Below are 72089 nucleotides of genomic sequence, written 5' to 3'. Positions count from 1 at the left end.
CTTACATCATTTCTGTATTTTATCCTCACAGCAACCCTGTGAGGTAGCTTAGTCTGTGTGTGTGACTGACCCAAAGTCACCAAGCAAGCTTTCACGGCAGAGTGGGATGCAAACCTGGGTCTCCAAAAACTTAGTCTGGTACTCTAACCGCTACACCACACTGACTGGTCAGTCCATACCAGTCTGTTTCACTAGTGTTGGTACATTCCTTCAGTGTAAAGAGCCTTCTGCCAACATAAAAGGCCAAAAGCATCTACAGAAATAATTTGAGGGGGGAGGCAAGGTTACTCAAAGATTACTCTTGATCTCCTGCTGACAAAGAGAACTGTGATTCTCGAAAGCTTATGCTACAATAAAGTTGGTTAGTCTTAAAGGTGCTACTGGACTCTTTTTGATTTTGGTACTACAGACTAACATGGCTAACTCCTCTGCATCTGCTGACTAGTAGGCAGTGTATCTCAAGGTGCATTTAAAAATTCAGTACTTTATGGTTCTGGGGAAGCACCCCCTTACCCCCCCCCCCTCATCACACATACAAGCGGTTCTTCTGCTCATCTTGCATCAACAAAACTCCCTTTTTACGGGAGAAATGTGCTGGTGCCAGCAGAACAAACTGGTAAGTCCCAACTTTGTGGTTAGTCTTGAGTGAGATATAACTTAAGTATGGAATATTGCTGCATCTGAGATCTCCTATAGGCTATGTACTGATGGGTCCCTTCAAGAATGCACCATGTTATTCAGCCATGAAAAAGCAGGAAGCAATTTTCACATCAGACTACAATATTGGAGATTCAGTTTCATAGCTGTACTCGTGTCATGGAAGCTTGTTGAGAGAACTTGGGCCAGTCGTTTCCCCTCAGCCTAACTTAATTTACAGATATTTTTTGTGAGGATAAAATAGAGGAGATGAGAAGCCACTTTGGGTCCCCTTTGGGGATAAAGGCAGAATATAAATGAAGTAAATAAATAATGTTGAGAAGTTTGATGCCAACACAAACAGCACTCAAACTTAATTCCTCATTTATATGCCAGTTGAGCTCCTGATTGGATCTCCTCAACGATCCCCTCACTGGCAGTTCACTGCTCTGTTTGCCTGTGCAATCTTATGCATCGTTTAAACGACATGGAGTAGATGCATGGCCTGCAAGAACTCGTGTGAATGGATTTATCCCATTCTGGACAGTCCAGGTGCTTTTTGCTTTTTTCCCCCGATACAAACATTGTGTATTAGCAATACTGCAGCCCTACCAAAAATCCCAAAAGACATCTTTTTAATTAGTCTGATAATGAATCTGATAATTCCCATGAGGCAGTGTGAGAAGGTGCATGTGTGAATTTATCTGTATTCAGAGAGCTCGGCAGTTGTTAATGAGCGCTGAGATATGCTGCCATAAAGGCCACAGAGACACCATCTGACTAGTAAGTAAGGTGGTTTCCACACAAGAACAGGCTGGAGTGGTTTCCCCATTGTTGTTCCAGCTGCTGATACAGTGCGGCAGCAACAGGACTTCCACACATCAGGTTACCCTGAAGTTTCCCTGCCCCAGTCTTCCAGCTGTGGCCATTTCCCCTCCCCTCCCATGGGCCATCAGATCCTTTTTTAGATCAGCAATTTCATACTGTTATGTCAATAGACTATTATAACAATAAGGGTAACAGGTTCTGTTAATTCCCAGATTTCATTTTTTAGTCTCTAATCCCTACTCTATGCCTTTCCCCTTATATCTCAGCAACAGAGAGGGCTGGAGAGACTCGCATTAAAAAAATGAAAGCTGGGAATTCACAAAACCTGTTACACTTATTGTTATAATGGTATATATCAATATAACAATAGGAAATTACCAATTTTAAAAAGCCCCTCCAGGAGGGAGAGGGGAGGAAATGGTTGCCACGGTGACAGGGTCAGGGGAAATGGCTGCCATGTAGGCAGAAAAATCTGATCTTTCCCCTCCCATATATCAGTGATCCCGGCTTTACTACAATCTTTCCCAAGACTTTGGAGTAAAGCAGGTTTGAGAGTGGTCAGAGAAAAGCAAGGAAAACATCAGGAGATGCATGAATACATCACAATGCTGTGGGAAAGCTGAGGGGGGGGGCACTCTCTGGCAGCATTGAACCACACAAGCAGATAACTTGTGTGGTAATGGCCTAAGTCTCTTCTCAAACTGTTGCGGGGTTTTCCCCCTTTGTTTTGCTTTTAACAATGTTCCTTTTAACTCTTAGAGGTGGTAGTGGCTGGCAGATGGGAGGACACATCTGCAGCAGGCACAATCTTTTTCTTTCTCATAATCAAAAACATCAGAACTGTTCAGACATAGATGAACAATGCACTGAACATTCCAGTCCAGTGATCATGACTTGTGAGCAGGCTGCAAGATAAACTGACAAGCCATCAGGCATCCCTGGCCATAGGTTCAGTCTCCAACATTTCCATTTAAAAGGAGAGCAGAATTAGGAAAGATGAAGAGCCATTCCCATTCCCATTCCCATTCCCAAGGAGGCCATAGGTGGAACAGTGGCCTGACTTAGGGTTGCCATTAGCTGGTAGCCAGCATGAGAGGAAAGGGGCGGGGATAAGAAGGCAATGTTGCACCATTTCTGTGACATCATTTCCAGCACAAACCGTAGAGTTTAGTGCTGATCCTACAGCATCGCACCAGCACAGTAACATCGTTTCTGGGTTTGCACTAAAAGTGATGTTGTGCCATCAGCACACTGACTCTTTTCCCACCCCTTCATTGCCACCCTGCCGAGTGGTTGTGAGGATGGTCCGCAGATGGCGGAAGGTCTCCTGCGCTAACAGGAGAATGCTAAGCCTAGCCTGACTATGTATAAGGCAGCTCCAGATTCCTTTATGATTGTGTCCTTCACAATCAACTTCACTGCTTAGCAAGGGCCTTATACTGCTGTGGATCATGTTCGCCCTCTAAACCACAACAAAGAAGCCTGAAAAACGTCTAGTACTGACGTGTCAGTAATCTCCAGCCTTCCAAGGCCAAGGACAGCCGGAACCAAAAGACTGCTTCTTGGCTGTGTGAACTTGACCTTGAGTGAACATTTCCAGCAGCTTGATTCATTGCAGGGTTGATTTGTGGGTCTGGCCCTCTCTCAGACACATTCTTAGGCGTTTGAGTGGGCTCAGCTGTGATTCATGAAGCCAGCTTGCTGTACGTGACAGAAACTCTTTTTTCTCTCCCAACAATGTCTGAAATGATGCTTCTTCTCACAGTTTTCACACAGAGTTTCCAGAGATTCCTAGAAAGGTGTGACATCACTTCTGGGGTTTCTGGGGAAGTGATGTCACACCATCACTGATGGCAGCCTCCATGTCCCTCCCCCCCCCTCCCGGACTCCCACCAGTTGCCAGGCCATTTAAAAAAAGCTTCACCTGATTAATTTTGGCAACCTAACTGTGGTGTCCTATACAATCTCAGGTGTGATGTTGCACAAATATAAAACACATGCTCTTCATTCATCTGGAATGGGTGTACCTCAATTAGTGTCTATTGCTTCTCCTCTCCTTGCCTCTGCTACTCCCTGGACAGCAAATGATTGCTTTGGGAGCTCTTTCTGTTTGCTCACCTTGAAGCTGTGACTGTCCTATACTCCCACATCATCTCCACCTTTTTTAGTATTTAGTGGTAGATTATGCTGTCAAGTCGTAGATGACTCATGGCGACCCCCACTGAGATTTTCAAGGCAAGAGACTAACAGGTGATTCGCCATTGCCTGCCTCTGCATAGCAGCTCTGGTCTTCTTTGGAGGTCTCCCAGCCAATTACTAACCAAGGTTGACCCTGCTTAGTTAGGAGACAGCTATTTCCTTTTGCGGTGAGGTAGCCAGGACTGTGAAAATCCTCTGTTCATTTAAACGGTGGCATTTTATTTTTAATTATGAGAAGACAACCAGTCTGGGCTGCTTCCAACTGGGCTTGAAATGCTGGGCAGTTCTGAGAATAGTCCTCTGGAGACTGAAAACAAAGGTCAGAGTTTCTCGAGAACTTGCAGAAGCGAGCCATCTGTACCATGCTCATGTGATTCTATGCGCATTGAATAATGAGGGATTTCCATGGGGAAAAATGCATAGGATTTGGGCAGTATGCATTACAAATGCTGCACATGATAAAATGGCCAATGAAATTGAACAGCAGTAGGTTTAGGATGGAAAAAACAGAAGAGCTTCTCTGTACAATATTTAATTGACCTATGGAATTAATCATCACAGGACATCATGATTGCCACTAGCGACAGTGGCTATTTAAATTCATCGAAGGGATTAGCTATGATAGCTTAAAGAAAGATCTCCCAGTTGAGATGAAGAGGATCTTTGATATGTACAGAAGAAACAACAGAGTAGCTCTCACGGGCTTGCCTGTCTACTTGAGAGCTCCCTTGGGCATCTGGTTACTACACAGGAAGACTGGCTAGACTGGGCCTTTGAATCCTAATCCAAAACCTTGTAACCTGGAAGCATGTCCCGTTAACGTGAATGAGACTATTATTTTCAAGTGATATAGAAGGGCTCACAGTTTTGGTCTGATCCATTAGGACCATCTTTATAGAATTGCAGTATGGTTCTAGGTTATTGTTAGTTCTGCCCTGCTCCATTAACTGGAACCAAACTGAGTTATGTGGAAATACCCATACGAACCAAATGGGCCATATGTGTGGGAAGGGGAAAGGGAGTTTAACTCTTCTACCTCCACTTGATTTCACTAATGGAAATCAGGCTCCCCATTCCATTATTAGCAATTTAAAGGGAGAAAGATGTATTTTTAAAGGACACATTGTTTATTACCTGTAACATTCCAAATGCAATGTGGGGGTGGGATGGATTTGATAAACAAAAGTGAGCAGAGGTTGAAGAGTTAAATTGGCCAGAATGTCCCAGAAAATTAGGCAAGTTGGCAGCTTTAGATGGCAGATTTTGACTTTTTCAACAGGAAACTCAGCATGGGAGCACTATTTTTCTCTTTACGTTAGATGTGGACTGTATTTGTGTGAGGCCTCTCTTTGTCTGATCTGGAAGTTTCTGACTCCTTTTTCTGTGCTCTTTGTTCTCTCTCTCCTGCTGGTCTTGCAAGAAGCAATATGATTCTGTAGAGCTCTCCTGTGCGAGCCCGGAAGAGGCACACCCATACTCCCACTCAGCAGCCAGTTTAGCTGGCCACTTGTAATAGGGAATTGTATTATTTAGATCACTTTTCTATTCTACTACTACAAAAGTGCAAGTGAATATGAAATCAGCTTCAATAAAAGTAAGGTTTATATGTTACATATACCAATTTGAAGAATGTTTCACCACATATGACTCCAAGTCCACACTTTCCAGACGGGGCAACTTTGCTACAAAAACTAACAAAAATGCCAAATGCTGCAAAAGGCAACATAATGCAAAACAGACAGATCTGTCGTTTCACAGAAGGTGTAAAACAGAAATGTGCAGTAAGGCATTTTAATAAACGGATTAAGACTGTAGTGAAATGGAATGGCTCAGGAGTTTGCTTCTATAAGGGATAGGATTGTAGTCTAATGCAAGGTTTATTATGTGTATTACCTTGCTTTTACAGCATTGTCCTTTGTAGTCCACTTTCTGCATTATGACATGTCATGCCTTAGACCATTTTTACTGCCTCAGGTAGTTTTCCAGTTCTGTGATCCTAGTCCTACTGCATTGCTTATTGGAGGTCTTTGCTGTTTGTTTGAACTGATTTTTATATTTTGTAATGTGCCTTGATTTTCAACAAGAAAGGCAGACTATAAATGAAGCAAACAGGAAATTAAATAAATAAATAAAGCAAATTAACATTTTTTAAAAACGAGGCGCAATCCATTGGAGCATTTTCTGTAAATACCCCTGCAATGAATGAGGGGTACAAAAAGGTGTGTGTTCTTCTGCAAATCTATTCAATTCAAAGGAGCCGGATGGTGTTGCACATTAATGAACTGGAGGAAGGCTGTCTTTGGATTTTTCTGCTGTTACTGCCAAATGGCTTGGACTGGCCCTGCCCTGAAAAGTCAAGACCTTTAAAAAAAGATTTCTTCTTTAAAAAAAGCAAAAAAACCCAACCCCCTCTCACTTCCACTGAAGTGGCGGAAAGTGATTGCCAACTGCAGAATCCCCCCCTCCCCTTTTTAAGCAAGTGGATGGAAACTGTCTCTTTAATGAAGTGCTGTTGCCAACAGGCTAATTGGGTAATGACATAACACAGAGCCTCCAAGCTCTTTGTAAAAGGGGCCTCAGCTCTGCACTGCTTCACATCACTGTTCCTTCGCCATGCTCCATTGTGCCTCTAGCACATTGTCAACAAGTGAGACTTAAATGCTCAACACCGTGGCCTTTATGGAAGCAACAGACAAAGTGTCGCCAGCGTAACCCTGCGTGGAAAATCCGGAGGTGGAAGAGAACCCGTATTAATTAGCTTGTGAGACGCCAATCTTCTCGCATGTGAAACATGAGCCTTTTTATTGAGCAAAGTAAAACAGGCCTTACATTGCTCCAAGCTGAGCCCAGTAAAACAGAAGGTGATCCATAAATATGTATGTTATGCTGGGTTTAAAATACTTGCTGATGATTTTCTAGGCAGATCTCCAACAAGTTGCAGTACAGCGCAACTATTGTCAAGCTGTATATTCTTGATCGGGGTGAAAAGTTTTGCCTGTTACTGCATGGGTGGGAATAATCGTTGCCTTAAAGGAAGAAACTAGACATGTGAATGGTTTTCTTTTCAATGGATTGCTGTTAGCTTCATCCACACACAGCAGCAGCACAATTAGGCTGCTATGATTTACCAGAGAGCGCAACCGTCTGATTATTTACTCTGCAACATTATCTTTAGGGATGCTAATTCCATGCTAAACTGCCCTCAAGCCGAGCTGGCACTGGAGTTGTGGTTGCATGATCCCATGCTCTACTGTGGACTTCCACTTTTGCACCCAGCACAAACTTTTCGTCCACTGACCTTTAAAGTTCCTTGCTGTGTTGCCTCCCCCTAGGAGCCTTCCATGTTTCATCCAATTTCAGTATCATGACAAACTGGTTTCTCAGGGACCTCCAGCATCAGAGCCACATAGGAAGGGACAAGAGATGGAAAGAGCACATGAGCCAGAGGACTTCAGAGAGTCACTGTCACAGAAAACAAACCATGGATGGTTCATAGAGACCAACCCCAGCCTTCTCTTCTCTGCCCATTGCCACTTGGCAGGGTGGCAGTGGAAAAAATACCCAGAAAAGTAGTGTTTGGCCAACACCACAATGTTCCAGTAAATACTAGGACATCACAGCATGTTGCCAAGTGACACACTAGGATTTGACAAAAACTCTATGATTATCCATAGAATTTTGGTGAATCCTAAAGATGTCATACTGGCATGGTGACATCATTTAAGAGGCAATGTCATTCCCCTCCTTCCTGTCCCCTCTTTCTCCTGCTGGTTGTCAGCCAATAGTTGACAATCCTATGTATGAATATATCCAATGACTTTATATTACAACAAATAAATCATCCTGCAAAAGAACACAAACCTACTTGCAGCCATCACTTCTTCACTCTAGCACCCCTAGGACCTTGTGATCACTTAAACAGCCCTGTCCATTCCTCCTGCTTCCCTTATGCCTGGAATGCCCTCTCAGAACCTCTCTTTACTAGGGTTGCCAACTCAGGCTTAGGAAATTCTTGGAGATTTGGAGGTGGCGCTAGGGAGGGCAGACCTTGGGGAGTTGAAGTAACTCAGAGGGAATGTGATGTCTCTGTATATAGTAAAGAGTCCAGTAGCACCTTTAAGACAAACCAACTTTATTGTAGCATAAGCTTTCGAGAACCACAGCTTTCTTTGTCAGATGCATCTAACGAAGAGAACTGTGGTTCTCGAAAGCTTCTGCTACAATAAAGTTGATTAGTCTTAAAGGTGCTACTGGACTCTTTACTATTTTGCGACTACAGACTAACATGGCTAACTCCTCTGGATCTGTCTCTCTCTAGGAATTCATCTGCCATTTCTTCCAGGGGAGTCGATCTCTATAATCTAGAAATCGGTTGTAAGAGAAATCCAGGTTCCATCTGGAGAATGGTAATCCGACGTCTCTTCATTCAGGTCCTTTCTCAAAACCCATTTATTCTATGAAACTTTGGGAAAGATGTCTTAGTTCTCCTCAGCTGGAACATTCACCTGTAATTCCTTGTTAATATGTAATAACCTTGTTCCCAGATTCTCCTCCCTGCTGTATAATTGCCTGTAACATTTAGTTCCACATTAACAATTGTGAGTGCTCCAGAAAATACTAGTAGAGATCCCCTACTGTCACCGTAATCCCTGCATCCTGAATAATCTGAAAGTTCTCTGCTTCCACGAGCCCAGTTTTAAACTAATTTGACTGATGTTCTCCGGTTGTTTTGTGCACTCTTAAATGGTGAGCTATAGCATTTCCATTAAATTTTACATAGATTTACTGTCTACTGTGCATCTCCTGAAAGTACACAGGCTTGCTAATGTATTACATACAATTGGTAGCCAAGCAGGAAGGCAAAGCAGCCAACAGTAAGATGCAGAGTTGGGACCAGCGGAGAATGAAGCAAAAGAATTGATTGAGAGATCAGTCAGCTAGTTGCATTATAATCACGCACTTCTTCCTTTCCTACAGTCTTCTGATATCTGCAAGGCAAGCCAGCTTTAGTAACTGTTCTAAAAGTTTCTTCCATACTGACCTTTAGATTCCCTCCCCACATAGTTATGGGGGGGGGGGTTCATTCCACACAGCATCATCCGCTTTCCAGGTTTCCTCCTGCCTTGATGCAATTTTTCCCAAACTTGCTTGGATATGACCTATCCAGAAAGACTATACTCAAAACAGGTTTGATTACCATGGACAGGAATTTTTTGGACCACCTCACCCATATCCCCTGCCATTTTTTTCTCTATATACCATCACACCTACTATGTTACCACTACAGATGGGCACGAACCGAAATACGAACCAAAATTAAGCACGAACCAGGTCGGTTCATGGTTCATGAACCGCGGTTCATCAGAGCCCATTTCTGATGAACCGCCACAAACTTTAAGCTGGTTCGTTTGGTTCGGTTTATGGTTCGTGACTGCAGACAGCCTAGTGCCAATCAATCAGTTTCCTAGGCAACAGGGGATGAACTTCCTGCAGACCTTCTGCTGACCCAGAAGTGACCTTCTGCTGGCCCAGAAGTGATGATTTTCTGACCTGGATGTGCCATTTTCACGAACCAAACGAATTGGTTTGTGAACCAGGGGCAGATTCATGAAAGTTTGTAGTTCGTGAAATTTGACGAACCATGAACCGCATGGTTTGGTTTTTTTCTGGTTTGTGCCCATCTCTAGTTACCACCTCTCACCCTGGGTTTTCAGTTTGCTCAGTGGGGAATTCAGGTATATTTCCTTAAAGTAGTACTTGTATTGTAAGTAAATGGCAACATTTTGTACTGGGGAAAATATTATTTCCCCCTAATTACTAAGCCCTTTATTATATTATTCCCCCTAATTACTAAGCCCTGTATTATTGTACAGTGTCAGGGGACAGCTATTGGACAGCGTCTGTGACATTACTAGACATGATGGCCAAAACCATGCCTGCCCCATTCACACAGTTTTTTCTTGCTTCTTTACCGACTGAGTGTTCCTCCCGTTGTACTACAACACTCATTCATTCATTCATTCATTCATTCATTCATTCATTCATTCATTCAAATATATTTATTTATTTATTAAAAGGTGGTTACTAGCAAGGCTGTCCACTTCTTGCAAAGCCATGGTTTGTTATTTTACAAACCTCCCCCTTTTCATCTTTTTCATAAAATATATTTCTTATAAGGCTGAGCATCTCCTCTTTCCAGAGGCAAGTCATATCTCCCTGGGTCTTCTGCTATCTTCCCACAACACAGTTACATACTTTTAATTATATGGGAAGAGGAGATCAAATTACCTGCAGTGAGACAGAGAATCCTGTCTTAGGTTGGGGAACTGACAACTACAATATTTAGGCCCCGTCAGGAAGATTTCTGATGTTGTACAGAAACACAGTCAGAGCATCCACCAACATTAACCATCCATCTTTGTTTGCACTTCCAGAGTAACCTCCAAAAAGAAAAATGTTCCAGTTGATGAGCTCAGTGGAGAAACGCATAAGTTACCCTTTCAGGTGATGCACAGTAAGTATGAGGTTATTCATCAACTGCTCTCTGTGATGTTAGCTAAGAGTACCGTTATCATCACACAACAACAGAGTCATCTCTGCTGCTTGGAACAGTGAGTAAGCCTTAACACCAAGGCTTTTATAGGGGCCAGGCAGTGAGCTGCCCAGCATGACTTGTTCTGGCCTGAAAGGCTTCTCTGGAACACTGGCTTGCTACACTGCAGTGCCTTTATGTGGACAGAATCGGGGCCTTAGTGGAGGCCAGGTAAGCTTGCCAACCTCCAGGTGGGGCCTGGGGATCTTCTGGAATTATAACCTATCTCAGGCTACAGGGCTCATTTGTGCTGCAGAAAATGGCTGCTCTGGGGTGGGGGTCTCTATGGCATTATATCCCACTGAGGTCCCTTCCCAAACCCCGGCCTCCCGAGGCTCCCCTCCCAAAATCTCTAAGAATTTTTGGTTGCCAGGTCCAGCTTGGGAAATTCCTGGAGATTTGGGGTGTTGAAACTGGAGGGGCAGGGTTTGGGGAGGGGAGGGTCCTCAGTGGGGTATAATGGCATAGAGTCCACCCTCCAAAGCAGCCATTTTCTCCAGGGGAACTGATCGCTCTCATCTGGAGATCTGGGCCGTTTCCAGATGGCTTACCTGAAGCCGCTCCATGCCGCAATGTTGTGGATCGTGCCGGGGAAAACACGAAATATCACATTTTCTCGCGTGAGTTTTGTGCAACGTCGCGCAAAACTCGCGCGAGAAAATGCGATATTTCGTGTTTTCCCCGGCACGATCCACAACATTGAGCCATGGAGCGGCTTCAGGTAAGCCATCTGGAAACAGCCCTGTTGTAATTCCAGAAGAACTGCAGCCACCACCTGGAGGCTGGCAACCCTAAGAGCAGGGGAATGGGTGCACATTTCCAGAATCGAGGCGGGGTGGGTGTGGCTGCCTGGTTATTACCATGCAATGTTCCGCTCAGGTCATGTGGGGGAGTAATTTTTCCCCATGACTTCTGCAATCAGATGTATGTGATGGGATTGTGTGTCAGTTTCTGGGAGTCCATGATGATGAGAAGCTTGTCCTAGGCCCAGAGAAATGATGCTCAAACCCTGGTTAGAATCTGGAGTTGATGAACAGCTGAACTTTCCCTGACTCCTCCTTTATTTAGAATTCACTGCTGGCTTGAAACTAGACAGTGGTCCAAATTCTGTTGCTCTTTTTTCATAATGCCCAAAGTTACCTATAATGAAAAGAAGAGTTTTGTGTCATTTTGAGACTAACAGATTTGTTGTGGCATAAGCTATCATGGACTGTAACCTACTTCATCAGGCACATGAAGTACATCCTAGGGTGCAGACACATATAGAAGAAAGAGTAATATAAATGGTGAGGCCGTTTTTATTTTTTTTTAAGTATTTATGCCCCACCTTTCCTTTTGGCTCAAGGTGGCTCAAAGAAGGCATGAAATGCAACTTCTTGCATACCAGCATAATAAATATCTGTCTAAGAACACCCTTCATGTATCATGCATCTAGACCATGGAAGTTTATGTCACAAGAAATCTGCTATTAAGGTTGCCATCTACAGCCTGGAAAATTCTGGGAGATTTGGGGGCCGAGCCTGAAGAGGGTGGAGTTTAGATAGGGGAGAGAGCTCAGCAAGGATGTAATGCAATAGTATCCACTGTCCAAAGCTGCCATTTTCTCCAGAGGAACTGATCTTTGCAGTCTGAAGATCAGTTGTAATCTCAGGAGAACTCAAGGCCACACCTGGAGATTGGCAACCCTACTGCTTGCCTTTAAGTCACCCCCAAGATTCCATTTTGCTTTTGCTGCAATGGAATGAGGCCTGCTTCAAAAATGATGCTGGCAAGGCAACAGCAGTCACCCGTGGGACTATCTTGGGCTACTACACCATGCCAACCAGATGCACATGCTTCATTAGCATGTCAGAGGTCCACAGCCCAGGCAAGGGTTCTGGTGTGTTCCACAAGTTTTGCCTTGCTGGGGTCAGGGCTAATATTGCTCCCCCATCTGTTCCCGTCTCTGTCAGCTAGGAAATGCATATATTTCTCCCCAAGCTGACTTCAGGAGTCTTCTGTGAGGTGATGGTCTCTTGGATTATGAACTGAGAGAGAAAGAGAGAGAATGAGAGAGGCCAGTTTCTGCACTCTCACAGAAGGTCACACACTGATATGCAAGTGGCAACCTGGAGGTCAGGAGTCTGCTTGGCCACACGAGCTAACTCTGTGAGAAATGGCCACGCTCCAGACTCCCGTCTGATGCCATCTCAGTGAGTTCATAACTCTGGAGCACATGAGCTCATTTGGGATGCCAGGTTCCTGCTGGGGGTGGGAGATCTCCCACCCACCCCGTTCTTGTTGCCTGCGGCCACTTCTGCAAGTAGGAGGAGGGGGAAAAAATAAACATTGCCATCCACAGGGCAGCATCATGTCACTTCAGGGGAAAACTTGGAAGTGATCTCACCCTGCTCTAGGTACTGCTGGAATCTCTACGGTTTTAGCAGATTTTCCCTGGAAGTGAGGTAATGCCTTTTGCAGACAGTGTCCCCTCATGCGTCTGCCCCTCAGGTTCACACCAGTTGCTAGCCACTGGCAATCGTACTACTCATGTTTAGCATTACTTAATATATACCACATATATCCTACTTTTAAAAAATCAGAGAGAGAATGAAAGTCTGCGATATCTCTTTTGGTTCAGTGGTTTTACTGTATTTTGTGCTTTTTAAAATTTGAAGTTGTAGCCATCTTGAGCTATGGTCAGGGTATAAATAGTTTAATTAATTGATTACTTGTTAAAATTATTTTTTATTAAAGTTTCAATTATTTGTGAGCTAGTGGCTGGGGCTGCCACAAGCACTCCTAGTAGGGGTGGGGGGAGGAGGAAGCACTGGGCACCACTACCGCATGGCAACGCAGGCATGTGGGGGACTGCCTGCTGGCTTCCTCGACTGCCCTCCTTAATATGGTCCTCGACTTCAATGGCACCAGCAGAGCGGTAGGAGGGATTCTCTCCCTCTTCTCACTGATGGAGAATCACATCAAGCGGCCGTTCTTTCTGACTACACTTCCCATGGAAAGTTGCAGGAAACTGACACATGAAGAACACGTGTTGGGCATCTCGTGGTTTCCTCTCAGGGCCAAACTACAAGTGATGCCTGACACCAGTTGGACACTTGTCAGCTTCCCTCAAGTTTTGATGGGAAATGTAGACAGCTTGGTGGAATGTTGGACAAGTTACTGTAGAAAAGTCCATTGGACAGCAGTCGGAGAGCCAAGCTGCAAGACCAGTACGCCTATATGGAGTGTGAACTTGCTGAGATATAGGGCCAAACTACAAGTGATGCCTGACACTAGTTGGACACTTGTCAGCTTCCCTCAAGTTTTGATGGGAAATATAGGCGTACTGGTCTTGCAGCTTGGCTCTCCGACTGCTGTCCAATGGACTTTTCTACAGTAACTTGTCCAACATTCCACCAAGCTGTCTACATTTCCCATCAAAACTTGAGGGAAGCTGACAAGTGTCCAACTAGTGTCAGGCATCACTTGTAGTTTGGCCCTATATCTCAGCAAGTTCACACTCCATTTGTATACATTTGAAGCTGGGATATTTTTGTTCCAATGTGCATCACCTTCCATTTGCCTACAATGTACTTCATTTCAATGGTCCATCAATGGCTACCAGCCATGGTGATTAAAGGCAACCTCCATATTCAGAGGCAGTAAGGCTCTCATTTAGCAGCCTAAATAGCTCAGATTAGCTTGCACTCATCAGAGCTCAGAAGCTAAGCAGCGTTGGCCATGGTTAGTGCTCAGATGGGAGACCACCAAGAAAGATCAGAGTTGCCTTGGAAACACCATGAGGGGCTGCCATAAGTTGGTTGTGACTTGACTGCACTTAATTATTAGTTATTATTAAGGCTGCCATTACACATCATGTCAGTTCAGGTCTCTTTTATGGCCCTGTATGAAAGGTGAGAACATATTGAACGTTTATTTCAATATTAGTGTTTAAGGTGCCCCTGGACTTTTGCTTTACCTTGCTATAAGAGACTGACATGGCTATCCCTTTGCAATTAACATTCTGTTGCAGACAAACGTGAGTTTCTTATGTTAGATCGCTCATCATTCAGTCCTTTAAAACAAGAAACCAGATGCAGGCCCAGGAGCAGTGACACAGTACGAAAGGATAAGGTATAAACCAGGGCTGTGTAACATGTAATGAGACCATAAGCCATTGAATACCAGTGCTAGTGTAACTTCTCTTTACATGGGTTCTATGGGGCTTAGAAAGCAACTTTCACAAAATTTTAAGAAACAACTTTTTTTTTCTTTTAAACTTTTTAACAATTAATAAAATACAACTTTAACAAAAAATTAGCTTTTAAGTACAACCATACAAAAAAACCTCCAAATCAACAATGTCCTTGAAAAGGCATCCAAGAAGTGATGATGTGTCCCCTCTCATCCACCTGAAGCAGCTGTACCCCAGGCTTCAGGCCTCTGGTTGGGAACTATAGCCCTGCAAAAATAATACAACCCCAGTAACACCAGCTACACACAATACACAAACACCACTTAAATCATATTTTACATACAATATTTGATTACCTTATTCAAGGAGATAAGAGCTTATAATGTATTAAACTCCCCTGCAAACAGCCTCCTTCTCAGCAGCCTGCCTCTAGCTTCTGACTCCACCCCACTGGGCTAAACCAATTAACCTCACAGGGGTTACACTAGAAGGTGGCATGAGGAGTCGGAGAAGGTCTTGCCTCTCTACCCTGCATGTTGGCCCTCCACGGCAACTGGTGGGCCAATGCACGAAACAGGATGTTGCACTAGGTGGACCAATGGCCTGCTTCAGTAGGGCTCTTCTTTTGTTCCTATCGAAGCATGATATCCACTTTACAGTGAATAGCAAATGTCCATGCATCATAAATCCATCCCAACGGGTTTCCATCTCTCAACCCTTTGCCTCTTTCATTCTCTCCCCTTCTTTCCATCTATTTTCAGTTCTTTGTTTCAGTGGAAAACATCGTCCCTAGAGATCTGACCATAAGACGTTATTACCAAATTAATTTAGGGTTATCATTCTCTTTCCCAGCTCGAAACCAACCAAACAACAGCTACACCTGCAGTTTGTTTGTGAACTTGACATCTAATGGGCAACTGTTAATGGATGGAGGCTTTCTACCACCCTGCCCTGTTCCCCTCCCTTCCCTGCCCATAAACACATGGTGATGTGTAAGTTACATTGAAAGGGTAGTTTGTTTCTTGCACCTGTCCCTCATCTGAAAGAGCTGGGGATAAACAGGAAAAAAATCTTTCAAATCCCCAGCCACCAACTCTATAAGAAGAGGAACGTTTTCTCTGTGACTCACAGTTTCACTTCCTGCAGCTTAATTTGGGAAACGAAAAAACAATTTTGTATTGTTCCAAATCCAAAAATGTTTCCCCAGAATGTGTTCTATTAAGGACCTTTTGCCTGGATCTTGGTGTTTGTTTTTAAAAAATTCAAAAGAGGAGAAAAAGCCAATGGGAAGATCAGAAAATGCAACTTGTACTGGGGGTTAAATCAATATGAGGTAGGATACGAATGCCCTTCTCTGACTGTTTGGAATGTAAATGCCAGGGGCAGATGACCAGAAAGAAGAGTTCCTGTACTTTGAATAGATTTGCAGAGCAAGAGACTTTGGCCAGTGTGCCACAGAGGTGAGCAGGGGTAGTCTTAGCCAATGGGTAACAGGCAGCTGCCCCAGACCCTATACTGGGGTGGGGAATGACCACCCACAGTTCTTGACAGGAAGAGGGCAGAAGAAGAGCAGGGTCCCTCCACCACTTGCACCACTTGCAGCTGGCTTCCAGCGGTGGGCAAGGGCCATCCCTTGCTTGCACCTGCCAGGGGGCATAGAAAGGATGGAGAGATTCTGGGTCCTCAGTCTGGACTTTTGCCCAGGGTCCCAGAATTACTAAGACCTCACTTGGGGGTGAGAAAAGCTGCTCCAGTAGTAATTCTATCACTCAAGGTATAAAATTCCCTGCTCTCCTTGGCATTTGATCATTTTTGCCAGATCACTTTGCTTTGGAAAGAAAGCACCCCCAAGTTGGAGTCCCCGTGATCAGAGAACTCCTTGGGGGCATTTCTCTCCCAAAGGTTCTATGAGTTGCCTTGAGCTAGCCACTCTCTTACTGCCATCCTATAACTTCCCATCTGTAAAATGGGAATAAGATTTCTATATTGATGGCAAACTGGGGCGATCAGATTACAAAGGAGGAGAGAGTAGGTTCTGTATCAAAACCTGGCCTTTGGCTATCTAAAATGCAAGACCCTTGTCCTCATCAGCAGGTGGTTATTCTCATGCCATGTTGAATTATCCAACTTATGGACCTGTAGGACTGACAATCACAACCTAAACAGATGTACACCCTTCTAAGCCCATTGGCTTAAACTTTGAAGGCATAACTCTGTTTAGGTCACTATTATTTAGTGGAGGATGGAGTTATGTGTGCAAACAAGGAACCCTTATAGAGTGCAGGACATGCGTTGCAATTCTTGGATCAGAGTAATTCCACTAGCAGTCTGTAGAAACCCTTTCTGTTGAAAAATGGGTGTACACTAAAGGGATTGGAAGGGGGCAGAATCAGAGCAGCCCTTCCCCCATCCTATATATGCTCAGTCCACTATGGACATAAAACCCTATGCACATACAAATCTGATGTGCCTAGGCCCATATGTACCTGTAAAACACAGGGTTTCCATTTTCAATTGTAAGCACGTAAGATCTGTGCAAAACCCAGAGTAGTTTCTGCACAGAATGGATATATTAGATAATGGGACAGGGCTTGCTGCCAGAATTTGGTCTCTGCTCCCCGCCCCCCCTCCAAATACATTCATTACATGCACATAAGCATAGATAACAAGAAGGCAGGGTGGGCTCCTGTGCCTCTCATATAAGCCCTACAGCAAGCAGGAATCCAGCCGATGAAGCTTGACTGAATCTCAAAAAGCTCCACCAGTTGAATTTCTATCTGTTGTACAGTTGCTGCAAGTACAGTTCAGCCAGGATTTTTTTTTCCCCTGAAAGGCATAATTTTACTTGATTTTATCAGGCTTGTTCCAAAATAGTTTAACGGTGCTGGTAAAAAATATATTCATAACCTCAACTCCCCCTGCCTTTGACCCTCATATTTCCTTTTGCCAATGAGATTCTAGGAGACAGTTTCCTTTCAAGGGCTTCCTTGAATTTTCTCTGGCTCCTGACCCAGCATCTGAAGGTTTAACACCAAACCTCCCCGGCTCACAAACCCTCCCATTAATATCTGTGTACTTGGAGCAAAAAAATGTGCTGGGTTTCAAAACTGCGGCCGAAATGACATTCATAAAGTGTCCTAATGGGCTGTAAATTCTAATGACCCACAATCCAACTGGAGCGCTGGCTCCAGCTAAGCACCACGAACTCCACAAGGAACCCTGAAGCTCAACAACGCATGACAAGCCTTCCTTGCCATGTTTCCTGTCTCGTTAGGGTTCAAATAAATTCCAGCCACATAAAAAAAAAAATCTTCCCCCTTTCCATAAAGAAAAAGAAATTTTGATGTGGTGCAATTCACACACTGTGTCACCCTCAGCATCGTTGTATAAGATGCTGCAAAAGGCCTGTGCCTGTCTGGTCAGCAGTCCATCTGCTCCTTGAATCTCCTTTCTACTGTAAGCTGAGGAACAAAAATCTAAAACAGCAGTTTGCAGGGATGCTCCTTTCAGGGAACCCCTTTCCCCATTGCCTTCTAAGAAACTGCAGAGCCTATCTATTTGAGCATGGACAGCTGATGCTGCCTTCTCCAGGTTTCACTGCCCCCCGTCCCCCAAATCTCCAGGAATTTCCCAGCTTGGAGCTGGCAACCCTATACCTTATACCAAGCCATAACATTGGTCCATCTAGTTCAGTATGGTCTACTTTGATTGGTTGCTCTTCAGGACCTCAGATGAAGACAGACCATTTCCAAAACCTAATATGAGATCATTTAGATGGGGATTCCAGGGACGGAACCTGGGACATGCAAAGCAGATGTTCCGGGCCAAATGAGATACATGTTTTCTCCCCATCAGTTTGAGATGACTTTCCAGGCATGTGACAGCCTGAATTAGATCAGGGCTGTAGCATGCAAGGATAATGGTCTTAGACCTTCTCTGCCCTCCCCCAGCATTTCCCCAACCTGAAGTGGTCCTAGGGTTTGCCTAGGGTTGCTGTTTGCCTAGGGTTGCCACCTCCAGGTTCAGAAATTCCTGGAGATTTGGGGGGGGGTGGAGCCTGGGGAGTCAGATTTGGGGATGGGCCTCAGTGGCATATAATACCATAGAATCCACTCCACCACAGCCCTTTTTTCCAGGGGAACTGATCTGTGTTGTCTGGAGATCAATTGTACGTCCAAGAAATATCCAGGCACCATCTGGATGTTTGCGACCATATTGTTTGCCCAATGGGACAAATAATGCCTCCCCAGAACCAGGAAACCAGGTCAGGAAAACAGTGCAGAGGTGGGAAGATCTATGTCCCCTCAGCCCACACACAATGCTCCTGAACTGAATAGGACCTCAATGTATCTGAGAAGTTCAGGACTCCACCGCACAACTCTCCACTCAGCCTGGGGATATATCCATGAGGAAAACAAAATGTATAGTTAGTAGCCTCTAAGCCACAGCCCCTTCCTGCTATGCAACACCTGTAGGGAATAGAGAGGAATGCCTGGATGATATCATCATGGAGAAGTTTCTAGAATCTTCTTCAGTGTCCAGACAATGCTAAGAAATTTCCACCCGGTGAAATACTTTTCATGAGATGCATCAAAAGGTAAAGTCCCCTCACCCACCCCCGCTTGTTGAATCTCTTTCATAGCACTGTTAAAGTGGGGAATGAAAAAAAAGATATATCTTACACTCCACGCACATACATGAAGTTTGAAGAAATCCGCCAAACGACAGCAAATCTCTTCAAATTTGAAAGGTTGTAAATAATCCTAAAATTGCTAAAAGTTCTAAGGCCTTTTTTTGCACAGGCAATTTTGGCCACTTTTGGCCTCATACCTCTGGGTTTTCTTCTGAATTCCAGATGCTTAACTCCCTTTTCAGATTTCAGAGCAGCGTTTCATTTTCTGCCCAGGCAGAAAATTCGGAACCACATTGAAATCTGAAGGGGGAGTTAAGCATCCGGAATTTGGAAGAAAACCCAGAGGTATGGGGCTAGAAGAGGGAAAAATCACCTATGCAAAAAAAGGTCTAAATCTTCCTCTGGAGTGACACATACCTTGCCCCTCAATGTCTCTAAGACAGTTTTTCAACGCAACAAGCAAGTCTTTCTTTGCTTGTTATGTGTCACAGGGCAGCCCCGTGCTTTATGCAGCTTTTATAAGCAAACACAAGAAGCACAAACCCACATTCCCACATCTTTAAACGCCCCTGCATTCATACATGCACCTGTGCACCTCCCAAAAGGGAGCTTCCACATTGCTAAACATTAGTTATACTTTGTTTCAGAAAGATTTCATCTCTGTGCTTGGCTTTATGCTTATTTTCAAATTTCCTGCTACCATCGTCTATTGTATCTGTTTCACTGAATGTCCTGTTGTTTGTTATTCTACTTTGCTCAGTGAACATCCTACCTGTTGATTATATTGTATTTCACTTGCACTGAGAAACCCACCAGGGATGCCAGTGAGAAAGGCGGATTATAAATAAATAAATAAATAGATAATGTTACAACACAGGTGTGTTGCCTACATGTTACATGTTTGTAGGAAATGTCAGTGTAACAATTAATTCACGGCAATCCATGTCCGCTTTCTGGACCGAACAGGGCATAGAACACCAGCTAGACTTGATTCCAAATGTGCCTTGGGTTCCATTACCGAATTGGCCCATGGAGAAAACAAAGACCTTATCAAGAAAAGTGCGCACTTCGGTGGCTGTTTTACTTGTAGCTCTGAAAATTGAGAGGTTGTTTGAAATGTCCTATCGTGACCAGAAATAAAAGCTTGGGGCATAGGAGGAGGAGGAGATTAGGGGGAAAAATGGTCAAGCCCTCTGTCAGCATAACATGAAGCACACCAGTTCCCAGCAAAAGAGAATGTCAACAGAGCCCCAAGAAACTCCACTCTCTCTCCCCCGCCTTCCAGGGTTCATGATCTACAACAATCACAACCCCCCTGTGGCCTTCGAGGAGGGAAGTGAGGGGGAATCCTGATACCTGGAGTTAAGTTGATTGAATCCCAGCTTTATTAGCACGAAGGGTATAATCTTTTACAGATGGTCACACAAGGTGGTCACACCAAATGGCTCTTCCTGCTCACTACAGATACCCCGCCTCACCACAACTCCTGTCACAGTCTAACGTACCAGATAGAACAACCTTACCCACTCACCCCAGAGACTCATTTCACCTGCAAGAAAACACAAAGTTTCTCCAGGGACAAGCTTTATTGTGTGTCGATTTCCTGAAGTTGTGTTTCCCCCACAAGCCCACGTTTCTCCTCCCGCATGGACCTCTCTGCCTTAGCAGTCAAATATGTGTTTTACAAGCTCAGTCTGTGGCAAGGCTGGTCTTGTTGCCAAGGTTGCAAAGCACACTTGCTGAGTAAGCTTCAGCCAATGGAGAGGTGTGATGGCCTCACAGAAATTTTTTTAAGGAGAAAAGAGGCCCCTTCTAGGGTTGCCAGCTCCAGGTTTGGGAAATTCCTGGAGATTTGGGAGGCGGAGCCTGGAGAGGGTGAGCTTTGGGGAGGGAAGGGACCTCAGCAGGATATAATGCCATAGGCTCCATCCTCTAAAGCAGCCATTTTCTCCAGGGGAACTGAACTCTGTCACCTGGAGTTCTGTTGAAATTTCTGGAGATCTCCAGCCACCACCTAAAGGCTGGCAACCCTAGCCCTTTCACACATCTTGTTCTGGAGGTGTGCACCTGAAGTGTTTGAAATGGATCCCTACCTCAATGAGGTGAGAGTGTAGCAAAACATATTGGTGTTTTCTGCATGAAGGCAAGCTTGTGTGGTTTCCTCACTGATGCTGTGGCTGCCCATACAGCGCAGCTGCCACCGAGCTTCCACAAGGCAAGCTTCCACCTGTTTTCCAGGCCCAAGGCCCCCGCAGTGGCCATTTCACCTCACTATTCACCTCACTATCATTTTTTAAAAAAATGAAAATTGACATATTGTTATAGCATTCTAAAGTTATAACCATCTGTCTATTGGGTTTTCTGAATTCCCAGCTTTCATGTTAAGATTAGTAAGTATTTTCTTTCAGTACTTTTCCTTTACTCTGACCTGGATAGCCCAGGCAAGCCCGATCTTGTCAGATCTCAGAAGCTGAGTGGGGGTTGCCCTTGTTTAGTAACTGGATGGGGGATGTCCACAGAAGACTAGGGATGCTAGAGGAAGACAATGGCAAACCACCTCTGTTAGTCTCTTGCTTTGAAAACTCTGGCAGGGGTAGCCATAAGTCAGCGATGACTTGACGGCTCTTTTCATCACTACCTAAGGTTGCCGGGTCCCTCAACCCCCTCACGAGTGGAAGGTCAAAGGCCTGGCACCTACCATATGGTTTCCTCTGTCTCCCAGCCTGCGTGATGATGTCACTTCCGGGAAGTGACTGACATCATTGTATGCTTCAAACGCTGCCTTGGGAGTGTTCCCGCCCTTCCCAGGGGGCCAAATAGGGCCCAATTCCAGTTGAATCTCACACAAATTGGGTCACTGCAGCACGTGAGAGTGCACTGCGCTACCAGGGAGGTCACTGTGCTGCCCAGGAGCAGGCCCTCATGAGACATGTTCTTCCCCCACTGGCCAGGTAAGCAGGAGTGAGGTGGAGGGTGGGAGCAGGGGATCCTCCGCCCCCAGCATTCCTACCACTACCACTTCTTTTCTTGACCGTTCTGTTCTGCCTGTGATCCCTCTGCTCTGTCACTGGGTACGTGTACTCCATCCTTTGACTACACTTGCCCTACCCCTGGATGGGTGGGCCTTGGTATGGACCATGCTTCACCCCAGGTCAGTCAGTGAGTCTTGCCCTTTGCCATCTTTGTGCCAATCAACAGTCAGCTATTTTACTTGGGCCTAACCTCCCCAGCTAGCCTTCTCAAGCTAGTATCCTTTTCCTGTCCAAGATCTACAGCAGGGGAGGCTAGGGCAATGAGAGAAGATTTGAGACAAGACTATATCTCCTGTACTGTCCTGGACGAGCTTGTTCACTTCCTGTCTGGGCCAGGCAGAGATCACTACTGGGTTAGCTTGCCCTTGCTAGAGCAGCAATGGCTTCTGCTTACAGCTGGAGTTGAGGATGGGAATGAGTCTTCTTTAATCACCAGCAGGCCTAGGATTGCCAACAGGCCTAGAGAAATATGTCCTGCCCCTTTAACTACAGTTTCATGTGTGGAAATGGGCAGTGGAAGTTTTTCATGGCATGGAAGTCAATAATATTACCTAATAAATAACATCCCATTAAGCTTCTTTAAAGAGGCAAAATGTTTTGTTTATCCAGCTGATTGGCAACCTAGGTTGCAAGAGATATGCTGGCACCTTCAAGAGAAGTATAAAACCTATGAGGAAGGGCTGAAAACCATGCAAGGTTTCCAACCAATTTTATTTATTTGATTTGTATACCGCTTCTCGTCAATTACGAGCTTGAAGCAGTTCACGTCAATAACCAATTTACGTCAATTAAAAGCAATACAAACAATAATATCTATCCAACAAAATCACAATAAAACATACAACATAACACAGATACATAAAACTTCTCTAATACCAATCCAAACTGTAAAACCCTGCTGATGGACATAAATCACAGGTAAATTCAATGCCCAGTAACACTCAGCAATGTGTGTATGATAGCAATATAGAAAGGGGGGGACAGATATAGTTGCAGGAAGGGTCCCAGCAGCTATTGCAGGGGGACCACTTCTTTCCAGAGCATTATTTTGGAATTGTCAAGTGAGAGAAGGGGGAAGGTGATTGCAGAAATTCAACGTTGATTTGAAGCCACCTTCTGCCATTTTGCCAGTATTGACGGATGGGCTTATCTTTGCAACTTCAAAGGCGGCTTCAACACACAATCCTCTCTGCTGATCCAGCTGTTATCTAGCTAGAGTTTTGCACTGTTGTAGTGCAACACACAGGAGCCAGGAGACTCCAGGCCATGACACACACACACACCGTTCTCCAGTACCTTTGGCCTCTGCCTCTGTACAAACTGCATTTTAAAAAACATGTTTAATTAAACAATGCTGTAAAAAGGAGAGAACTCTCACAGTGCAGTTTTTACCATAGAGATTGGGGTGATTCCTAGAGCATTGTTGATGCCATGACATCACTTCCAGGTATGCAATAGGAAGTGACATCATGGCATCGTACTCTGCCCTTTTCCACAATCTCTGCCTCTTCAATGCTGTCAGAGGGCTGGAAACCCTAGGTTGGAAGGGACTGCAGAAACAGAGAGGAGTGCAGGAAAACTCTGCATCCCATACACAAAGCAGTAGGATCAACATCCATATATGTATCTGCACACAGCAATTCACCTGGCAACCTGATCTTCTGGATTTCTGCTGTCAGGTGAAGAAGACTTTTCTCCTGGCCTTTTGTTAAGATCTTTCTTTTCCAGACACGTCTCTGGACTTTGCCCAATTTTCATTAGCCTCGTTTTGCATGCTGTCGGAAATGTTATCGGCTGATTTTATGACTTTTAAATAAGATCTATTTATTATCTTGTAGAACTACCAGGTGTTTGTGTAGTAGTGCTTGATGTGGTTTTACACTGCTGATTAGCTCGCTGGCTTTGTTGATTATATCTTCTTATGTTAGATGTTGTCTCTAGTTGTACTGAGAATTGGTTGTGATTTATTTTGTTGTTGCTGTAACCACTTCATGGATGTTTAAAGTGGAGAAGCATATAAACAAATTTTAAAAAACTACTTTTGGGACATAAGCCAATGCATGCTGACAATCAGATGGGATCTCTCTGAGATTTCAGACATTCACTGCTTTGGTCTGGAATTGTCTTATGTTCACTGGTTTTCTGACGTTCGCTTATTTTTCCCTCCATGTAGTGATGGCAGATTTCCCTAATCCAAAATCTGGCCAATTCTGGATTTGTTGACATTGTTACAGTTGGAATAAATTTGGATAATGCACTTCCAATCCTCTTTAGAGACCATTTGGAACTGAATTTTTCGTGTGTGAAATGAAAAATCCACTTCTAAACGATTGCTAAAGTGCATTGAAAGTGCATTATCCAACATGTGCAGAATCAGCCGGAAATTCCAAATCTAGGACAAAAATGCATAATTAGCAGAATTATGCCCATTTTTCCTTCTTAGTATAAAAAAGCAATATTTCAGAGGGTGAGAAAACCCCTTTTTTGTCTTTCTCAGTAATAAAAGAAATAATGAGAGGGATAAGCTTGTTTTTCCTAGGAAAGAGTTTAATTAGAGAATTGCTGAGCAACAGATCTCTTCCCTTTTACAACCGCATAACTTCCTGTTTTAAAAAATGTCTTCTGGAACTGAAAGGAAACTCAAGATTAAGTAGAAAAATCAGACTGGCTGATGGTATTTATTCAATCTATCTCCCACTTAAGAAGATGGAGCTCAAACTCCAACTGCTGGGAGTGAAACATTATCCTTTTTGGCTTCTTAAATTTATAGCAATCCTCCAGAGGGAAACAAATATGAAGAAAGAAACAACAACACATTTTGCCTGTAGGAAATTCAGAGTGGGAAAAAAGCCCCTGTGGAGAAAAAACAGAATTTATATTCTTTAGGCACTGAAAAGTTATCCCCAAATTTGATGGGAATTTTGGCCCACTCAGATCACAGGAAAAAACTAACCAGACAGCTCTGTTATAATATGCACTGGAATGGCCACAATATCTATGTGGCGTAGGGGTTTAATTCGGATTGGGAAGACCTGGATTCAAATTTACACATGCCATGAAACTTCTAGGATGACTTGCTTCAGCTTAACCCACTTTGCAGGATTGTTGTGAGGCTCAAATGGAGGAGTGGAGAACCACATCACCTTGGAATAAGGATGGGATAAAACTATAAATGATTATCACTTCTAGTGCAACTAGTACTGTCATCCCTGGAGCAGAAAGCCCAAATTAGAAGAATTTTTATTTTATTTATGTCATTTATAGTCCACCTTTCTCACTGAGACTCAAGGCGGATTACGTAGTGTGAGATCAGTACAATCAGTAGCGAGGACAAGGGCAGGCATTTCCATACAGTGTCAAGGACATTTCCATAAACAACGTCATAGAGTAAATGAATACAAGTTTACAGAGACATGGCATTAGCAAGGATCCAATATGGAACTGAAGAATTGCTGAAACAGAACATAATCAATTCTAGGACTGACATTAGACAACATGAAGCACATGTTGTATATAGGAGTACATATTTAAAGCAACAGATAATATGTAAGGCAACATAATGGTGAAATCTATGGTTCCTAACTCATTAGCGAAACATCTGGGACCCCTCTCCTACAATACTGCCCTCCTATCTGAGTAAAAAGCCTTTTTGGATAATTCAGTTTTGCATTGTTTGCGGAAAGCCAAGAACGTGGGAGCTGTTCCACAGGGTAGGGGCCAACACAGAGAAAGCCCATGTACGGGCTGCAGTTGATTTTGCCCATGTGCAGGCTGGCACCTGCAAGAGACACTGTTTGAATGAGTGAAGCTGCCGTGGAGGGACATAGGGAGGGAGGTGGTCCCATAGGTATTCTGGGCCAAGGCTGTGAAGAGCTTTGTATGTAATAACCAATAACTTGAACTGAGCACAGTAACTGATAGGTAGCTACAGTCCCCCTCAATCTCCCAGCGGGAGATTGGGGCCTGGCTCTTACCTGGGGGGGGTGCGTGCGCACTCCTCCAAGCGTGATGACGTCACTTTGAAGTGACATCATCACGCAGCCCCCTGGCTTGCGCCGTTGGGGGCTGCTGCGGAGCGCAGGAACGCTCCTGCACTTCACAGCAGCCCAAAACGGGCCCAATCTGCACCAAAATGGGCACGGATTGGGCCCATTTTGGTGCGGATTGGGCCCATTGTGGGCCCCTGCGGAGCGCAGGAACGCTCCCGCGCTCCACAGGGGCCCACAACGGGCCCGATCCGCATCAAAACGGGCCCAATCTGGGGCAGTTTTGGCTTGAATTGGGCCCGTTTTGGCGCAGATCAGCCCCGTTGTGGGCCCCTGTGGAGCGCGGGAACGCTCCTGCGCTCTGCAGGGGCCCTGATCCAGGCCAAAACAGGCATCCTGGCAGCAGCTGTGCGCAGGGGCGCGCAGCCCCGCAGGGGGGCGCGCATGGAAGATGCACCCCTCCCCCGCTGGCCAGGTAAGTAGGGGCGGGGGTGGAAGGGTGGGGGCGGGGGATCCCCCGCCCCCGCTGGGGGTCTGGCAGCCCTATAGGTAGCCAGTGGAGTGACTGTAGAATGGGAGTGATGTTCATGCTCCTGCTCACTCCTGCTAACAGTCGAGCTGCAGCATTTATTCCCACTTAGCAGAAATGTGTAGTGGTTAGTGCTGCACTGGGACCTGGGAGACCAGATTTAACCTTACTCTGCTATGGGAGTTTGCTGGGTGACCTTGTGCTAGTCACACTCTCTCAGCCTGACCTACCTCACAGAGTAGTTGTGAGGATAAAATGGAGGAGAGGAGAATGATGTGAGCCACTTTGGATCCCCATTAGGGAGAAATAAGATGTAAATGAAGTAAATAAATGAATAAATATTCTAGCCTATAACAGATTTTCCTATTGTGGTCGATCCTTTAATATGATACTGCTGTTGTTACATGCTTCTCTAATTTTGTAACCCAGGTTTGATTTTGTAGTTTGTATGTATTATGGCATTTTATGGCCTTGTTTTTAAACTGCATAATCTGCCTCAAGCCTCATTCAAAAAGGTGAACTTTAAATGAAGTAAGTAAGTCGATAAATAAAACATCCACTTATTATTTAGGCTGCTCCAACTTCTGTGCTCCTTCGCGCTTCAGACTGAAGGAATTTACATCCATCAACGGCTGTTGCCCATAACAGCTAATGGAACCTCCACATTCAGAAGCAGTATTCTTATGATCGCCAGATAGTATAACCTAGTGGCTGGAGATGGCTACCCTGCTTACTTGCTTCCTGCAGGTATTGGACTGGCCGCTGTTGGAAAGAAATGCAGAGGTCAAGATGGATAGGATCCAGCAAACAGATCCTATATTTTCAAATAATTTTAAATCAGAGCACAGTGTTGGATTTTACTTGTAAAACCCATGAAGGATATGCCCCTAAGATACCAAATTCTTTCGAGAGCCTCTTGATAGTTTCCACAAAACTTTTTCTTCATTCAGCACTTTAACATCACTGAGGCAGAGCTCTGTGGAAAGGCCCTCCAAAAACATAGGTACAATGCAGGGAAGGAAAATTTCAAACCAAGATTGTACCTTGCATGGCGTAAACCCAGAGTCTGTGTGTGACCTTTAGCAATTAAAGAACCACATTAAAATTCAAAACAAGAGATCAATGACAAGCCAGTAGAAGAAAGTCCGTTTTCATAACTGAAACTATACAAACTGCAATTGCAGTTTAAACACTGATTGTTGTGCATTCTTTATTAGGAAGTGCCACAAACAAGGTCTCACAATAAGTCATACACACTGGAGTACCCTGCACACTTTTTTATGCATGGTTTGCACTTGGATTACTGGCAACTGGTCACCTCTGTCATTTCCCTTTTGTAGGAAGCCTTTTAGTCCCATAAAAACTGCTGCCTGTCACATACTGTCTACTGTCCCACATACCTAAAGATTTCGTTTTTCTAAAAAGAGCCATACTTGGTTCCATACTGAATAGCTTATGGCTCTAGAGTCGTAGGCTCCAGAAACGGGGTCAGTGGTTCACAACCTAAACGTACATTGTATTATCCTGGGAGAAAGGATGCTATTGTAACTGAATTGCTGACTCTAATCCGCGAGGATTGCGGCTACACAGAAATGCCGTGCCCAGGAAGACACAAACTGTCAGCCAGCAACCCACTGACCAATAATATCCCTTCTAGTAGTACAATACAAAGGGGTATATGTTTCAGCTGGGCAGAAAGGAAATCCTTCAACTTGTGCAGTCTCCTAATGCCATGAATAATTTTTCCAAGGGAAATGGCAACAGTCCCATTGGCTGAGTGTCTAGACAAAGCACTAATATCCGGTATGAAGCACAATCTTGCTCTCGTCAAGGGAATGAGATTGCATAACTTAAGAAATGTTTAGAGGGGAGAAGAAAAGAGGTGGGGGGGGAGGGAGATATACTGGCTGGATCCTGGCAGCCTTGCCCTTAGCCCAAGGGCAAGCAATCTGAAGGAAAGAGAAAGAGGAAAGATGATATGCGGATACTTTAAGGGCTCCAGAACCAAAGGCAGAGACTCTGTATAGGTCAGGTGAGGGGCCGGTCTGTACACTGCAGATGAAAGTATTCCTTACAAGCCTTCCCTCTGCACCAACCTCAGGTCCTAAGTAAGTGGCAGTTGCTATAAACAGTTCAGGTGGCCCTGGGTCCTAGCAACACATGCCGAAAGCACCGACACACTTCACTTGAAGGAAAAAAAGAGCAGTCATCCAGTCGACTCATCTTGCCGATTGCTATATTATGAGACATTTTTTTTAAAAAAACACCGCAGCACACACTAAGCTGCCTGCTCGCCGTGTCACCTGGAATCCATCCAAGCGTTAACCTCGGAGTCTTGCTGCAAATCTTTCCTCCTCCCAAGTTCAAGATGCTGTCACAAAGAAGAGGAATACAGAGACGGCAGGTGGTGGCAATCCGTACAGGGAGTGGCACAGGGCAGGCCCCCATTCGCAGTGCACTGCTGGAGAAGGGTGGATTGACAGATACCCTGGACCAGTCCTTTGGGGGGGATCCGGAAGAGTACTGGTACTGATGCAGAGGAAGACGATTCAGAGAAAGCATCTTTACATAAGCAGACTTTTAATATTACCATTAGAGAACTGGTGGATCCTATTCTTTCCATGCAGATCTAGCAGAGTATTTTCATCTCATCTTTCCTTCAAGGAGATGAAGTATGTTTGGGACTGTCACAAGGTCATCCAGTGAGCTTTGTGGCACAGGTGGGGATTTGGACCTTGGTCTCTCAGACCACACTGGATCAAAAGTTTAATCTGTGTCATTTCCAGGTAAGAATCTTGGGCAGCAGGTCCTTAGAACAGCCTTTCTCTGCTGCTTCTGGTCAGAGGAGACCGTGACAAGCTAACCAACTTGATTGTAGCATAAGCTTTCGAGAACTACAGCTCTCTTCATCAGAAGCATTTTTGTCTTAACGGTGCTACTGGACTCTTTACTATTTTGCAACTACAGACTAACACGGCTAACTCCTCTGTATCAATGACAAGCTAGTGCAGGGGTTCCCAATCTCGTTGATCCTGTGAGCACTTGTGAAGTTTGGAGAACAGTGACTGGGCACCACCATGAATTGGCTGCTATGGGAGCCCGTGTCAATCACAAAATATTTGGAAATTCCAAGCAAGTGTCATCCTGTGATGGAGGCAGCTACTTCCAAAGTGATGCTGCCTGAAAACACCATAGTGATGTCTCCTGAGCTTTTCTTCTAAGTATAACCACTTTTTGTATGGGTTCTATAGGGCTAATTTAGGAACCAAATGTGCAGCATTCATGTAAGTTAAGAACATTTCTTTACACCAAACTTTCCTTCATTCAGAACAATGCAACTATTTTTTAACCCAACTCCTAGGTGCAACAACAACAAAACCAGAAACTTGCAACCAACAATGTCTTTAAGCTCAGTCAAGTAACTGGTCGTCTTTGAAACCACTCAGGGTAAGCAAGGCCCAGCTTTTGGGATCCCACCAAGTGCTAGAATCCTTTGCCACCGATTATGAAGCAACTGAAACTCAGGCTTCTGTCCTCAACTTGGGAATTACAGCTCTGCAAGAATAATACGATTCTAGTAATAATACCAAATAAATATAATGCACAAACACTACTTTAGTCGCTATTGTTCACATACGTGTTTTTGATCATCTTATTCAAGGTGATTAGAGAATATAAAATGTGACTGAGCTCCTCCCCAGCGACCAGCCTCTTCCTCAGCTGTCTGGTTCCAGGTACTGACTTTGCCCTACTGGGCTAAACCATTTAGCTCATGGGGGTTACGTAAGCACTTCTGAAGTGAGATAGAGGTAGAAGGAAGTGGTCAGCATGGTACCTCCCAGCCCCACACTGGGGATCACTGAGGGCCAAGCTACACATGACAAATGACACTTGAACGGCAAGTGGATTGAGTGGAGGGCAAGTGAACAGGGAGAAATACACTTGCCATTCAAGTGTCATTCGTCATGTGTAGCTTGGCCCTGAGTTAGATGGACTAGTGATTTGGCTTGGTAAAAGGCAATTGATCCAAGAGACCCAGGTTTGAATTCCCCACTCTGCCATGGAAGCTCACTGGGTGACTTGAGCCAATCATTCTCTCTCAATCTGACCTACCTCATAGGGTGGTTGTTCTCATGAGGCTAAAACAGAGGAAAAGAGAACCATGCACACTGCCCTGAGCTCCTTGGAGGGCGGAATAAAGAAAATGCATTCAATATGTAAATATGTTCACAGGTGTAGTTTTAAGATACAAAGATTAGCCAGAACCGGTGGACAGAGTGCTGGAACTGCCAACACTGAGGTGTGACTTAGTATTTATATTATACTTTTCTTGCACATTCAAAGCACTTGACGTACATTATCTGACCTTTACAGCGACTCCGTGGGTTACAGCAGTATAGCAATCCCAATATTATCGTTGGATGGTCAAAGCAGATAGACAGATTGCCAGAAACCACAGTTAGCACATAGTCGAAGCGTAATCTGAAGCCATGAGCTTCAGGCTCACAACATGAGCTCCTGTGATCGGCATTGTTTTCACATTCTAACACACTCAAAATATAATTTAAAACAAAACCACCCCCCTCTCTCATACAGTTTCTTGGCTTCATACTGTACTTTCTCAGTTTTGTAGCTCTAGAAAAAGATTAGGAAACAAAAAGGTAATGTTCGACAAAGAGCTAAAGAATACTCAGTGCAATCCTGAGTAGAATCACATCATTCTAAGTAAATGACCGTCATTGGTTTTAAAAGGGTGCCACTCTTAGGATTTCACCACTATGTTACCATAGATCCTATCTGCTGTATGTGTTTCTCTGTGCTACCTGTGCTTCAAGTATGCTCCTACTGAGTAGTTCTATATTGTCTAATGTCAGTCCTAGAATTGCTTATGTTCTGTTTCAGCATTTCTTCAACTCTGTATTGGGTTCTTGCTAATGCTGTGTCTTCGTAAATTTGAGTTTATTCACCCTATGGCATTGTTTATGGTAATGTCCTAGATATTGATTGTACAAATCTCACACTATGTAATCTGCCTTGACTCTCAATGAGAAAGACGGACTATAAATGACATTAAAAAAATAAATAAAATTGTGCAGTAAGATGTTCGTTTTTCTTCGCCTGTTCACCAAGAGCCAGTTTGCACTACAAAGTTATTATGTCCTCCTTGAATACTACAATCAGATGTATGCTGAGTATTCAGTACTTGCAACGTAATGCCCAGCAGTGCAGGCTCAATTTTGATCAGAACCACCATTAGGGGCTTCAACCTTTCCCCTCCATGCTCTTCTCCCAACCTGAAATGGTCTCAGAGGGCTATTTGTACTGTTGCAGAAACTTGCGTACTAAAGGATTACAGACAAAGTTCTACAGCAGTCAAATAGTAGCTCCCCAGGACTATTTCAGATTGGAAAAACCACATAGGGGCAGGCTTAAACCCTCTCCCCAGTCCCATGGTCCTGATCTGCATGTGTCTGGGAAGGAAGTTCAGAACCCAGAAGATGTCTGTGTACAGGACATGTGGGAGACAAAGACTTTGTAATGTGTATTGGCCAAGGGTCTTAATTCCTATGCCTGCCCCCAATTTCTCAGATACCTTACTTTCTACCAATCTAATGTGTACCAATTTGAATTATTTGGGAAATACAGGGTTCCTCACCCCCGAGTTTAAGACTCCAAGCACAAGATAACACAACTTACAGAAAAGGAGAATGTATTCAAAGAAAGTCCTTCAGAGACTCAATGCCCCATCTGTAAAATGGGACTCAATTCCCTTCTTGCCAATATTTTATTGCTGCCATTGAAGCCTCCAAATTGCATCTACAAAGCCCAGCTCCAATGGGGGGGAAAGGACAGCCACAAAGTGGGCCAAGCTTGAAATTTGTGCACATGCCCTCAGATCAAGGTGACAGGCCATAGCCACACCAGGTAAAGTTAAATTGGCCACTTAGGACATTTCCAGCAGCAGGTGGAAGCTTTCCCAAATCATCGCATAATGCAGCACACATGAGGCCTCTGTTAAAGGGCAGTTCACTTTACTCTTAGGTCAATCAGCAACAGTAGTTCAGGCAGAACAATGAATAATATCTCTGCTACAGTAAGAGACACCCACAGATGTGTTGATATTTTTCGAAATATGCTACCCAGTTAATTGAAACTACCTTTTTCTTCAACTGACATCTTCAATGGTAGAGCAGCCCTACTTACTGGACTTGACGTAAGGGCCAAGCATGAACTCTTCCAAGTCCCAGTTAACTTGGGAAAGGCATGACAGAAAATACCTTCCTATGCTAGCACAAGTCTCCAAAGAGATCAAAATCAGCCGAGAAAAGGGCTTCCCTTTTCTTCGTGCAACTGTTCCCTCCAGAGGACTTCATTACAGGTGCCATTGAACAGCTCCAGCAACTGTAACTGCAAAACATCGGTTTCTTTAAAGGCATCTTTGCATTTTACAAGACCACAAAGTGTTCCAAGCATTAGCCAAACAATTCTGCCTACACATTCCCCTCTGCAAGCCTTATTGAAACGAATGAGAGCCGCAGAACAGCTCAGTTATCCATCCCAAGGTGAGAAAGTTTCCCAGTGAATTGTAGCTCTTAAAGCTAATCACAAAGGCTACAAAATCTCACACACACTAATCAACTAATATGTCCCACTGAAACTTGTGGAATTCACTTCTGAGCATTGGTTTGTGCTGCATGTGCCAAAGAGAAAAGGAAGAAGTCAGTCACAACTAACTTGCTCCGTTGGGTTCAATGGGACTTGTGACAGTTAAGTTTACGTAGATTAGGAACAATTTTTTAAAGGCATGTCTGTAGTCAGAATGGCAAGCAATAACAGCACAAAGGACTAGATTATAAATTAACCACTTTATTGAATATCAATAAATCGTATATAATTATATATATAAAAAAATGTTTCTTAATCCGTATAAAATCGTGGCACAAAAATATATAAATACCAGTGTACCTTTGAAATGTAAACATACCCTTTTTTGTTGTTTTTGATGTGGAAACAATGTACAAAAGAAAGATGCATTCAGGAGGCACCTGTCAATCGCCATAAATAGCTCTTTTGGCACACACCTGTCAATGGAGCAGCCCTCTCAACACAGACTGCTATTATATCGCTTGACAAGTGCCTGCTATTAGTCACAGTTCTCTTGGGGGGAGAAAGAAAGCAGTTGTTAAAAGAAGTCATATTAACAGGTGCTTGAGTGCATAGCGGCTCTGTAAACAGGAGGCTTGTTTGAAACGGCTACCCCGATGCCTTCTATAGACATTGTTAATCTTGGGAGGCATTGCAAATCGTCATTGTGTTGGCCGAAGAAGCAGCTGCCTCAGAGCTAATGCAATACTGTATTACTGCATAGTTACACCTTCTATAGGCGGTGTATATACAATGCTGGGAAGGGGAGGGAAGAACCAAGGTTGGGGTTTTTTTGTTTTAATACTTTGCTTTTGTCCTTAGAGGCACATCAGTTCAGGGTCAATCTGTTACTCCCCACCCACCACCCACCCCAAATAGAAAAATACTGTGTTATTTCAGGACAGCTAGATGTGAGGCTCAATCCTGGCAGGTACCGAGCATATAAAGCCATTCCTACACTTGTAAATGAAGAACATAGAAACAGCGACGGCTGTTAGCTTCAATGGCTTTTTAAAGGCAGGTTTGGTACTGCAGAGAGGATCGGATGCCCAAGGGCTGTTTGGCACTGACAGCCGAGTGGAACCTCCACTTCGAGGGGCAGTATACCCTGAGGTACCAGGCGCTGGGAAGAAATACAGATGATCATCACTTACAGGTTTTGCATATGCTTGGCCGCCTTTTGAAGATAGAATGCTGGACTAGATGGACCCTTGGATCCAACAGTGAGATTTTTTTTAAATTGCAGCTGACAGGATGAGAGAGTTCAATCAGAAATTCATATGCATGACATGTTCTCATTTCGGCGGCAGCTACTGTGTCACCCTGACTCTGCCTGAGGCAAGAATTGTCCAGGAAAAGGGTTTTTAAAAAAAACTGTCTTGAGGACACAGAGAAAGAGAAGGAAGGGGTGTAGGTGTCGCTTTAAGACTGGCAGCAGCTGGAAATGACAGTTTGATAACACTGCCCTGGCAGCTCAACAGAAAACTACGTTCTACAGAAACTAGTTACAATACATGTATGAGCAGGGAGGAATCCACAGCCGTTGGCGAGTTCTCAGCGGGTTCCAGTGCAGCCCGTTTCTTCATGTTTGTGGAGCAGTGACATGCGGGAGAAAGTCCGGGAACAGGTTTTGCACTGGTACTTCTTCACATCGGAATGGGTCTGCAGGTGAGCGCGGAGGTTCGACCGGTCGGCAAAAGCTCTGTTGCAGTGCGTGCAGGAGAAAGGTTTCTCACCTATGGAAACAGAAGAGGAGAAAAGGTCAGGCACAAGCGCTAAAAAAGGGTGGTCCAGGCATTCAGTTAAAATGCTGGGAAGCAATTTCCTGAAAAGCACATAGAAGATGGTTACCTGGAAACACTTTACATCTTGCCTGGGCAACTTCCACTTGGCAATGTTATATATTCAACTATACGCACATGGATGGCACAGAGAATCCAATGTATCTATAACCAACTTTGGCAGATTTACACCAACTCCAAACATCATTTCTTGGAAATCAATTCACTGAAATGGAGAAAGTCTCTCCTTGCAAACTGGTGTAGCACGGTGGCTTACCCTAAGCAGAGTTACATTCCTTCCACTGAAGTCTATTTAGGATTACATTGTAAGAATGAACTGCGAAATCCCTGGGCCAAATCCTACCTCCACCATCAACTTGTGACTTTAGGCCAGCCACTTTCTCAGCCCCTTATCAACAATATGGAAAAGTGGTGGGGGGGAAGGATAGTCTGTTTTACAAGTCTTTTGTAAAAATGTCAAGAGACTGTAAACAATGATAAATACCAGGTATTATTTTGTAATATGGATTTAAGATCATTAGCATTGTAACTTCTGTCCACTCAGAAGCAAGCCTGGAGGGTGGGGTGGGGGAGCCTGTGGTTGTTAAGCAATTTTTAGCCTCACTGATTTCAATGGGAGCGGGAAGGAAGACACACCCCCACTGAATTCAGCAGCACTTAAAAAGTGCTCTGAGCACAACCTTCCTCACAGGGTTGTTGTGAGGATAAAATAGAGGAGCAGAGAATGATGTACGCTGCTATTCATCCACACTGGGAAGAAAAATGAAGTCAATACAATAACTAGATTGCACTCACTGATCTTACTGTAACAGTTCTAGAAGATGGCCCTGGCCTTCACTGGACTCGGGTTCAACCCCCCCACTTGGGTGGCCTTGGGCCAAGTCACTCTCCCTCAGCTTAATCTACCTCACAGGGTTGTTGTCATTGTGAGGGGAAAATATGCTGGAGGGGTGAGATGTTGTAAAGAACTCAGCCAAGGAGAATAGCAGGGTATAAACTATGTAATTACATAAAAGCACAAATGACAAGATTTAAACTATCTGCCTGGGCTGTCTTAACTCAACTATAGATCAAGCAAAGGAGCCCAGGGAAGAATTTTCAGCTACTGTTGTGCAACAATCCGGACAATACAATTAAATCCTCCCAGCGACGAAATGCCTGTTATTTTGTCTGGGAGCTAACTGCAGTCCAGACTGTGCAAGAAGTGAAGTCTTCATTGCTTCAGGGGTTGGTGTACTCCTGGAAGACTCCCAGGACCAAGTACAGCTCTGTCCTTTGCCGAGATCTCCTCCTCCTCCCCCATGAACTCCCGCCTGCTGAAAAGGCTCGGAGAGATGAATTCCCCCTCCAAGAAGTTCTTTGGAAGCCACAAACAGGCCTTGCTGCATTTGGGAAAGCCAAATTAAGTCTTTGAGGAGGGGGAGAGACAGCTTCCTCCAGGCATCATCTTTAGCCCTTTTAAGAGGGTGTGAAATCAGTACCACGTAACAATTAAACCATCCCCAGCAACCGGCACAAAAGGCAGCTTGGAGATGCATTGTAAATGTGATACTCCTTGGGATTAAAAGCTAAAAAAACGCCAGCAAGCCGGCAGCTGTGGAGTCTGGTGCCCGGGGCGTTACAGTAACAGGTGCACCCGAGGAGGAGCAGCAGTGCTACATTAAAGCACCTGCTTCTGCTGACGCAGCAGCTCCGCCACTCTTCCCCCCTCCCTCCCTCGACCCTTCCCGCCTACTCCGTGTGCTCCCATTCGGCACACAATGCAAACCCGTCAGATCTGGACGGATGCATCTCAGCACACGAGACTTTAAAGGAAGGCTTCAGATGTCAGAGGGAGTGTTTCAGAAGCCTGGAAGCCAGGGCTGTGTTGGAACAAAGCAGCAGGGACTGTCCCAACAGCAGCCAAAGAATGTTATAAATTAGAAGCTCGAAAAGAAATACAGACATGGAGGAGAAAGGACGAGCTTCATGGAAAGCGTCATCTAGCTTTTAAACACAGTATGGAGGGGGGGCAGAACTAGACAAGAGCTCGAGCATGCCTGACCCACCTCGGTGACACAGTGCGCGCCTGCAGCTGGAGCAAAGCCCTTTAATCACCGCTTGGTGCCCCTGTGAGTCAAGGCTGATTCATAGGAGTTCCTGCTCAGCTGACTAGGCTCAGGGCTAGGTTTGAGGGGCTGGAGACGTGGTTATGTGATCACCCGGCCACAGGCCCTGCTCCCAATGCACATTTCACTGGGCCACCACTAACCAACAAGCAGCGCCACTGAAGGGCTGCAAAAAGGGGCATGATTTGGGTAACCACATAAACAGTGTGCTATGCACACTTGCTCTGCCCAGTGACACATGCACAGAGGGCCTAGGCTTTGCACATGCTTCCTTACGCATCGTTTGCAAAGGGGGAATCAAGTTGGGGTGAGTTGTCAGCAATTCATGAGCCTGGCTCAAAGATGTCAGTAAAGTTTTTTTTTGTGTTTAGAAACGCTTTGAGAAATCCTTATCTTCCCCCGATAAGCCGCATGCAGTGTTGACTTGCATCAGGTGGGGGGTTGGGGAAAGAGGAGATAAGAACCACCAGAGACAAACAGTAGAATCAGCTTTACCCGTGTGCGTTCTGATGTGGCCCTGCAGGAGCCAAGGCCTGGAGAAAGCTTTGCCGCAGATTTTACACACGCAGGGCAGGGTATGGCTTCGGATGTGCATCTTCAGTGCGCCGAGACTCACGTACTCCTTCTCACAGTATTTGCAGCTGAAAGATTTCCTGGTCTGGGAGTCGCAGTGCAACTGTCTGTGCTTAGAAAGGCCCGCAAAGGTCGAGTAGGACTTGCTGCACTGGCTACAATGGAACTTCTCAGCTTCAGTGGCAGATGAGGCCGGGCTGGGTGGGTCAGACGTGGTCTTGCCGTCCTCTTCTTCACTGGACAGGGAGGTCAGGTCCAGAGGTTTGGAGTCAGGGCTGGGGGGGGAAGCAGAGGCTTTCGGGTACTCCTGCTCCGAAGTGAAGAAGTTGGAGAGCAGCCCTGTGTCCCATACAAGCGGAGGGTAGTAAGGGCCGGTACTCAGAATATCTGGCTGGGGGACCGACAGGGAGTACTTCTCATACAAAAATGGGGAGACGATCACTGTGAAAAAGCAAAGGGTGAAAAGCATGAGTTCACAAAACTTGGAAGCAGTCCAGAAACATGCCAGATCCTAAACCCAGGCCAAGTCAAGGACTTTAGTTTTGCACCAGGAGTCATCGCCAGAACCCACTCTGATGCCAGGAATATTACCAGAACACATCATACCCAAGTACAGGGGCTGTATTACTCTAGTGGCCCCAATGGGGGAGAAAGGTGGAGAGACAGGCCACTGAAATAAAACCGTTTCAGTGACCATGTGCTTCCACTGGGGAGAAAAGCAGGGTGTTATCGCGAAACCAACAGTGCAGCCTTTTCTCTGGCTGCCTGCAACCCCTTTCTTAACAGCTGGAACTAGAGACAAGAAGGAGAGACTGATCCGATTTCTAGGCAAGCAAACTCCAACCTGGAGCTTCGACTCCGGATACTAAGCAGCCCGTGACCTGCCCCCCTCCCAGTGGCGCATCTCCGCACACAGCCCCGGACGCAGGCTTGCCAACCTCCCGGTTGGTGCTGGAGCGCTCCCAGAATTGCAACTGAACGCGTTCCCGTCGCCCCCCTCCGCGCCTCCACGTGGGCGCCCCGGCCGCGCCGCGCCGCCCCTGCCCTCCCCGATCGCCGCGTACCCGTCTGGCTCTCCAGCTCGCTGTAGTTGGGCTTCTTGCTGGCCGAGAAATGTTTCTTGACGAGGAACGAGCGCGGCATCTCGCGGGCGGGTCTGGCGCCGGGGGCGCGGCTGCGAGCCAGGCGAAGGCGAGCGCGTCCCTGCCCTCCGCGGAGCGACTCTCGCTGCTGCCGCCGCCAGCCGCGCTCTAAGCGTCCCGGGCGCCGGCCCCAGCGCTCATATGGGCCGGGCGGCAGGGGCGAGGCCGCCACGCCCCCCGTGTCACTGGGCAGCCAATGGCCGCGGCGGGGAGGGCTCCGGCCGTCCGGCTCCCCCGCCAGCAGGTGCTCGGCCAGCGAAAGCCGCCGACCAGCCCAGCCGCCGGGCGCTCGGGCCGGGGGCGGCGGAGAGGCGCCTGCGCCGCGTAACCCTTGGCCTGGATCGCGGACAGCAGCGCCCGCGGCGGGGCGGGAATCTCCCCAGCTCGGCGGGAGGCAAACGCCCGCGCAGCGGAGGGCTTGGGCGGTGGGCCCAGGCAGGCCCCGCTTGTTCGGCGCCAAGCCCGGCTGATTGAACTGAGATCTCTCCGAGCTAAACGACGTGTTTTAAAAAGTTATATATAGCCAATGTGTCCAGAAGACTCAACACCAATCAGAGCGGGGTGCGGGCTCAGGAGTTTTCCACCACTTTCCTCAAGCGGTTTCAAAGGGGGGGGGGATTTGTAGTGCAATCCTATGCAGAGTTATTTCAGTTTAAGCCCGTTGGATTCAATGAAGTTAGACTGGAGTAACTCTGTATAGGATAGTTTCAGGCGGGTAGCCGTGTTGGTCTGTAGCAGAAGAACAAGATTCGGGTCCAGTAGCAACTTAAAGAAAAAAGAATGCCAAGGGGAGGTCAATACTGCTTCGACGAAGAGTTCTGCGGAAGTCGAAAGCTTGCCGCCTTGTTTTGTGTCGTTTCCGTAAGATTTAATAAAAAGTCTCTTTAGCAGACTTTGTTTTGACATTTTGCTTTGGACTAATAGCTAACTGGACCCCGTGCCCTAAGAAGCGGGACAAGTTGGCAGCTTTGTAGTACAGCGTCTGTCCTCTTCCTCTCCTTTTAGCACCGCCACAGCATTCGTTGGCAGTTTGCGCTCTTTTGAAATCAGTATAGTCGATGAGTGGAGTGGGGCAAAGAAAGAAAGAAAGATCCCACCCAGTACAGGGAATTCTCTGCAGGTTCCAGGAAAGATTTTGGACACGCTGCAGATGCGCGGGCCGTGAGTCAGAAAGCACTCATGTTCTTATCCAAACCAAAGCTGCTGGCTCTGCCATGTCAGCGCTTCACGACAAATATGATAACTTGTGGGGCTAAAACGAAAAGGGAGGCTCCCTCCAGACGCCCGTCCGCGGATCTCCCTTGCGGGCAGAGCCGCTCAAGAACGGCCTGCTTTCCGCGCTCTTCCCTCGAGCCCAGCGACTGTTCCCGCAGCGCAGCGTCTGGCTTTGCGCCTCCGCGCCAGCCTCGATGGAGTCTCTGGAGCGCCTGGGGGCCACGTGGACTGGGCCTCCAGCGCCTGCCCTGCAAAGCCGGCGGCCGTGACGCGTCATCATCCCCCTGGCTACTTTCCGTGGGAACGCCACCTCGGAGTGCCACAAGAAAGGCTTGTGGGAGAGGGAGGCTTTCTCACACACACCGATCTGTTTTTAAAAAACCCACACATCAATTAAAAATGGTGGCAGCACGCACGGTATAAACCCATGGAAGCCATTACTTCAAGGGGTAGAGTTGCACCATAGATCATTGCACTGCATAAGCTGGCGGGCATGGCTTAACATGCCGGTAGGGGCCGACGGTGGATACGGAGAAAAGTTCGCACACAACACCCCGCTTACATGTTCAAAAAAACCCCAAAACGTCCCTCTTCGTTGTGCAAAATATTTCACAGTTGCCTGGTAAAAAATTTCAGGCTGGTGTTCTTGGATCAGAACAATAGCAGGGAATTCAGTTCGCGAGGGACGTATTGCTAGCAAAAGAAACTGCATATCGAGCGATTCGATATTTAGTGTGATAAAATGATACACCAGCCCTGGTGCCACGGAGAAGGGTCTGTTGCATCTCTCCCTCTATGTCTGGACAGCAGCGCCCTCTTCAGGGTTCGTGTAGGACATTTTCCCACAGAGTTCAGTATGCATGATCTAAAAGGCACTAGATGCTAGCGAAAAGAATTCTGCCGTTTTATATCCCGAGGATTTTAGCAGGAGAATATGCCCTCGTTGAAACGAAAACGACAGATCAGATGTATTGTCGAAGGCTTTCACGGCCGGAGAACGATGGTTGTTGTGGGTTTTCCGGGCTGTATTGCCGTGGGCTTGGCATTGTAGTTCCTGACGTTTCGCCAGCAGCTGTGGCTGGCATCTTCAGAGGTGTAGCACCAAAAGATAGAGATCTCTCAGTATCACTGAGACACTGTGACACAGAGAGATCTCTATCTTTTGGTGCTACACCTCTGAAGATGCCAGCCACAGCTGCTGGCGAAACGTCAGGAACTACAATGCCAAGACCATGGCCCGGAAAACGCACAACAACCGACAGATCAGATGTTTGAAAATGTCCCTCACTTTTCGCTTTGAAAGAGAAACTGACCTGTAGCACCCTGGTAAGGAAAGTTACACCCTGCTAAATCCATTAAAGCCAATGGACAGACAGTGAAATTCTAAACAGAGTTACTCCCGTCTAATCCCATTGAAATCAGTCTAATCAATGGGATTAGACTGGAGTAACTCTGTTTAGGATTTCACCAGTAGAAAAGAGCAAGAGTCCAGCAGCACCTATAAGAGTAACAAAATTTATGGTAGGATATGATCTTTCGTGAGACACCATTAGAGAGCAATTCTAAAGAGGCCTACTCTGATCCTAATGCGACTTACTCCCAGGGAAGCATGCTTAGGATTGTGCTGTAAGGATGTTTCTATATTAAGAAGAAATACGTCTGTATTAGGACTCGGAATAAATTTACCTAATATAGTTTAAATTCTATTTAGTTTCAGGTGGGTAGCCCTGTTGGTCTGCAGTAGAAGAGCAAGATTCGAGTCCAGTTGCACTTTAGAGCTAGTTGGTCTCTGAGGTCCAACTGGACTCAGAAATTGTATTCAGTCATTTATTTATGCTATTAAACTTTTTAACTTTTAAAGATTAAAACTTCTATATGCTTTTAAGGTGTCATTTCTTCTTTTAGCAGGCTGGAAGACTCTGAATGATTCTCCTGGATTTGTTTTGTTTTTTCCTGGAAAGGAAGATGTCAAACATTCAAAAACCACAGCATTTAGGACAAACAGCTACTTAAAGAAGCCGACATTTATTCATTCCTTGAAATGATTGTGCATGATTTAGTAAATTTAAATATCTGCATGTTACGAAACCCTCATCAAAGAAATCTTTTAAGAGTAAGATAGCTTACAGCTTAATTTTTAAAAGCCATCTCTTGAACTAGTTTGTGCTACTGGACTCTTTTTGATTTTGTTCTCATACTATCTGACATCTGATGAGAAATAAATGCATGCCCTTAACTTGTAGCCAAATTTTATAAATTTCCCCCCCTCCTTAAAACTGGACCCAAATATTTGGTTGATTAAATTAATAGAACCAGTGTGTTGTACGGGTTGGAGTAGTATCTGGGAGACCCCGGTTTGAATCCCCACGCTGCCATAAAAGCCTAACCTACCCCACAGAGTTGTTGTGAGGATAAATGGAGAGGAGACCAATGTAAGCCACTTTCGGTCTCCATTGGGAAGAAAAACAGGATATAAATGACAGAAATGCAATGAAATAATTAAAAAGTGTAGTCATTTTTAAAAATACAACATGGGTGCTTGTTTTTAGCTACAACTAACAGACAAAATCCTGCTGGAATCAAATGAAAGCGAAGCATCTTTAAAACAATGAGGACCATGGCTGACAATATTTTTAAAGGTATTTACAACGTTCAACTGTATCCTTGATGAATCGGATTGCTACAATCGTGGACTTGCAGCAACCTGGCCTAGAGAGCTCCTACCAAAGTAAACACCTTTTAAAGCAGCGTTGCCTTTGAAAGGGGAAAACATCCCTTGAATTCATTGAAAGGTGCTTTGGGTGCCTTTCAAATAGACTCAAAGGGGGGATAAGACAATGTCATGAGAGTCACTCCCTATTGTGTTAAAGTGTCCCAGAAATGAATACAATTAGGTGTAGTTAAAGGAGGTTTATGCTGGGCGGACAATGACCGGTGGCCATAAAATTAAATCACTATTGACTGAAAGGCTAAACTCTGTTGATCTGAAATGCTTCAACAACTGTCGAGGCCTAGAGTAGGGAAAGGCTATGTTAACTTGGCAGGCCAAAAGTAACATGGAGGGGGGGGAGAGGTATTGTTTTGCTCATTCTGAATAAAACCTGTTGGTAAGCACTATTTAGTGGTGTGCAACATGTCCATAAACAGTGAAAACAGGGAGTGGCAATTGTGCTGCAGGGTGTGTGTTTCTGTGTGTGAGCGTGTACGCAAGCCTCAAATTCTGCAGGGCTGCAAAGAAAGGGCATTGGTCAATTGCTCTGCCTGACCAAGTGATTAAGGAAAATTCTGGGAAGCCCACTTCATTGTGAAAGAACCTGTTTGGAGACAGGTAAGCTACCCATAGCATAATCACCTGCCTTTAATTGCATCAGCCACCTGAAATCCAATCATTGAGACCTTAATCCAAGCAGTAGAGAGAATGGAGAATTGCAGCCCAGACGTGATAAAGTCTATGTGATAGGTCAAGCAATGCACTTCTTGTAATCACTGGTAGAATGTGTAATGAAGCAAATTGTTCACCAGAGTGACGTCATCTGGGTCTGGGAGGGGGGGCAGGGATCTCATTTCCTCTGGTAACTTTACCACAGACACTACCATCCCACCAGGATGATTCCCGGTACACAGGGCTCATTTTGAGGGGAACACACAGGAACGCAGTTCCGGCAGTTCCCTAAAGAGGTCACATGACATGTGGTCCCGCCCACCTGACTCTCGGCCATTTTGGCCCTGTTTCGGCCTGGATTAGGGCTGAAACGGACCGGATAGGGCCTCTGATGGGTGGTGGATCACTCTCCCACTCAGCAGCAGCCCGATTCTAACCATTTTGGGCCCCTTTTTGGCCATTTTCAACCCTTTTTTGCCATTTTGGGCCCAATTTTGGCCCTGAATGGCCAGGATTGAGTCCAAAACAGCCAGGATAGGTGATGTCAGGGGGTGTGGCATCTGCAAATCAGTTATGCTAATGACACACTTCTGGTGATGTCAAAGGGCGTGGCATATGCTAATCAGTTGTGCTAATGAGTTATGCTAATGAGTTCCACCAGCTCTTTTTCTACGAAATGATCCCTGCTTGTACAGTATATTTTAATTTTTCTAACTATGATGCTGGATGTAGCCATTTTTAGACAAAGAGAACTGTGATTCCCGAAAGCTTATGCTACAGTAAAGTTGGTTAGTCTTAAAGGTGCTACTGGACTCTTTTCTGTTTTGTTTTTAGATGAAGCTTTTTACCTTGTGATGGCCTATGTCTAATGACAATAAATCTACCACTACTGTTCCCAAATTCATAGCTGAATTGTCCTCCCAGGAGTTGGAGCAGCAAAATCAGAGGTATTCTCTCAGAGCACCTGATCTCTCAACCCAAAGACATGCCAATGTGGTGAGGTGTTGGACTTGAATCTGGGATACTCAGGTTCAAATCCCTCTTTGCTATGGAAGCTTGTTCGGTGACCTTGGGGCAGTTACTTTTAGTCTATGCTGCCTCACAGGGTTGTTGTTTTGAGGATAAAAATGGTGGTGGTGGGGACTGGTGTTATAAGCTGCTTTAGATCCTTGTTGAGGAGGAAAGCATGAATACTGAGTTGAACCTATATTAATCTCCCATGTAGTCATACAGCAGATTCATAGTGAGATCAACAGCAGTGGTACCACTTAATGTAATGGGAAGGAGAGGGTTTTCTACTCTTAGGGTGGGGAGTGAATGAACTTCTTTGAAGGAAGAGCATCTTCCAGATTTCTGGCGCTTAAGAGCTGTGTTAGGGTCTAGAGAATAACACTGAAACTGTGACCTTGGCATAAAAAGTACAAGATTGGGCTGAGACTCAAGATACATTTCTATTACATTCTATTCTCTTTCTGCAACTAGTGAATTTGATTGCGGCTATCTTGTATATAAACTGTTTTATACTTATACTGCACTGTTTTTTAAATTGCTTTTAGGATGTAAATTATATGGGATGTTTTTACTTAATGTAATCTGCCCTGAACCTACTTTGCGGGGAGGGCGGAATAAAAATCTAAAGTAAATAAAATAAATACAATAAAATATTATAGCCCACTCTTTGAAAACTTCAGACACTGTCTGGACATTGTCCATTCACAAGACCAAGAGTAGATATCTTATTCTTACACAGGATAAAGAACACACTTGTACCTTGAAAACTAGCTAATTTCTTACAACAGAAGCTTTCATTTTCCCACAAGGTGCATTGTTTTTTATTCAAATTGATGTTTTCAGTGTTCAGATTCACTGATGACCTCAATGTGGGCTGCTTTCAGTATGTTAAAAAGGCCATGTGAATCAGCTCTGAAATCCTCACAGGAAAGGAAACCTGAGTTGTAGGTTGTACAGTAACTACTGATATGAGTAGCAGAGTTGCCAACTTTACCGGTAGCTGGCTGACCGCCTAGGCAGACATTTACAATATCTACATGTTATGACTGCTTGGGCAAATGTTTGCTATCACACCATTTTGCTGGAGAAAAACAAAAGTGTGTTAACAATTAGCGTTCTTACTATAGAGTAAACCTCTGAGGGGTTGGCAGTGTGCAAAGCATGGACTTGACCTACTGAAATTTCCCACCACCCTCTTAAAATGTTTTAGTTATCTCTTAGTCATAAAACAGGTTAAAATAGTCAATTTACCAGCTGAAGAAAATGTTATATCATTAACAATCTTACTAGCTTAAGAACTGGAATATTGTTTGCGCTGTTTGAAAGCAACAATTATCCCAGTGCATGGACTTGGATTCAAATCCCATTACATTTGTATGTGCTCACCTATTTCATAGGTACACCTAAAAATGTGAAGCATGAATTCAATTGCAAACACAAGCATTGTAGAGCTATATTTGGCAGCAATCTAGTATGAACTGTGGCTTTCTCTAAAGCAGTAGCTAACCTAGTTATGTCATGTAAATTGTGAAATAGTAATCAACTTCTCTGTGTTACTTTGGCTCAGCCTCCTCAGTTCTTTGATCTTTATAATGAGAATATATAGTCTATTCACTGATCTGGATGGTCCAGGCTTGCCTGATCAAATCAGATGTTGGAGGCTAAGCAGGGTCAACCCTGGTTAGTGCTTAGATGGGAGAACACCAAGGAAGTCCAAGGTTGCTCCACAGAGGTAAGCAATGGCAAACCACCTCCATATCTTGTAAACTCTGCAGGGTCTCCATAAATTGGCTATAGGAAACCAAAAAGCAGTACCAAGATACTCATTGATTTATTATTTAATAATAGTTCTATCAGTGTATGCAGCCTCGTACAGAGTATAAGAAGACCATTCTCTGCCTGGAGTAGTTTTCACTCTAAAATACAGTGGGTTGAATCCAATCAGGTTTTCCCCTGGTGAATAAGTCAGGAGGGGCCCCTGCTGACAGCCCAAAAGGCCATGTGTTGGGTTATGGGACCTGCATTGGCAAAAGCCCTGTGGGATGGGGCCTGTAGTAAGGAGGGAAATGGGTGAGACTGAGCAATAAAAGCTGGATGGATCTAACCCAACGAACAGCATGACTGTCGAATCAATTTTTTGCAGAGTAGCCAATTTCCTTAGAGCAAAGACCCGTAATGAATAAGACCAAAGATGCAAGCTAAACAAATATAAATTCCGTGGAAATCCATGGAATTAAACATTCAAGGTAGCTTTTTATGCTATCGAATTTAATAGAACTTCCGTCTGCCTAGCTACATTATGCTCAATGACTATACAGGACTTTGGGTTGGATCTGGAGGAAAATCTCCTTATGTTAAAGGAGGCCTGATTTTTGCCAATTTCCCCCTCTAGCAGCAGATCTCTGACTCTGTTTTCATGTTGCTCCTGGGGGTCCCCTCTTTCCTGTCACCTAGATGCAGCATTGGGGGGGGGCTTTGGGGGCTGCAGCAGGAGGGAGAAGGCACTCCTGCTCTACTGATGGATATTCCTTTGGCCGCTGGAGATTTTGTAGGGTTCCAACTGTTTGCATACTAAAAGTGCTAAATAACGATGAGGATGATGGTAAGGATGAAGTAGAAACAATGTTGCCCCTGTACATCAATGGATTTAGCATGGCACTGGAAGAGGTGGAAGAAATTATGTGCAGATGCACTTGGCCACATCAAGATTCTAAAAACAGGAAACATAGCTGTGAAGTCAGGAAAACCGAGTAATTGTTTGGCAAAAATAATTGAGTCCAGTACTAACTCTTATTTTGGGAGCTGGGCACCAACCATTCAGAAAGAATAGGGTCAGTTACCAGACTAAGATTTGTGTTTATTTTAAGGCCTCCGTCTTGGAACAAGTACACTGTGTCTCTGAGTATATGCAGAATTCATTTTCTTGTAGTCACTGTGTAATCCCAAACATCCCTGTACGTGTCTGGAATTTCACCTAGGATTAAACTATTTATTTAAAACTCAGTCTATTTTCTTTTTCTTTTTCTTTTTCTTTTTTAAATTAATGTGCCCTGGGATGAGGATTTTTTTTAAAAAAGGAAAAAAACTTCTGAAAGTGTGGCATATTGGAGCAAGTAGAGACGATAGATAATCTAACTTGTCCCATTGCTTGGCTGAAGCCTGTGGAAGTATAAAGCGCTGTAAAGTCACAGCTGATTTACGACAAAGCAACAGATGAGCAGAGGTGGTTTGCCATTGCCTGCTTCTGCATAGTGACCCCGGACTTCCTTGTTGGCCTCCCACCCAAGGACTAATCAGGGCTGACTCTTGAGAGTGGGCTAGCCTGGGCCGTCTAGGTCAGGGCCCTTAGGATGCTTGATAAGATAACCTGATTTGATCCTATTCAGTGTGTCTCCACCTTATCATGACTCACCCTATTGATTTAGAAGGGCCAGAAGGCCACTAAATTGTCTTATGCTGAATCAGACCATTGATCTATCAAGATCAGCAGGTTCTCTGGCTGAGGTCTTCCGCATCACCTGTTAACTGATTTTTAACTGGAGATGCTGGGAATTGAACTTGGGACCTTCTGCATGCAAAGCAGATGCTTCACCAGTGAGATGCTCTAACGCTGAGCCATGGCCCCACTTCCAAGGACCAGTTTCCTTATCATGCCCCTACCCTGCCCAGATTACTTCTGAGTCTGACCCATATTTAATCTCTGACTATGACCTGCCCTCCCACACTATCATGATTGATGTACAGTCAATCAACCAAGCCAGTGGTGAAAGCATTACCTGTTTTGTATTTATCCCGTCCCCAGCCTTACAGGGATGCCTTGAAATTTAAAACTATCTTGGAATTCCAGTAATCTGAATGCCAGATGTGTAATTAGGCCCTAAAAAGGTGGTGGGGTACAATATGGACTGAGACTGCTGCACTGGAAAGGGGGAGTCATTGATCATGATGCAGCTAGGCACACTGCAGTCCCATTACATTCAGTGACAGTAAAACCACACTCCTTCCCTGTTCAAAAATCTGCTGCTGCTTTAAGGCTTTATTTATACTGCACCTGCCTTCCCAAGCGGGACTCAAAGCATTTTACATCTTTCTCGGTTTTATTCTCACCACAACCCTGTTGTTAGTCTGACACGAACCACTTCACCACATTGCCTGTTCCTCCAGTGTAAGGACAATGGTGGATCCATTCAAGTGTGCAGAAAGCCCTCATAAGGCCACATGCATGCTAGCTGTTTATTTATTTATTGACTTCATTTATAGCCCATGTTTCCCAGTGAGACTCCAGGCTGACGGTATAATATAAAAACAATTCAATCGGATAGCCCAAAGCCTCCAATAAACAATGCAGTAGGACTAGGATAAGAGAACTGGAAAACAATGCAAACCAAAAACCGTCTGAGGCATAGCATTCCATAATGTAGAAAGTGGCTAACAAAAGTAAGAGCCAATGCAGTAAAGTAAACATTGCAGTAAAATAAACATTCCCTTATAAAAGCAACCACTGGAGCTATTCCATTACACTACAGTTGTAATCCCTTCTTAAGAATTACAGTGTTTGTCCTCATCCATCTGTGTGTAGAATTGGCATCTGCAGGTACACTCAGTATAAAATGCGCATTTGGACACAAATGCACACCCACGTTGCAAGCCTACCTGAGCGGCAATTAAACTACCAGGATGCAAATGAGGATGTACATTTCTCATCAGGGTCACTAGTTATTGTACATGTCTAATACTGGATGGGAGCGATTTCATTCAAACTTTGCCCGTGCAAAATTTCCTAAAGGGCTTGATACAGGATTTCTGTTTATTTGTTTCCTCCAAGATGGCAATCTATGCAGTCTCATAACTCCTTTAAGGTTGACAAAGATTTATAATACTGTGAATAGTAGGTGTTGGTTCTGCGGAGACAGGCATCTTTCCTGTGTGATGGACATGCAAATGTGCCTCCAATTATATCAGCCGGGTTGGAAAAACACATTTCCTCCAAACTAGAGATATTACATATTACAAACTAGAATATTACATATTCTTCAAATGGCAGTCGTACATAATATTACTGCTGCCAGGAATTAAAAAAACAGCCACCAAGATTCAAGATTGGCTGTTCAAAGTAAAAGATCAATGTCTTGGTAAAATTAATGAATCACCAAAAATATAGTGATGTATCCTGGACTCATTATAGTCAGGAGTTGTATAAAGGCTGGATCTGGCAACAGAATAGTTAGAAGTAGAATCTTGGTCACTCAGTGTTGGTATTTTTGTTTTTATGCTTATGTGGGTGGTATTTAATGGGGTTTTTTTTGACAATTTACTTTTGTTCTCTCTTTTTTCAGTTGTTGTAGTTTAATCAATTAAGTAAAAATACAGGATTTCTAGAGATACCTCATAAATGTGTCATAAGCAGGGCTTTTTTCTGGGGAAAGAGGCGGTGGAACTCAGTGGTGGAACTCAAGACTGCACAATGACGTCACTTTGGGTCAGCTGGAACAAGGGGGGAGTTTTTTAAAGTTTAAATTGCCCTTGGCGAAAATGGTCATATGGCCGGTGGCCCCACCCTCTGATCTCCAGACAGAGGGGAGTTTAGATTGCCCTCCGTGCGCTTGGCGGCGCGGAGGGCAATCTAAACGCCCCTCTGTCTGGAGATCAGAGGGCGGGGCCACTGGCCATGTGACCATTTTTAAGAGGTGCCGGAAGTCCGTTCCACCACGTTCCCGCTGAAAAAAAGCCCTGAGTCGTAAGTGCATTTGCCGATCTTCATCCCTTGCTATCTTTGCTACCTCCTCCCTCTCCCCATTCTATTCTCTTTCCACTATCAGACTTGAGATTGTAAGCTCCTTGGGGCACAGACTGAGATATGCCTCTGATGTAAAATGTCACACACACTAACAGTGCTGTAATGAACTTAAAAGTGGTCCCTTTGTTTGTATAAATACCTGGCATGTTTTGGCTTTTGTGTACTTTAGTACTGATTTAGCTACAGACCTGGACCTGGTTTGTTAACATAGGCACAAAAGCCACATTAAAATGCAGAATTTAGATAAAATAAAAGCAGCCAGCTGTGAATTTAGAAGAAGTAAACAGATCATAAACAAAGGCTAGTGGCAAAATCTTAAATATGTGGGAGACGGGGAAAAAGAGGCACTGAACACATGAAGCTGCCTTTTATCTCAGTCAGTATTGTCTGTTCAGACTCGTGGAGACTCTCCAGGGTCTCAGGCAGCCGTCTTCATATCACCTTCATATCACTGGAGATGCTGGGGTTTGAACCTACGGTGTTCGACATGCCAAGCAGATGCTCTACCACTGAGCCGCTGGCCCCTCCTTCATTGGAACCATTTTTTAAAAAATTACTGCAATGTAATCTTTTCAGTTAAGGAAATCCAAATTGTCACAAAACAGTTTGCAATTTTTTTGTTTTAATTTCCCAGAATTCTTAATCAGACTGGATGTTCCATATAAAGGGGAGAAAAGAGGAAGGAGGATAGAAAAGTCTTTCAGGGGGTTTCAGAAAAGATGCATTTGGCAGCCTCCTGGAAATGGAAACCAGGAAGTGTCAGACTTCAAGTAGAGAAGGCTAGGTGCAAACTTAAACTCAAGATGCACCATTCTCTTGTTGCAAGTACAAAACGCAGCAGTTAATCAAAACGCTCAGAAGAAAAGCATGGAGGTCCTATATTAAGAAAGCTTCATATCACTATTCAGTGATCCACTCCTCATATCTGATGAAGGGAGATTTGACTCTCAAAAGCTCATACCCTGGAAATCCAGTTGGTCTCTAAGGTGCTACTGACCCAAATCTTGCTCTTCTACTACAAATCAACACCACAATCCGCCTGAAACTAACAAAAGCGTATCTGGTATCTGATGAATTGAGCTTTGACTCATGAAAGCTTATGCCCTGGACAATTTTGTTGGTCTTTAAGGTGGTACTGGGCTTGAATTTTGTTCTGCTGCCTAAAAGAGGATAACTTGTTTTCACTTGTGGAAATTCTGAGTAGCAGAAGCATGACATAGCCTTGTGTTGAGGGTTTTTAGAATGATTGTGTTACTATCACACTCTGCTGAGATAAAGGAGGCAGTTCACACCATGGATAAAGCTATTGTCCTAAGCTGTCTCCACAGACTGTTACCAAGTCACTGACAAAGTGCTTTGGATCAGTTCCACCCTGTGGTCATTTGTTCTGGAAAGAGTGACTCACAAAAGGTTATGCTAGACCTAGTCTGTTGGTCGCTAAGGTGCCGCTAGACTCCTGTTTTATTCACTTTTCCAAGGGATACTGCTGTCAGTCCTTTGCATCATCCGCAAATCTTGGCACACTTTAAAGATGAAGAGAATAATTTCCTTCAGCATTTGAATTCTCACTTTTTGACCATCAATTCCCTCTTAAGTAGCTTAGAACATTTTAAAATGTGCTCAACCCCGCCCCCTCATTCTTCCCCATAGGGTTGCCAGCCTCCAGGTAGTGGCTGGAGATCTCCCAGAATTACAACTGGTCTCCACCTGGAGAAAATGGCTACTTTGGGGGTGGACTCTATGGAATTATGCCATGCCCAGGTCCTTTTCCTCCCCAAACCCCACTTTCTCCAGGTTTCACCCCCCAGATCTCCAGGAATTTCCCAACTTGGAGCTGGCAACCAATGCCCAATCACCTGTGGGTGTTTGGGGCCTGGTTCCAATGGGAGTCATCCAAGTTCAACATCTTACAGCCTATTCTTTCCCCACCATTTTGCAAAATAAAACAGAAGTCCAGTGGCACCTTAACGACTAACAATAATAACACTTTGTAAACTGCTCTGAGTGGGCATTAAGTTGTCCTGAAGGGCAGTATATAAATCGAATGTTATTATTATTATTATTATTTAATTCAATATGAGTTTTCGTGACAGATATGTGGACAGTGGAAACAAACACTACCATTCTGTAATGAATTCATCTGATTATTCTTCCCATCCCAAAGCATCATTCCCTAAAAGAGCTACACATCTCCAAAAGCACAAAGGGGTCAGATATTGTTCTGCCTCAGCTAGAATTCTGTTGGTGGGTTCAGGAGTAGCAATTGTTATCCTCAATTGGCAACTGGGTATAGAGAGGAGGGAATTGTAAATAGGGGGGGGGGGTTCAAATGGCCATAAAATGCAAAAGAGCCAGTCTGACATTTGTATTTAAAGCTCAAATGTATACAAGATAAGCACAGTGACCATTCACAAAAGTAGGCATTGGTGATAACCGAATGTTCCTAGCTTTGCTAAGCTATTTAACACCTGTAGCATAAGAGGAAATGGCCGTGCCAGTTGCTGCCTGCAAGAACACAACCAAACTTCCTGATACATTCAAGTTCAGCTGTTTTCATGCCGGCATTTCCCTTTGATGTTCTTTTGCTGAAGAACGGGGATTCCCAGGTCAGACAAGACATCTTACATGAGTGGGATCAAGTGAAAGACCTTACACTTGTTCTTCATTGAGGATACACATGCATCGCTAGGGAGACAGAGTACACTTGAATATAAGACCGCACAGAAAGTAAGTCACTTGAGAGTCCCCGTGTAAGATGTCTTGTTTAGAGAGACTCTGAGATGGTCTTTATACTGGTTGCTGGATGTTGCCATTTTTAATGGCCGTTTGTGTCCATTTATCCTTGTGCAGGGGCAGACCTGTTTGTTCTATAACAGCAGAAAGCCACTGTTGGCAAGTGATGGCATGCATCAGATTAATGAGCTCATGGTGGGATGGCTGCCTCTATGAAGTCCTCTAACAGAGATGCTTGAGTGAAGGGGGGGGGACGCGAGTAACAGACATCAGAGTCCAGCAGATATTAAGCCTTTGGACTTCCGTGGATTTAAAAGGATGCAACTCTGCTTAGGACCGCACTGTTACTACTTTGGTTTGTTGTTTGAGCCCTTTGTTGTTGGTGTGTGGCCATTTTAATGGCTTAAGGAATGGCACATAAGGATGGAGATGCCCACCAACTACTATGAGAAGAATAGTGGCATCTGTAGATCATTGATGGTATGCTGTGGAACAGCTGTGCTACAAGATTTTAAGGCAAAACAAGATTTTTTGTTGTTTTTTCCACAAGGGAAAAGTTTTTGCTTATGGGGGAAGCATGACCCCTTGGTTACTATTGATGGGATGACACTAGGGTTGCCAGCTCCATCTCGGGAAATTCCTGGAGATCTGGGGGAAGAAACCTGGAGAAAGTGGGGTTTGGGGAGCGAAAGGACCTTGGCATGGCATAATTCCATAGAGTCCACTCCCCAAAGCAGCCATTTTCTCCAGGTGAACTGATCTCTGTTGCCTGGAGACCAATTGTAATTCCGGGGGATCTCCAGCCACTACCTGGAGGCTGGCAACTCTAGATGACACCTTTTTGCAAACTATTTTTCTTCTCTTTTTATGCCTAAGGGAATGTTCTCTCCTCCTTTCTGATGTTTAGTTGGAAAATGAAGCAAACAGGCAGTCTCTTTACAGCGAGTGACTCTGTTCTCACATCCGCTGATGCAGCCCTCCATCATTCTCTGCATAAAGGCATTATTTTACATAAAATTTCATCTTTATTCTCTGAATCCAGGCTCTGTTTTCTGACACGTACCTCTGATAAATCATCCCCCCTCTTTGATTTTGAGGTGAGGTGAGGGGGGGGGGGTCAGTCCTCAATTCCAACACTTTGTTTTGAGGTTCTGTTTTTGCTTTAAAACATATTATGCAACAAAACATTTAGACCCCCTCTGTTAACAGAGAGGTGGATTTCCTTTCTTTAATCCAAACTATTTCCTGCCTTCAGAAGTGGGGCCTGAGGGGGCCACTGTTTCCCTTCCAGTTGCTGCTGTTAGTATGAAAAGTGTTCTAAATCATCTCCCCCTCCACCCCACAGGCCTTTTCCACACCACGGTCATTTGTATAGCTGCCTTGAGGGTTTTACTGCAAGATAAATAACACTTGCTACGTTGTGGTTGCAGGAAAACAGCACAGGCGGGTTCAGAGGTATGTGTCAGCCACCTAGGAGCCAAGGGTTACGAGGTGGGTGGCAAAAACAGGCCTCTCACAGAGGCTTACCAATATCCTCCATTGAGAACTTTTTTCCACCATCATGGTCTTTGAGGGGAATTTTTTTTTCTTGCACAAGCACACAAGAACCCCCCTAATTCACACTCTTCTCATCAGGTCCTGCTGTTGATTTTGGCAACCGAACACAGCACCTGCTGTAACACCCAGACTCCCTCTTGGTTCTAGGACAGCTATTTTAGTTAGGGGAGAGGGCCAGAGGGATGTGAGTTACTGCTAACATCACTGGTCCTCAACCAATGCGTTAGAAGAACCCAAAAGTGGATTGAGGCCTGAGCTACAGGGTGTGTGCCAATTTTGCTTTCTATGCAAAAGAAGAGGAAGTGTATGCTTATAATACAAAGTTATACGAATTGTTCTTGCCAATTAACAGGGATCCCCCACCTGAGAATTTTAGTTTATTGAGCATGAGTTCTATGAAGGATCTCTGTCCCCCCTCCCCAAACAATAATTCCCAGGGTTCCATAAATGGCTGTTAAATCAGCATAAATATATTCTGAGGGAGACAGAACTATGTGGAGGGAAGCAGAAAGGAGGCACATATTTAAAAACATCCTGGGTTCCATGCTGCAGACTGAAGCTGAAAGTGGCTTTGATTTTGCTTGAAAGCCAGCATGGTGCTGAAGTATCAGATTAGTACCTGGGAGGCTATGGTTCAAACCCTCCCAGCTATGTACCTCTCTAAGGAAATGAGACATTCCTTCAGCCCAACCTGTATCAGAGGGCTGTAGTAAGAAGAAAACAGTCTGGACTGGGAGGAGGGGATATGGTTATCAATTCCATCTTGGGAAATCCCTGGAGCTCATCAGGGTTGTGATATCACTGTAAAACTTCAATTTCTTTTAGGCTCTAAGCTTTATCATAGACTCTGCCATCTGAAGCTGCGATCTCCTCCAGGAGAACGGATCCCTGCAGCCTAGAAGTCAGTTGTAGTTCTGGGAGAACGCCAGGCCCCACCTCAAGGTTGGTAACCTAGGACAGACACCATTAAACCACCCACCGTAAGCTTATTGACAAAACAAATGGATACAAATGGACAGATGGTTTCTCATTTGGGTTACTCTGTGTATATTGATAACAGAACCACCAATATGTGTTTCATCTTCATCCTTCCTCTGTAATAGGCTCAGCGTGGTTTATAGTAACGCAGGCCAAATACAGAGGAAACGAAAATGGACTGAACATGACAATATCATCACTTTAAACCTATGCTCTGCTCTTACATGGGTCTTTCAAGTTTCCAATGAGCTTGTCTGGTTGGCTGGTGATGTGGGCCAAGCTTACATTTGGCCACTTTTTTCCCCAATCCAAATTTAAACAGACATGTATTTATATAAGCTGCTCCTTCTGTCAGGCATTAGAAAGTATATATTATGCTGGGAAGTTACAACAGAGTAATGCTATTACAGGGGAGGATTGATTGTGATTCTCCCCCATGACAGCTGTGTTAACAGGAACAAAATTTATTTATTTTATTCAATTTATATCCCACCCTCCCCACAGATGGGCTCAGGGCAGCTAACATTAAAAATACATTAAAATCAAAAAAACATAAAATCAATAATTTTTTTAAAAATCATTAAATACTCCAGGAGCTGGCTATTTAAACAAATATTGGGAGTCCGTATACGGGCATAGCAGATGGCTGAGGGTAGATGGAAGGAGGACATGCGCTGACACCCAGCCAAAGGCCCGGCAGAACATCTCTGTTTTACAGGCCCTGCAAAACTGTAACAGGCCCCGGGCCGCAGGGCCTGGATCTCCAGCGGGAGAGTGTTCCACCAGGCCGGGCCAGGGCAGAAAAAGCCCTGGCCAAGGCCAGATGGATGTCCTTCTAGCCGGGGACCACCAGGAGTTGCTTGTCTGCAGAGCGCAACACCCAGCAGGGGATGTAATGGCAGAGGTGGTCCCGCAGGTATGCAGGTCCCAGTCCGTGAAGGGCTTTAAACATCAAGGTTAACACCTTGAACTGGATCCAGAACTCCACTGGGAGCCAGTGCAGCTGGCACAGCACAGGATGAAAGTGCGCTCGGATTGGCATTCCGGTAAGGATGTGTGCCGCTGCATTCTGGACCAGCTGTAACTTCCGGGTCAGGCCCAAGGGCAGCCCAGCGTAGAGTGAGTTGCCATAGTCTAGCCTGGAGGTGACTGTTGCATGGATTACTGTAGACCTCAGGCACTAGGGCAATTCTCCCCCCCACCCACACACACAGTCACAATTCATTTCATTGCCTCACCTCACCTCCACAGTGTTCTTAGTTCATGCAGAACCAGTTCTTGTAGGACACCCATTTGTAGCATACCCCATTCATGCAGATTGTTATACACCCAGTTTGGTTGTGAATTCAGGATACAGGGGGAACACACCTATATTGTTCTGAGGAAGTGCGATGGTTAAGAGTCTTGTGGGGTCTTGTAGTTAACATCTGCAGAATCTACAGCAGTATTCATTGTGTATCATGCCATGTCCATTACACTATCATCTTCCTTTGTAACCCAACTTTATTACATTATTGTCCACAATATCTTTCACAGCCTCTCTCTCCAGTCTTTTACCTCCTGATTTGCTGTCTGTATTACTGTTTTTAGTGCAATGTCCTTTATTGCATTCACTGCATTCTTTTTAGCTGTAATCCACCTCGAGTCTCAGTAAGAAAGGCAGACTACAAACAAAATGCATACATTTGATGAGCTTAGACCAGTAAGTATTTCTCTGCCTATCCTTAGAGGGCTGTTGTGACGATAGCAAAGATGAGCCATGGATGCTGACCTGAGCTCTAGGGGGAAAGGGTGGCATTAAAACAACAAATAGAAGTTTTTATTTCCCCTAGCAACACTTAAATGCTTGCACAGCCCACCCCAGCTCAGGAAAGAACATACAAGGTGAAAAGGCAGTAATAATATACCACACAGTAAAGGTACCGACTTCAGCTTCTTTGCAGAGGACCTTGTATCAAGCCAACTATTCCTCTAACATTAAAGAAGATGAACTTATAACCATAGTGGAAATGTTTTTATTAGACTCTCACAAGTCTCTCTGGCAAGTCACAGCAAGGGCCTCTCCACCCACTGCAGCCCACCCTTCGCAGAAACTGAACATTTTCCACAGCTGTCCTCTTCACCCGTTGGCCCACCCATTTCACTATGATGTGGAAGATACACAACCACAAGCAAGCTGAAGAAAACAGACCCTGAAGTCACAAGCAGTAAACCCAAATAGCACCCTTCCTCCCACTAAATATCCACTGAACAGCTCTTCTGCAAAAGCTTTATTGAAACAGAAGGTGTGCACGAGAATCACACCTGTATTCCACTGCTTGAGGCTTGGTCATCTTCCCTTAAAGTAAAGGCTGCATAGATAGGGGCAGTCAAAGGTCTGAGGCATACCTTATTGAAAGCACAGAGATTTACCAGATCTTAGCTTAGCAGCAAGTAGTAAACTGGAGAGGAAGAGCTCCCTCTACTGTCCAGGTACTGCTATTTTTAGTATGACTTCACCAAAACATGGAAACTCAAAATCAGCTCCATGCTTTGTAGTTATGTTTGCAGAGAATGTACAACAGTTCTTGTATCTATAAGCATTAAATGTACATGCATCAGGACGTCTCACACTGAACAATGTGGACCTCTAGCCAAATGTATACAGGTATTTAAAAGGTGAATCTATCTCATTCCCCCTGCTACAGTTGGGATCCTGTGTATCTATCATACTATTTTCGTAAGGTTCCTAGTAAAGCACTGTAGACTTGGTTGTATTTGTACATCATTCTGAAGACACATCATTCCTACAAGTGGACTTGCTCTTTCCTGGTACAGTATCAATTCACCACCATTTCGTTAAAGGAGGAAGGTATAAACTTAACCCTCAGGAACTGAAACTTAGTAACCATGACCAATTTACAACATGCTAACTGAACTCATCCTCAGACATTTGGGCACAAGTTTTATTTGAGATATTACACTCTTTTGCCACAATGGGAACTCAAAGCAGCTTACTGCCTTATTCACCCCTCCTCCATTTTCTCCTTGCAAGCTTGTGAGGTACAGCAGATTGGTGCGTGACGGTCATCCAGAAGATAACTAGGTGAGTAGCCATGCTGGTCTGGAGTAGAACAGCAGGATTTTTGTCCAAGGGCACCTTAGAGACCAACAAGATTTTTACATTAGAAGGGAACAGTTTACATTCTGAAAATCTTGTTGGTCTCGAAGATGCCGCTGGACAAAAATCCAAGGTTGCCCAGTGAGTTTTCATGGAAAACTAGATTAAAACCTGGTTCACCCACTGGTTAGTCTCATACTTACTACAGCACAGTGGCTCTGTTATATATCCCATTTATACAGACCAACAGTGATGACCAAACTGTTACCAACTGTATTGGCAATATACCAGTTTCTGCAGGTTCATTCTGGCAGTGTACATGGGACACCTAGTCCCTGTACACACCAGAATCACTTTATGAAAATCTGTGTGGAGAGATTGACCAGTTCTTATTTTCTACACAGAGTGAGATCATTTGCCTGTAGCACGGGTGAAGATATTTTATGCTTGTTTGAGCTGTTTCAGACAGAACCATCAAAAAGGAGGAGGATTAAATTACAGGCAGGCTGACAACACTCTTCCAGTGAAGAGAGGTCAATGCAGCTTCAGTGTTTTATCTATATTTAATTACCTTCTTTCATACTCTCTCACAGACCGTGTCTATGGCAAGGAGAACAGTATTTTATGTTGGATAGTTTTAGAGGCACACATGCATTTTTAAGTAGGTCCAAAAAATTGCCTCAATGCAATTAGCTCAATACAAGAATGTATATAACTTTTTGCTCTACCTGTTAAGAGTCTACAAAAACGTTCTCCATGGACAGAGCTTGATTCATTCTTGCAGCTCAAATGAAAATCTTGGGACAAGAGTTTCAATAAACATTAGACTTTAATTGATTACTACATTTATTTATAATTTCATTTCAGAGCCAGAACAAGACAGTTTTGAAGTTCTAAAATTATTAAAATTACTAGAAGTGCACTTAGAATATGAGAACAAAGTAGCAGTCAGGTTTGTGTATTAGGATACCCAGTTCCTAAAAAATTCTGAAGAACAATGCTGTCATTTGCAGAGATACTGAGGACCATTACCAGGATCCAAACAGAAAATGCATATACAGAAACTAAGATTATTATCCAGCTGCCATCTTTGCCTCCCCCAATCACACTGAATGCCACTCTGACATACCACCCTCCCCCGGCACCCATGAGCTACTTCTGATGGGCACAAGAAGGCTACAAGAGGAAGGATAAGAATCTGAAATGCCCCACAACACTAGAGGTACTCTGTGTATGCTGACCAACCTCACCCAAAAATACCACTGCTGGGATGGTTCAGCACAAGAAGGGGGCTGGAATCCAACTAACCACACGATTTTGGATAGGATTTTAAAACAGGTTTAGTCAATCCACAAACAGAGCACATCCTAAAAAGTAGCACATTGATTGTGTAGGCCACTTCAGCATCTAGACACTCATGTCATGCGAACCTGCTTGAAGGCCATCAAATGCTGTCATCTTCAGTAGCTTGCCAGGTCTTCACTCTCAAATTTTAAAACATGGCTGTTATGTTGAATGGTGTGTATTGATTTGTACAACCTCTGCTACTGCAAACTCCCAGGGCAGTTTGTTACCACAATAATTAGCAGAAGGCAGTTAATACATAGAGCTAACCGTTTCAGATACCTCTCGATACAACTTCCTGAGCAATCTCTAGTCCAGTTCTCTTAATTTGTTTGATACAGAGTCATTCATTTCCACACAGTGAACATGACTTCTGAACGTGCCACCATAAGGCAAGATTTACACATCCATTAAAAAATCCAAATATTCAGGAGATGCAGTATTTCAGACTAGTACATGGTGGTGCATTCAGATATGATCACCCTACCAAAAAAACCAAAACAAACCCTGTTACACCACCAGTCTTTAGATATCAAGAACTGACTGAGAATCAGGCCTCTGATTCACTGGAGAGCTAGCCTTCTGACCCACAGCAGCACAAGAAATCATGATGTGGGCATACACACCAACTTCAGCACATGGACACTGAACTCTCTGCATGGAACTTTTCACATACATGACATCTTTCTTATACATACAGAAGCATAAAATCAAGGAAGTTCTACTTAAGAGTTCAGTAGTCCAGTATTTGCTATGTCTAAGGAACCAGAAGTTAAAATTATTTGCTACTATCAAATTGTTTTCAATTCTAGGTATAGAGGTAGAATTATACAAGGGCATATTTGAGCTTAGGAAACCAGAAATAACGTGTTATATGTTTGAATCCATCTGCCTTCCAAAAAAACCAAAGTCACATTTAGCATTTGAATTTCACATGGATGTTAATGGTGGAAAAAGAAAATGACAAATAGGACTGCCCTAACAGATTCCCTCCAAGCTCATGGAAGGTATTGTCAAGTTATTAAATCAAAACATCAGCCTGTTATGGAAGTGCAACACTGTGCTTGTAACTGAGACTTTATGCATTAAGGGCTGATTATAGTGTTTGTATTATTTCAATATAAAATCAAGCTCATTATTTTTTAGACAATCAAGGGACGCAAAACTGTTTGACATTTGAGGCCAATAATCAGAACTGCCAAATATCCAGAAAAAAATGGGAATCTTCCTATACGTGACCCATATTAGACAGAGAGCAATATAGTTTTTAGAAAGGGTGCCCACAGGCTAGAATTACTGGTAATGCTTCAGGAGTTTTACAGTTTGGGAAACTTAGGAAGAGGCTGAAACTGAGGAAAACAACAAATAACTAAAAAATCCTCAAATCAAACAGAATGAACAAAATGTTCCCTGCAGCATATCAGCAAGATTACTAGAAAAAGAGAAGCAGTAAAGCAACACATATGGAGACCACAGGAATCAGAGCCAGGAGTTGGACTTTTCTCTTTATGGATGCCAGAGAATGTGGGGGTAAGAAGTATCCGGGGCATGTCTCCCCCTAATGGAAGCCAAATTTAAGAGTTTATTTCCTGCTTTGTTCATTGATCCCTCAAGGAGCGCAACATAACTTGGGCAATCATATCATCTTCATCAGCATCATAATCCTAAAACAGAAGACAGGAGAGAGTAAGCATGAGCAAAGGAAGTTTGGTCTTGTCCCCCAAATGGGCCTTGATGAAACTGAATGCCCTGTTTCCTTTATTCTTCTGGTTTCTCTACAGCAGGGGTCCCCATCTTTTTAAAATCAACAGGCGCTGTTGGAATTCTGAGAGGGGTTGGCGAGCGCCACTCCAAATGGCCACCACAGGAGGCGGATCCAAACCTAAAATGGATTTCACATAAGGTTCTGCCTCTAACAGAAGAAGGCTCTAACTGAAGACCTCCCCTCCTCATCTTGAGAAAAAAATAGTCTGAATGGCCCCACCCACTTCCTGAAAAGCTTTGCAGGCACCAAGAGAACAACTGGCAAGCACCATGTTGGGTAACCCTGCTATATAGACAGATACAGATTCTGGGCATGCTCACAGTATGGCTGCGGTTTAGCTCACTTACTGTCATCATAGTGGCTGTCACTGAAATAGTGTTAATTTAAAGCCGTATTTTCAAGAGGTCAAAGAATCCAAGAGTCCAAAAGCAAGTTCTACCTTTTATATCCGTGGAACATTTTTTGTGCTTGATACTTACCACAAATGTATCATAAGAAAAACGATGCCGTCGTTGAAGATGCTCCATGAAGTTAGCACTTCTATAGCTTGGGTCACCCCACGGCATTGATGCACAAATTGGACAAACCTGGAAATGTTGACAGTTTAGCCACTCAACAACTCTTCCTGAGATTTTTCTCCTTTTGTATCAGACTGGCACACACTCTGACCTCTGTCTGCCACCTGAAATTTTTAAAAGCTTGGACCCAAAGAGACCCTGGAGATAGCAGAAGACACTTCTGTCCATGCACACTCGATGTCCAGCTGCACACTTCCCCCTACTCCCGTTGCATTATATACCACTACTGCGGGGTTCCTTTTCCCAGTTTTTCAGCAGAAAAAGGACTGTGGTAGGGGGAGGGGAGGAACAAAAAGGATAACCCTACTGCACGAGTCAACTCCACTCATGGTTCTTGGACACCAGTCAAGGTATCTGATGCATACTCAATGTTTACTTGAAAGCATTCAGGATTATTACAATGGGTTGCAACCAAAGGCTCTCTTCCACCAGAGGCTGCTTCTCTTAGCAGAAGGAAGTCTGCTAAGTCCAACCTAATTTACCCAAGATTAAGAAGAGTAATACTACAAGTATAACAGAACAGTGATTGATTTCATTTGTATCTCGCCTTTCTCCTTAACAAAGGACCCAAAGCAGCTAACATTGTTCTGCTCTCCTGCACTGGAACATCGGGATCATCCCAGTTAAGGATCTATGCTTCTGAAATTAACTACTCTGAACTACCTTTTTAGAATACAAGTTTAAACAGGTAAGATTATTAGGTCTACTTCCACCAAAAAGTGAGATAATATATTAATTACAAAAAATGGGCTGTAACCATGTTAAATATTAATGAATGCCAACCTGATGTAGAACCATAATTTGCTTCAAGGCACCCCGATTCAGACAACCACTCAGCCCATCTTTCCTCTCAGCTTGGCCTACCTCATAAGACATATGGAATTCACAAAGTTTTGCGCTGACATTCATCTTTATGATTAATCGAATGATCAAAACTTCTCTACTTGTTACAGAATAAGCCTTCAACAAAGAAGGTTTCACACTACAATACAGAGCAGCCTTTCCCAACCCCATGGGTTAGTCCAGGCTGTAGAAAATAAAATCAGTATTACCACTCGCTTTGCATCCATGCTGTGATACTTCCGGCAGTGTTCTACCAGCCCTTCCTGGTCCAGGTTTCTCTCATTGCAGTAAGGGCATGGAAATGTAAACCTATTTGGAACACTCCTGGAGAAAGAGAGGACGAGGGACTTCACTTCTCTGAAAGGTTATGCAAATAAAGGCTCCCAATTTTGCAGCAGGATAATCCCATGTGGAGAGAAGCATCTTACACCCAGACAGCAGCAAATGTTTTTGCAGTACTCTCTAAGATCACAGCTTCCCCCCACCCCCCCCACATCATCTCCAGAAATGAAGAGAAGCATGCAGAAGCCATTTATAGATTAAAAAAAACAAGTGCTTTCCATTTGGGCAGTTTTCATAAAATGAAAAGCAAAAGCTCTCTTCATTCTGACAAAGAACAGCATTAATTTTCATGATACAGATAAACCATTCAATGTAAGGTCCTCTTGAGTGCAAGGACAACTAAGTGATGCAGCCGCTTCCCACTAGAGAGCCAAGTAATTTGCCATGTCTCACACCAAGGACACTGTCATCATGTCGTATGGGGACAGAAGGACCAAGAGACCCTGTCTGTCTGCTCACAGCAAGTGGTCTTGGCCCTTCAGAGAAAAAGACCTCTTGCAGCAGAAATTGGCTTTTCTTAAGTGTTATGTATGTGCCAAAGGCTTTGCAGTGGATAAAGGGGATGCTGGCAAACACTAAGCCAAACCAATACTTGCATACTTGCCTAATGGTAAAGGGTGCAAGCCTTTTACTTTACTGGCATCCCACTTCTAGGAGTCTTAAGACACATCATGGGCCATGGCTCCTAACCACTCAATCTATTTTGATCCCCATCAAAAGCAAGCCCTTTCAGATATTTTATTTAGCATTTTGGGTAACAATGTGGAAGCTTGAAACAGCTTCTTCTGACTCCTGCAAACTGCTTCTACCGTGACTCTCAATTCACAGGTATCTTAAGGCCTTTAGAATGGTGTCAATTTCATCCACATGGCATCTTCACATTCAATCAAGAAAGTTTTTCCGAAGCCATGTTTCTGGAGTGAAACAGATACAGCTAACCATTGTGCAGTTAACAACTGATAGTGATCTCGTCATGGGTCTCAAGAGCTGCAAAGTTAACAAGTCAAGAGTTTCCAGCAGAAGGCTGCAAGTGGCAACACTTCCCCCACCCTTACAAAGAACTGCCCACTTTTTACTACTAAATGAAGAGTTTCTAAAGCCCCCTTCCCTCCCAATTATCTACTGAAGCAATCATTAGTGATCCCAGTGGAACACCAAACACAGTAGCATTTGGTTAAGACTTATCAGTCCTCAATTTGTGATGCCTCCTCCCCCTTTAAACACCAGCAAGCAAAGTGTGACTCTCCATAGGTGTTACCTGGTATCCTGTGGTGGATCTTTAGTCACAGCTCTAACACCTTCCATTATGTAATTCTGGTATTTTAGACAAGAAGCCACATGACTACGCAGCTTTGAGAGGTACATCTGTACAGGAAAAGTCAAACAAGGTTCTCTCTTTAATATGGAGACAGGAGATGCTTCAGACTGAATGTAAAATGAACATTCTCAGAAGTACAAAAAAAATCCACTTGCTGCTTCAGCAACACTGAAGCACAGCAGGCTCCAGATCAACTTCTAAAGGGACATACAAGGCTCAAATGATCTGCAGTAAGGTCACAGTATCTTGCCAGATCCCTTACAGTGCCTCAGACAGCTAACATCTTGTTTACCTGGCCAGTATTACTTTTTTTCTTTCATTCCCTGGAGACACATCAGGCTACAGTACTGTCTCTCTCATGCATCAAGTTAGGTGGTCTAGCTTTCTTCCTTCTTATAGTGTAATAGTCAAATATAAGCACATCGCTTTTTACATTTCTTTTCGGTGGCAATCATGCTAGCAATGCAAGGGTTACCAAAGACAGCATCAGAATTGTACTTTGCACGGCAACTTGTCCCTCCATGTCACATACCTCATGGTTAATTATTTGAAACCAAACCTTAGGGCGCAGGTGGTAGAAAGTGATACGTGTTTAACTAACATGGACTTCACTACATAGAAGGCCCAATATATAATAGAATTAAACTCCCATAACCATTTGATGAGTTTGCTAACATTTTATCATAATGCTACTAATATCTAATTAGGCATGCATCTTACAGAAATACACAGTACTTCTTATGCTCTCTTATTTGTGGAGTTTATGAAGACAAGATGGTAAAGACCATATTCATTCTATGAATGGAAGCTGGGCTGCATTCAACTCACCTAAGGAATCCATACCCAAAATAGGATCTGAGCTCAGGTTTACAAGAGTTGAACTGCAAGAACAGTGACCGAGTGTTTCTTAAAGTGCCAGTAATTTAGAATTTTTGCCCAGAAAAACAGATGGCTGCCCCAACAGCATTTATTGTATCATGCTAGTATATTGTGAAAATACTGATGCCTACTGTGAGAAGGTCATGTAAAAAAAATAACCCAGCATTATGAAGCTAATGGGCACACTCAGTTTGAAGGATGAAGGCAAAGATAATCTTATAGATGGTTTCAAGAATCAACATTCTTGCTTTATGTTATAGATTTTCCTTGTAGAAAAGAGTTTCAGTATAGCCAATTTATTTTAGAATCCACCTGCGGTACAATACGAGTCTGTGATTTTTCCTAGACTGGTGCTGTTTACCTATGCTCTAGTTTCCAAAGATCTCAAGGCTTTTCACCTTGCTACAGAGCTGAACTCTCATTGCAGTCCTTTAGAATAAAAGCTGATCTACTCTTGAATCAATCTTAGCTTATGACAGAGAGCTGCAATCAAGATGTAATCAAGTGTAATCAAGTGTAATCAAGATGCTAACTGTACTAACTAACCAACATGCTGCCTATAAAAGGAGTTACACCATTTATATGCAGCACTTACCTACAACAAACTGTTAGAAATTTTGTAATGTATACATCAAATCCGTTTCAGTTTTATTGATAGTTACCTTCCCTGTTACACCAAACAGACAAACTGCATAAGAATTTATGCTCTGGGAGTCAGGGAACTTTACCTGTGGCAAAATCTGTTAACTCCAGACTGCTTCTGAAGCTGACAGATCTCACTACTGGAAGTATCTGCAAGTTCCACCTGCTATGTTACAGTTGAGATGAGTCCAAATTAAAGCAGTGCTCGTGCTCTCTCTCTCTCTCTCTCGCATGCTCTCGTGCTCACTCACCCACACCCAGTGAGAAAAGGAGATTTCATTAAGTTACTACTAGTAGCATTAAGAAAACAGATCTAAAAATGGCTTCTATCAAGACTATGTAGGTAACGTGTTCCAATATTCCTTACTTTTTTACTGCAGCCATTGCAAGTGGTCTCTGTCATTTCAATTTGCTTTTCCAAGTCCAAAGCTCTGCTGCCATAAGACAAGGTACTGCGGCAAACTCCACAAACTGGCTTTTTTGGCTTAAGACATTCTTGAATGCACGGCATACAAAAGCTAGCATGGAAGAAAGACACTATGAGAACATTCCCAATGCAGAAAAAGCAGCCAGAACGCAAACACCACCACCCCACCGCCCATTATACCAATGTCAACAGGGAAGAGTCAAGCCATCTTATTAGAATAATAACATTCAATTTATACACCGCCCTTCAGGATGACTTACCACCCACTCAGAGCAGTTTACAGAGTTTATTATCCCCACAACAACAAACACCCTGTCAGGTGGGTGGGGCTGAGAGAGCTCCTAGAAGCTGTGACTGACCCAAGGTCACCCAGCTGGCTGCAAGTGGAGAAGTACCGTGCTATTTTTAAACTTTAAAAACTTAACCTGGTTGCAGCACCATGGCTCATTCAAGCGTTTCTCCTCTTTAAGAAACAAGCCATATCACATATAGGAGGCTATTTTATACCACTAATTAATGCTATCACTCGCAAGGCTGCCTGTTGACCACCCACTATAGTGACAATGACTGTGATGTGTGAAACATTATATTACTGCTGTCCCTTATACACAAATGAATATATCTGATACTATTTTCATTAATAATATCTACAACTAGTAGGATTGAAAGGCATTTTAAATTCCTAGGGTCAAGAGAAGGTTAGTACAAAACAACCCTGCAAAAAAACCCATCACACTTCTTATACGTTTGGATGAGGGGAATAATCCTAATACTTCTGCATATGAGAAGTGGCATATTTTCTATTGGATACAGCTGCAAGTTCCTAATTTACTCCTTTAGAATGGGAGAAAATTAAGATAACACCACACTATTACCAAGAAAGACTAATGCATTTCATGAGTAATAAATTTACAAGTTTAGATCTGTCCTGTATAAATAAGCATTGATCCATTTTGTCTCTTCAATTGCGCTCCACCACAAAGAAGAGTCACTTTTAAAATATGAGGTAAAATAGGAAGATGCTGGCTAAGGGGAAGAGCAGAGCCAAGCAGAAAGGATTATATGCCACCTCAGCAAAGAGTGGTTTAAGTTTCTTTTCTCTCCATCATTTGTATTTCCCAGAATCTCTTGCTCATGTATTTACTAAACGACTCTAGATTTCTATACACCCAACAAACTAAGTATATTACAGCTCTTGAGCAGAGGCTAGAGCAGTGGTAGGCAACTTTTATGGTTTGAATACCACCCCCCATCAATTATCTACCTGTTAAGGTGTAAGTGTGCCCACAAACCAAAAAGGGAGGGGAGGAGAGAACAATGGTTGTAGCTGGACAGAGACGCTACATTTTTTGTACACAGATCAATATTCTTCCACATGGAAGTAAAGGGGTAATATAAGATTGCTTTAGAAATGTCACTATGAAACATCAGTGGCTTTGCTATCAGTGTACATGGTTAAGTACATGCTTGCAAGCAAATTAAATAGTATCTGCACAGTGTTGTAAAAGAAGTGTTGTAAAATAAGATCCAAGTGAGGCACAAGGGTGCCAGAGGAAGGGTTTACACTTCAAAGTTTCACTCTTGGAACTACCAGGCTCGAAGTTCTGATTTTAAACAATTGCTCTTCTACAGAAGGGCACTCCTCCCCCTAGATCCTGCTGAACTACACTTCTGCTTCTGAAGTGGAAAGTAACTGCCATGTAGTGCAAAACAGTCTATCACACCACTATTTGGCACTTAAGCTGGTTTTACCTTCCTTGGTTTACACACACACACACACACAACTGAAATAGGGCATAAATCATCTGAATGTTTCTATTCTTTACCATCGGTATTTCCCAGAATTTCATGTTTGTTTTAGCAGGACTTTCTTTCCCAGTAGAACTTTCACTTTCAGAAAAGACTGAAAGCTGGTTAAACATCCAAGTCTTGCTGCTGTTTCCTTGCCCATTGCAATAGTCTAGCAGTCCATACCCAAATACGGATTACAACACCTATGTGCATACAAATAGACCACAATGAGGCAGCAGCAACCAGATGAACAACAGACTTCAGACCAAAAGGGAGGGATTTCCAAAACTCCCAAACATTAACCATTATCTGTAACTGGAAAACTTCTAAGCTGGCAAATTGCCAGGCTGAAACCTTTCCCCAGTAATAGAAAAGAGCAAGAGTCCAGTAGCACCTATAAAACCAACAAAATTCATGGTAGGGTATGAGCTTTCATGAGTCACAGCTCACTTTTTCCGATACAGCTATAATGCGAGTCCTTTTATCCTGGAGAGTGGAGTGATTTCAGATGGAGTGATTCATATGACAATAGCAGAAATGACACTAGCCGGTGAATGACATGGATTAGGTGGGATATGCAGAGGGGGAGTAGGTGTGGAGAAATCCGCATTGGCAATGAGAAAGGAAGTCTAGATCTTGATTCAATCAAGGTGGCTGCATTGTCCTGAGCTTTGTTATCAGTTGCAATTCAGCAGTCTCTTTGAAGAAGTGAGCAGTGACTCACAAACGTCTCAAAGGTGCTACTGGACTCTTGCTCTTTTCTACTGTTTTAATTAGGTTTGCAGAAGAAATTTTAGGAAGTGCACATTCTAATACTTCCTCTTCTGTATAGTTATTAAGAAATGGGGGGGGGGAGCTGAACACAAAGGCTTATTCTATTATAAAAAGAACCATCTTGGCTTAGCTTTTACTTTGGGTATCTGAGGATACAATAGGAGGAACCTCAGGGAAGAAAAGAAAGTGAAACAGAAAACAGTCAACAGTGAGAAGAAACACACCATATGATACTGGGGGGGGGGGGGGTGGATCTATGAACAGTTTTCCCAACTGGGAAAGCAGCAGTTCCCTGGGCCATTTCAGGTAGGAAAAACAGGGCAGGGCTGACTTGTATACTCCCCAGTTAGGCCCCCAGGCACATATGCAAAAAGAGGAAGATGGTACAGTCCTTTATTCAACAGGCCCAAGGAGCAGCAAGTTAGCAGCACCTCTACAGGGGATCCTCGACCCACCCAAATATCCTAACCCATGGATCAAATCCAACTGCCCTAAATAACACAAGCACTCAATGTAGCTGCAAAACAACCTTCTTGAGAAATTAAGATTACCCAAAAACTCCAATGCACACCTGCTTAGAGAACAAGCAGCAACTAAAAAACTGAGTTAAGACGTGTACCGTTTCCGACAGAGAGAGCACAGCCCAGGGAAAGGCATGTACAGGGACACAGGCTTGCCAACCTGCAGGTGGTGGCTGGAGACCTCCCAGAATCACAACTGACCTCCAGACGACAGAAATCAGCTGCCTAGAGAAAATGGCTGCTTTTGGGAGCGGACTCTACAGCATTAATGCCCAGTAAGCCCCCCTCTCCAAACTCTGTCCTCTCCACGCCCCACCCAAATTTCCAGGAATATCCTAACCCGGAGTTGGCAACCCCGAGGAATGAGTTAAAAGCAATTCTCATAACCCTATCTGGAGCAAGTCAACCTCTTCTTGCCATCCTGGAGCTCTACAAGAACTAGCTCCATTCCCCCTCCCCCACCCCGGTCTCCAGGCCTGGCCCAGCCCCCTCCCCACTCCTAGCAACAAAGCTCCGCCGCGCCGCCCCGCCCTTAAGCCACTCACACATGGCCGCAAGGCGCCCGCACGGGGCTCTCGAAAACCTCCAAGCACACCGGGCAGGTGAAGCGGGAAAGCGGGTCTAGCCGCTCAGCGGCAGGCGCCGCCTCAGGAAACCGAGAACTCGCTTCGGCCAGCGCCATCTTGACGCGCCGACAACGAACAGCGAGCCCCTAAACGTTCCTAGAAGCGTTACGGCGTCCTATAAGGGCCATTCGCGTTCGACCGCGCCCACCGAACGCCGAGAGACCCGAGTGCGCGTGCGTATCGAGAAGGAGGCGCTGGAATGGTGTGACGGTGGGGAATTCCAGTTTCTTGGGAGAATTTTAGAGCGTTTCCGGAGCGATCTGTTGCAACAACCAAAAAAAAAGAAAAGAAATAGTTATTGTGACGTTGGCTTTCCTGGACTGAAGCCGAACTTCGGGTTGCGAAGTTCGGCTTGGAAAATACCTGGAGGTGGGGGCAATGCCTGAGGACGGTGGAGCTTGGGGAGTTGAGAGGGGTGTGATGGCATAGAGTCCGCCCTCTGACCTCCTCCTGATCTGAAGATCAGTTGTAATTCTGGGAGATCTCCAGCCAGCACCTGGAGGTTGGCAACTTTAGCTCCTAACAATTGGGCAAATTCTCAGGCTCTAAAGAGCTGCTGACAAAACGTACGCATAGCCTTGTGAATAGTCAGTAGTTACGCCTTGAGCGGGAATGGATACTGGGTCTTCCTAAGCCTAGTCTAACCACCATACCATGCTCAAAAAGAGTCCAGTAGCACCTTTAAGACTAACCAATTTTATTGTAGCATAAGCTTTCGAGAATCAAGTTCTCTTCGTCAGATGCATGATACAGTTTCACAAGGCAGTAGCTTCTATCTGCATAAGCTCCTCTGAAATGAATGGGAGATACCTAATTTTAAGAACATGAAGACCAACAACATGTAGAAACAATTGCTGTTCTTCAAAGAAAAAGTAGAAAAAATAAGACAGAGTTTTGTGCTCCCCAATTGCAAGATGATAGCCATTTAAATCTCCATGTTTGGGCTGCCAATTTCCAGGTGGGACCTGGCGATCTAGAATTAGAGCTGCTCTCCAGACTACAGAGAGCAATTCCCCTGGAGAAAATGGCAACGTTGGAGGTCGAACTTTATGGCATCATATCCCCATTGACCATCCTCCCCTCCCCACACCCCGTTTTCCCCAGGCTCCACTCCCAAATTTCCAGGAACTGCCGAATCCAGAGTTGGCAAGCCTAGTTGAAACTAGATCTGAGTTGTTCTCTGAGGAAGGGGAGGCAGCTGTAAAGACAAGAGTTAAGCAGAGATAGATCAGTTGAGAGCAAAAAGAGAGCCAACCTGCAAGGAGGATAAAAGCTCATTAGCTGGACCAAAATGGGAGAACCAGATTAAGAGCATATGTTTAAACTGCCATGGCCTCTCCTTCCCTCATCAAAATGAAAGAATTGTGCTTTTGAAAGTACTTTGTCACTTTGCTGAACTGCAGTTGTCTATGACAAATTAAATTGGTGTGTTTATTACGGTATTTATTTACTTCATTTATAGTCCACCTTTCTCGTTGAGACTCAAGGTGGATTACAGAATTAGAAGACAATGCCATCAAAACCGTGTAATACATAGTACTAACAGTACAAGCATTCCCCCACTGAAAACAATGCAATACAAACTGC

General features: G+C 44.2%; 2 protein-coding genes across 2 annotated transcripts; both read right to left on the bottom strand.

Moving 5' to 3' along the window:
• Window positions 1-33521: 33521 nt before the first annotated feature.
• On the bottom strand, window positions 33522-38971 carry SNAI1 (snail family transcriptional repressor 1). Its single transcript, XM_054979135.1, has 3 exons — window positions 38802-38971; window positions 37660-38178; window positions 33522-34990 (listed from the first exon to the last, which is right to left on the bottom strand). The coding sequence occupies exons 1-3, from the start codon at window positions 38878-38880 to the stop codon at window positions 34809-34811; spliced, it is 780 nt and encodes a 259-aa protein (XP_054835110.1). The 5' UTR covers window positions 38881-38971; the 3' UTR covers window positions 33522-34808.
• A 20491-nt stretch (window positions 38972-59462) lies between these two features.
• RNF114 (ring finger protein 114) lies at window positions 59463-70602 on the bottom strand. The gene is made up of 6 exons (XM_054981913.1): window positions 70422-70602; window positions 66731-66881; window positions 64783-64889; window positions 63392-63506; window positions 62241-62348; window positions 59463-61660 (listed from the first exon to the last, which is right to left on the bottom strand). The coding sequence occupies exons 1-6, from the start codon at window positions 70556-70558 to the stop codon at window positions 61595-61597; spliced, it is 684 nt and encodes a 227-aa protein (XP_054837888.1). The 5' UTR covers window positions 70559-70602; the 3' UTR covers window positions 59463-61594.
• Window positions 70603-72089: the final 1487 nt, after the last annotated feature.

Source organism: Eublepharis macularius, chromosome 5 (assembly GCF_028583425.1).
Source record: "Eublepharis macularius isolate TG4126 chromosome 5, MPM_Emac_v1.0, whole genome shotgun sequence".
Taxonomy (NCBI): Eukaryota; Metazoa; Chordata; class Lepidosauria; order Squamata; family Eublepharidae; genus Eublepharis; species Eublepharis macularius.
Note: the sequence above shows the minus strand (reverse complement) of the source record. Positions and strands in the feature narration are given on the sequence as shown.

Bases quoted from the DNA above. Each gene is read 5' to 3' on its own strand.
- SNAI1 (XM_054979135.1), bottom strand. From the start codon at position 38,880: ATGCCGCGCTCGTTCCTCGTCAAGAAACATTTCTCGGCCAGCAAGAAG. The intron at 38,179-38,801 runs GTACGCGGCGAT...GCTTTTTCACAG, and splicing joins CGAGCTGGAGAGCCAGACGG to TGATCGTCTCCCCATTTTTG. The intron at 34,991-37,659 runs GTAAAGCTGATT...CTGTTTCCATAG, and splicing joins CCACATCAGAACGCACACGG to GTGAGAAACCTTTCTCCTGC.
- RNF114 (XM_054981913.1), bottom strand. From the start codon at position 70,558: ATGGCGCTGGCCGAAGCGAGTTCTCGGTTTCCTGAGGCGGCGCCTGCC. The intron at 63,507-64,782 runs GTAACACCTATG...CTCTTTCTCCAG, and splicing joins GATCCACCACAGGATACCAG to GAGTGTTCCAAATAGGTTTA. The intron at 61,661-62,240 runs GTAAGTATCAAG...CTTCTGTTTTAG, and splicing joins TTTCTTATGATACATTTGTG to GATTATGATGCTGATGAAGA.